Source organism: Apodemus sylvaticus, chromosome 9, assembly GCF_947179515.1.
Source record: "Apodemus sylvaticus chromosome 9, mApoSyl1.1, whole genome shotgun sequence".
NCBI lineage: Eukaryota > Metazoa > Chordata > Mammalia > Rodentia > Muridae > Apodemus > Apodemus sylvaticus.
The window spans coordinates 66,831,287-66,903,375 of NC_067480.1; the positions used below are offsets into that span (position 1 = coordinate 66,831,287).

At 39.5% G+C, this 72,089-nt stretch overlaps 1 long non-coding RNA gene and 1 pseudogene across 1 annotated transcript; one reads left to right on the plus strand and one right to left on the minus strand.

The window, feature by feature from the left end:
• Nucleotides 1-26,504: 26,504 nt before the first annotated feature.
• On the minus strand, nt 26,505-37,815 carry LOC127691917 (aspartate aminotransferase, mitochondrial-like; annotated as a pseudogene).
• A 1,688-nt stretch (nt 37,816-39,503) lies between these two features.
• Nucleotides 39,504-42,665, plus strand: LOC127692789 (uncharacterized). The gene is made up of 3 exons (XR_007979523.1): nt 39,504-39,680; nt 39,771-39,848; nt 42,005-42,665. It is a non-coding gene; the product is annotated as an uncharacterized LOC127692789 (long non-coding RNA).
• The last annotated feature ends 29,424 nt before the right edge of the window (nt 42,666-72,089 follow it).

A 72,089-nucleotide genomic window follows, 5' to 3' on the forward strand; every position in this document is an offset into this window, starting at 1 on the left:
GACCTGGAAAGTTCACAGAGAGCGGATGCCAACTGTTAGGCTTGGCTACAATCTTGCACAGGCCCCTCCCAGAGATCAAGCTAGGGTTAGATATCTTCTCAGAGTGTTTGCAGCCATAATTGAAGGTCTGTGACCTTGTGCGATGAGTAGAACCATCTGAGCAGGAAAAGCTCCTGGTACTTGATGCAGGCACTTCGACAAATGCCAGACACACAGGAGGTGCGGAGCAGGGGGTCACCAGGCCTCTCACAGCAGTCACCCTTATCTTTGCAGGCTACTGCACTGGGCAGGATGAGGAGCAACCGGAGGGGAATGTTTACTACTTGCAGGTTTAGAATTATGTCAAGGGTGGAATTCTAGGAGAGGAAAGAGAGAAACTCAAAATGTCAGTGGGCCAGTATTAGAAGTTGAAAAATAGTCTTTTATTTTATTTGTAATTATGTTTTTAAGAGAATTCCTCACTGGGTCCCTACTTGAAAACACATTCGTTGCAGTTTGTTTGTTTGTTTGTTTGTTTTTTTGGTTTTTTGTTTGTTTTTCTTATGTTCTTTTTCATTCTCTGCAGGCCCTTTAAACACCTTCTTCCAACAGACTCCTTAGGTTGTATATTAAACTCAGTGATGACACCTTCATTTTCCCTTTCCCTTTTTATAAATTTTCATTACTTGCATAAAACAATGGGATTTGTTGTGACATTTTCTGGCATATGTATATTTGGGTCCTACCCACCACTCCATCTCTTCTGTCCATCACCCACCCCCACCCCCACCCCCACCCCCACCCCCGCCGCCTCGACTCCTTCCCCTTCTGGCTTGGACTATTTCACTTAACTTTCAAAGAAATATTCCAGCCTCCACCTGTCCCTGCCTCTCCAACCCCACTCACCAGTAAAAACCTAACAAGCTTGGTAGTCAACATCCTTTGCCCTTTGTGAAGTAAAAAATCCCTTTCTCATATACTATAAGGAAAAAAGAATACACAAAGAGTTCTGAAGGGACCCACACCCAAGGCCTGTGGGTAGGGAATTAGGCATGCTCAGGGTTCAGGATCTCAGGCAAGGGAGTACGTGATCCCCTTGCCATGTGATGTGGGCCTGAGCTGACCGGACCTGAAACCCTAAAATAATGACAATTAATCTGAAAACACACAAAAAATGTAAGCCAACCCACCAGACAAACAAAATGTGTGTGCTGTCTTTTTTCTAAGAGAGAGGGAGGGAAGGAGGGAGGATGAGAGAGAGAGAGAGAGAGAGAGAGAGAGAGAGAATTAGCATTTTCTACTGAGGTGGGTTATGAATAAGTGGATGGTATTTTCATAAAGCTAGTGATTGTGCAACAAAATTTACACAAAAATTACAAAATCTGGAGAACCAGGGAAAACTTGGCAAACAAGTTTGTGATGAAAATTTCAAACTAGAAAGCACTTATTATCCACCATATCAGTGTTAAGGATGTTGGCGTCTCATTTCTTTATTTCATGCTCTGTCTGTACTGTTGGGTTAAACAGTGGTGTTTGGAAACAACTTTTAAAGTTTTCCTGAATTGTCATGATAAAACATCTCTTGGACAAAAAGAAAACCATGCAGGGGTTGACTGAACATGCTCACTTCCCAACCTATTCTGAGTTCTTGGGAGTAATCACGGTAAACATTTTGTTTATTCTTATAATTTTTTTGATGACCTGAAAGAGATACTTTTGTGTGGTATAACCATAGTTTGTTTGCCAAGGTTTATCTCTCTACTGATCAATCTGTGGATATATACAAAGTTCGAAGAAAGACAAAAGGTCAAGTTCACCTTGACTTTTGGTATATTTATCAAGCATTTTAAAGATCTGCTACATGACTAAGTAGGTATACAAATACATTTTCTAATGTATTTTATCATGATTAAGAAATGAATTTAGGGGACTGTAGAGGTGACTCAGCAGTTAGGAATACTTGCTGTTCTTGCAGAGGGCTCTGGTTCACTTCCCAGCGGTCACATACAGGACACAGATCCACCTCAGTCTTCAGACCTCTGGGAGCACATGCACACATGTGAAGAACACACTGACACATGAGTAAAAATACATAAAAAATTTACAAGTAAATACATTTTGTCAAAGTAGATAATACCAAAAACTAAAATGCCCAAAGAAAGTAAAACAAAGAAAAAACTCTGAGTTTTACCTTTTTCCATAAATTATTCTTACTTCAAATACTGAGGAACTGCAACTAAGCATTAGAGCTTCATCCAGGGTGCCTTCTGTCTTCCCTTTGATCCACCCTTCAGAATAATCCTTGCTATCAGAATATTTCTCTTGTGCAAGATGGTAGCTTTAGAATAGAGTAGAAATGCTTGAGTCTTGTGACAGCTCGCACATATTTTACCTGACCAGTATGAACTGTTCATCTTCCCCATACTTTAAAAAGTATAAATATTTCTTTGTACGTAGACTTGCTCACATTTTCCAGATCTACAAGGGAACATGTATTTTTTTAAGGAGTAGACAAATGGGATACCAAAGCACAGGTGAATTCTTTTATCCCTAGCCTTGTGCAGTTGGGGTAGATTTTCTTTTTTCTTTTTTCCTTTTTTTTTTTAATGCTAGCCTTATCTTAGCAGCAGCGTATAAGCAATTGAGGACATAAAATTAAATAAGAAAGAATGGGTGCATTCTGTGTTTAGTCTGGTGTCTGAGACTCTCAGATTATAGTGGTATGACTTTGACCCAGTATAGATTCTAGAATATCAGAGTAGTGTTGCTAAACATGGGGATGCTCTAAGGGTGCCCTAATGTTCCTTAAGGAAATCAAACCAAAGGAAAAAATATGCTCATAACACAGTGAAATGATTTGGTTAAAAGTAAGGATAAGATATTTCTTAAGGACTCCCATAATAATTGTTGTACCTAGGTCACTTTGTAATGGCTGAAACTTTTTTTTTAATTTTCTATATTCTTTGTTTACATTCCAAATGCATACCCCTTTCCCGGTTCCCCCCTCCCCATAAGTCCCTTAAGCCCTCTTCCCTCTGCCTATTCCCCAATCAACCCCCTCCCATTTCTCTGTCCTGGTAATCCCCTACAATGCTGGATAAAGTCTTTCCAGGACCGGGGCCCTCTCCTTTCTTCTTCTTGGGAATCATTTGATATGTTAATTGTGTCTTGAGTATTCAGAGCTTCTGGACTAATTAATATCCACTTATCAGTGACTGCATTCCATGTGTATTCTTTTGTGATTGGGTTACCTCACTTAGGATGATATTTTCCAGTTCCAACCATTTGCCTAAAAATTTCATGAATTAATTACTTTTAATTGCTGAGTAGTATTCCATTGTGTAAATATATTTTCTGTATTCATTCCTTCATTGAGGGACATCTGGGTTCTTTCCAGCTTCAGGCTATTATAAATAAGACTGCTATGAACATAATGGAGCATGTGTCCTTATTGCATGCCGGAGAATCTTCTGGGTATATGCCCAGGAGTAGTATAACAGGGTTCTTCGGAAGTGTCATGTCTAGTTTTCTGAGGAAGCACCAGACTGATTTCCAAAGTGGTTGTACCAGCTTGCAGTCCCACCAGCAATGGAGGAGTGTTGCTCTTCCTCCACATCCTCGCCAGCACCTGTTTTCTCCTGAGTTTTTGATCTTACCCATTCTGACTGGTGTGAGGTGAAATCTCAGGGTTATTTTGAAAGATCTGTGTGACAAGACTTCAGGTCTCTGAAGAAGGAAATTAAAGAAGACCTTAGAAAATGGAAAAATCTTCCATGCTCGTGGATTGGCAGGATTAATATAATAAAAATGGCCATCTTGCCAAAAGCAATCTACAGATTCAATGTAATCCCCATCAAAATCCCAACTCAGTTCTTTATAGAGTTAGAAAGACCAATTATCAAATTCATCTGGAATAACAAAAAACCCAGGATAGCTAAAACTATTCTCAACAATAAAAGAACTTCTGGGGGAATCAATTTCCCAGACCTCAAGCAGTACTATACAGCAATAGTGTTAAAAACTGCATGGTATTGGTACAGTGACAGGCAGGTAGATCAATGGAATAGAATTGAAGACACAGAAATGAACCCACACACCTAGGGCCACTTAATCTTTGACAAAGGAGCTAAAAACATCCAGTGGAAAAAAAGATAGCCTTTTCAACAAATGGTGCTGGTTTAACTGGAGGTTAGCATGCAGAAGAATGCGAATTGATCCATTCTTATCTCCTTGTGCTAAGCTCAACTCCAAATAGATCAAGGACCTCCACATAAAACCAGACACACTGAAACTAATAGAAAAGAAACTGGGGAAGACCCTTGAGGACATGGACACAGGGGAAAAGTTCCTGAACAGAACATCAATAGCTTATGCTCTAAGATCAAGAATTGACAAATGGGACCTCATGAAATTACAAAGTTTCTGTAAGGCAAAGGACGCTGTCAAAAGGACAAAACAGCAACCAACAAATTGGGAAAAGATCTTCACTAACCTTACATCCAATAGAGGGCTAATATCCAATATATACCAAAAAACTCAAAAAGGTAGACGCCAGAGAGCCAAAAACCCTATTAAAAAATGGGGTACAGAGCTAAACAAAGAATTTTCACTTGAAGAATTTCAAATGGCTGAGAAGCACCTTAAGAAATGTTCAACATTCTTAGTCATCAGGGAAATGCAAATCAAAACAACCCTGGGGTAGGTTTTCTTTTCTTTTTTTCTTTTTTTTTTTAATTTTTTTTATTCGATATAATTTATTTACATTTCAAATGATTTCCCCTTTTCTAGCCCCCCCACTCCCCGAAAGTCCCGTAAGCCCCCTTCTCTTCCCCTGTCCTCCCACCCACCCCTTCCCACTTCCCCGTTCTGGTTTTGCTGAATACTGTTTCACTGAGTCTTTCCAGAACCAGGGGCCACTCCTCCTTTCTTCTTGTACCTCATTTGATGTGTGGATTATGTTTTGGGTATTCCAGTTTTCTAGGTTAATATCCACTTATTAGTGAGTGCATACCATGATTCACCTTTTGAGTCTGGGTTACCTCACTGAGTATGATATTCTCTAGCTCCATCCATTTGCCTAAGAATTTCATGAATTCGTTGTTTCTAATGGCTGAATAGTACTCCATTGTGTAGATATACCACATTTTTTGCATCCACTCTTCTGTTGAGGGATACCTGGGTTCTTTCCAACATCTGGCAATTATAAATAGGGCTGCTATGAACATAGTAGAACATGTATCCTTATTACATGGTGGGGAGTCTTCTGGGTATATGCCCAGGAGTGGTATAGCAGGATCTTCTGGAAGTGAGGTGCCCAGTTTTCGGAGGAACCGCCAGACTGATTTCCAGAGTGGCTGTACCAATTTGCAACCCCACCAGCAGTGGAGGAGTGTTCCTCTTTCTCCACACCCTCTCCAACACCTGCTGTCTCCTGAATTTTTAATCTTAGCCATTCTGACTGGTGTAAGATGAAATCTTAGGGTTGTTTTGATTTGCATTTCCCTAATGACTAATGAAGTTGAGCATTTTTTAAGATGCTTCTCCGCCATCCGATGTTCTTCAGGTGAGAATTCTTTGTTTAACTCTGTACCCCATTTTTTAATAGGGTTGTTTGGTTTTCTGGAGTCTAACTTCTTGAGTTCTTTATATATATTGGATATTAGCCCTCTATCTGATGTAGGATTGGTGAAGATCTTTTCCCAATTTGTTGGTTGCCGATTTGTCCTCTTGATGGTGTCCTTTGCCTTACAGAAACTTTGTAATTTTATGAGGTCCCATTTGTCAATTCTTGCTCTTAGAGCATACGCTATTGGTGTTCTGTTCAGAAACTTTCTACCTGTACCGATGTCCTCAAGGGTCTTCCCCAGTTTCTTTTCTATTAGCTTCAGAGTGTCTGGCTTTATGTGGAGGTCCTTGATCCATTTGGATTTGAGCTTAGTACAAGGAGACAAGGATGGATCAATTCGCATTCTTCTGCATGCTGACCTCCAGTTGAACCAGCACCATTTGTTGAAAAGGCTATCTTTTTTCCATTGGATGCATTCAGCCTCTTTGTCGAGGATCAAGTGGCCATAGGTGTGTGGGTTCATTTCTGGATCTTCAATCCTATTCCATTGATCCTCCTGTCTGTCACTGTCTGGGGTAGGTTTTCTATTTGAACATTTTCCTTATTGAATTTTACTAGAAGAAAAGGGCACTATCAGCTGGGCGTGGTGGCGCACGCCAGTAATCCCAGCACTTGGGAGGCAGAGGCAGGCGGATTTCTGAGTTTGAGGCCAGTCTGGTCTACAGAGTGAGTTCCAGGACAGCCAGGACCACACAGAGAAACCCTGTCACAAAAACCAAAACCAAAACCAAAAAGGATAAAAAGTGCACTATCAAGTCCTTAAAATAACCATATTCAAATTATCTTAGGTGGTTGCTATTCTTACAGCATGTATACATGAAATTTTGTAGGAGTAATTTTCAAAGCCCTATAATAAATAAGGTATGTTGCACGTTAGGTCAAACTTCCAGATTTTTCATATTATATTCTAGAAAGAAAATTTTGCCATGATAGATTTAATATTTTATTTAGCATTATATTTATCAACTGGATGCAAATTTTCTCACTTAATTCTAAGGCATTTAGGTAAAAGGTATTTGGGATAGCAGAGCAGAAAGAAATAATATTGCATCATCTGTTATTTATTTGTATCTTATTCATTTAATTTCCACCATAACTCATTGAAAAATATATCCTCCCTATTACCCAGACGAGAAAGACTGACCTGTAGAATAAATATTGCATGAGTACATAGGTGGCAAAATGCAGAACAGGCTCTCAAACCATGTATGTCTACTTTCCTCTCTACCACTCAAAGCCCCATGAGAGCTTCCCTAGTGGGAAATGTTCTTGAGGGACTTACTTATATCAACTGTTCCTTATACTCAAAATGGGCAGAATTCTGTCAACTAGCTGAATGTGAGTGTTTCTAACTGGGTTTCCAGGGGACTAGTTTTTCCTTTATCTCTGGCTGTCTCGCCTGTTAACAGTGTCAGGATTTGTGCTTGTGCAGTACTCCAAGTGTGTTGAGGCTCTCCTGTCATCTGTGTGAGTGGCAGGGATAGCTGTGTGCAAATTTAAGTCTTGTCATTTGCTAGCTCTGTGTTCTTGAGCTTCAACTTCTGTTTTCCATTTGTACAACAGGATGCTGACATCTGTTTCAGAGGGCATCAGCACTTTTAGTCTGCTAGCTTCTTCTTTAAATGTTCCTTAAATTCTTAAGGCAGAATTAAGGGTATTTTTTATCCCAATACAGATCTATTGTTCTTTGCTTTGTTCTCATATAGTGTTCCATATTTGAAAACAGATAAAGGAATATTGGTTTACACACCTAGCACAGGCATAGGCCATACTTTCTGGAGTAGGTTGGATTACAGTTCATTGTGGATGGAAGGCAGAAGTGTTGTATTATCTGAACCAGCTGACCCTATACCCCCAGGCAGAGCTTGTGTGCAATATCATTGGCAAGATGATATTTTCAAATAGATAATTAAAGAAAGGAAGACTTGATCTTGGGTGTCCTCACATGTTAGTGAGGCTGTGGTCTTGGAAGTTCTTAAGAGAGTTCACACTATAGTGAGTCTGAGATCTTCTAGAGAAAGCCTGAAGAATTCACATTCCAGTGAGGCTGAGGCCCCCTAGAGAAGGACCTGTTTTGAGAGTTGGGATGAACTTCTAATTACTTTTATGCCGAAAAATTGATTCTTTGCCATGAATGGCTCACTTACCCACAATCCCCTCTCTCAAGGCATGTCAGTTAAGAAAAGACAACTTTCTCAACAGCAAAAGGAATTTACAGGAGCTGCTTGAATTAATCCACCTTATAGTCTTCTCATAAATATGAGCAGATAATCAAAGATGATCAGAAATCTGGGAAATGGAAGGTACCAGATAGCAGCAGTAGATGCTTAAAGAAAGCAACAGACCAAAGAAGACAGATAACTCATGAAAAAAATACATTTTCTTTTACTTTTTTAAAAAAAGGTATAGTTACTGTATTCAGAGATCAAAGAAGAAATGTTATTTATAATTTAAGTAAAGGCCTTTATACAAAAAGACCCAGAATTTTAATATGATGAATATATTGAAGAGTTCATAAAATGAAAATAGCATGCATAGTAAATAGTATAAATACAGACAAATTAAATCATTGTATAAGTTGATAAAACCTAAGAGCTGTGGACGAAGGATGCAGTAGGGTTCTTCCCGCTTTCTGTGAGACAGTCTTGCTACATATCTCAGACTGGGATAGCTCTCACTACATGGTCCAGGCTATCCTCCTTTTGACAAGCCCCTGCCTTTGTGCTCAGACTGCTAGCATCACAGGTATGCACTATCATGTATGATTCTTACATTCTGAATTTATTGAGAGAAAACTGAGATACTGTATGAACTTTTAAAACAATAAAGAACATTTAGGTTCATTATTTAAAAGTATGAGAGGTAATAAACTACAAACAGATAATGAGAAAACCTGCGGTAAGAGGTAGGAAAGGCCCAGAGATGAGGTACTTATCTGGGGTAGTGAGCCATTGAGAGAAGTTTGCCTTAGGTGTCTACATGAAGCAGAAGTAGAGATAATATTAGCAGTATTGAAAAGGAGATGTAATTAGTTATGACCTTAGCAGATCCTGGCATTTTTTGTTCCATATATATATATATATATATATATATATATATATATATATATATATTTACATATATATGTACACACACACACACACACACAAGCCCATTCTTAAATACAATCCGGGGCTTAATGACTAAGACAACTTACATTGTCTGTTTAGAACCATTCTGTTTTTGGAATACCTAGTCAGGCTTCTTCAAAGGCTATTATGGTGACGTGTTAAATATATGCTAATGATGAGTTTTGCTTCCTTTTGTGAAAGTGGAAATTGTATTTGCTCAGTCCCATCCTCACTGGGGATCTGGTGACATTTGATAGCTGCTGGGAGAGGGAGAGTCCTTTTTAAATCATGATTCCCTAGTAGATCGAGAGTAGTGTGCAACACAAATTGGACTTGATGGGTTTAATAAAAAGGGAGAAGAAGAAAGTAAAATTGGATGGTTAGGGAGGTGAGTTGGCATGTATCTATGAGGAGTTAGGGGAGGGGAGATGAATATGATCAAAATACACTGAAATTCCCAAAGAATTAATTAAAATATCATTTTTAAAAGAAGTAAATTATCGCACATATTTGCTTAAAGAGGACAGAAAACGTTTATGATCATAGAATTAGATGCAAGTTATTTGAAACGTAATATAATTAGGTCTTAATTTGTAGCAAACTAAGGGATACTCTTTCACCATGTGCAGATGCTGACTATGATTTGTATCTAGTGCTTATTTTTTTACTCTTCCCAGTTACAATCATTTTGTATGTTTTCTCCTTTCCCTAGTCGTATCTTATCTACATTCTACAATACTTTACATCTATCAGAACTTTTGAACTTTTGATTTTTTAACAAATAAATGTTTATTTAAAATCAAGTACACTTAAAATGGTTTTATAATTTCAAAATTAGAAAGTAGGTAAATCATTTTATGTAGTATGCTCAGTTCAGAATGATGAGCTATGATCAGTAACACACTGGAGAAATTTTAAGCTTAATTTTGGAGAAATTAGTAAATAAATAATCAGATGTAAACTGACTTATCATGTTGACACTAGCAGGATGGAACTCACAGCTTTCACACGGTGATCCAAGACTGATGCTTCCCTTGGCTGGAGGAGCATGTGGAAAGAACACCCTCCAAACACTGGAGACAAACAAATCAAAGATGAGGCAACTCCTGGAAGACCTCCTACTGGAAACAATACTCAATTGCTGTCAGACACTGGCTGCTTTAAGAAAAGAAGAGGAGAAGCAAGGAGGGGAGAGGAGGAAAGGAAAGGGGTGGGGAGGGGAAAGGAGGGGAGAGGAGGGGGAAAGAGGAGAAGAGAGAAGAAGATAAGAGAGAGGAGGGAAAGGGAGGGGTGGGAGGGGAGAGGAGGAGAAGAGAGGATAGGAGAGAGGAGGGAAAGGGGGAGAGAAAGGGAGGGCTGGGGAGGGGAGGGGAGGAGAGGATTCTTCTTTGATATTATACTATCCTCTCAATTTTTTCAAAGTAGTAATAGAATTAAAAATAGCATCAGTACTACAAAACTAGTCTACCTCCAAGGGTTTAAGAGTATTCTTTTTTTTTTTTTTGGAACCTGATATCTATTGCTCTTTTTATGTATTTTATATTTCTTGTTAATACCTAATAGTTACTAATTAGAGACCATTTCGACTCACAACTCATATATGTAACTATAGTTCAAAAACATTGACCCCAGAAGACAATCTGTGCTCTGGCAAAAAGGCAAACATCACATGGTGAAGTTAATGGACTGATAAGGGAGGGGATCTTATGAAACACATTGTTTTCAACACAGAAATACAGAGTTCACTGGAAAATCTGAAGCTGAGATAAGGCATACCTAAGGCAGAGCCCTTCTAACATGAGCACACTTCAGACCTTCCTCATCACTAGCAGTCGATAGCTACTAGTGGGCAAGTTATGCTTATTTCTGGTTTGCATTTGTAGAAAAGGAGAGTTCTAGAAGGTAGATATGCTCCCAATTTTAAAAACAAAACATAACAGGCATTGTCAATATCAGATTCACACATTGGTTTACTGAGACCCTGCACCTTGCTTAAAGATGGACTTGTGAAAAGCCATGACTGCCCACTTACCCACGAAGAAAACCCACATGCATTTATGTGTGTGTTATTTGGGGTGTTTGGGGAATGATCTCCACAAAGAAGCTGTTGGAAGTGTTCCTAGTTATTTTGAAATTCTGGAGAGCCAAGTGTCTCTCCCGAGAAACTGTGCCATGTGGTTTCTGTGTCTTTTCTTTTTAAAAATTAGAGAGCTTTTTATTTTTAAAGAATTTAGTATCGTTATTTTTCATTTTGTTTTGCTTGCACCAAATCTAAGGCCTCACGCATGTGAGCACTCAGCTACAGCCTAAAGTCCTCTTTATCTTAATCAACATTGGATTTTATTTTATTTTTTGAATATCATCTTCATTTACATTGACAATGGTAAAACCTTTCCCGATATACCCCCCTGCCCAAAGACCCCCACCCCCTGCCTCCACATATATGCCCCTCCACCTGACCCACTCCCACCTCCTCCCTCCTCGGTTTCACTTGGTTGGGGCCTCTATTGAGCCTTTACCTGATCAAGGACCACTCTTCCCAATGATGCCCAACAAGGCATTCCTCTGCCACATTTTTGGCTGGAACCATGTGTACCCCTTGTTCACTCCCAGTTCAGTCACTGGGAGTCTTGGGGTGTCTGGGTGGCCGAAATCATTGTTCTTCCCATGAGGCTGTAAACCCCTTCAGCTCCTTCGGACCACCCTTCAGCTCCTCCATTGGGGACCCCATGCCCAGTCCAATAGTTGGTTGCTAGCATCTGCCTCTGTATTTGTAAGGCTCTGGAAGGGCCCCTCTGGAGACAACCATGGCATGCTCCTTTTAGTATACACTTCTTGTATACCAGCTATACCACTCCTGGGCATATACCCAGAAGATGCTCCTACATATAATAAGGACACATGCTCCACTATGTTCATAGCTGCTTTATTTATAATAGCCATAAGCTAGAAAGAACCCAGATGCCCTTCAACAGTGGAATGGATACAGAAACTGTGGTATATTTACACAATGGAGTACTATTCAGCTATTAAGAACAATGAATTCATGAAATTCTTAGGCAAATGGATGGGACTAGAAAGTGTCATTCTGAGCGAGATAACCCAGTCACAAAAGAACGCACATGGTATGCACTCACTGATGAGTGGATGTTAGCCCAAAAGCTCAAAATAAACAAGTTACAATTCACCCAGCACAGGAAGCTCAAAAAAGAAGGAGGCCTTAAGTGAGGGTGCTTTGATTCCTCTGAGAAAGGGAACAAAATACTCACAGGAGCAACAAGGGAGACAATATGTGGAGCAGAGACTGAAGTAAAGGCCACCCAGAGACTGCCCTACCTAGGGATTCATTCTATAAACAGTCACCAAACCCTGACACTACTATGGAGGACAAGAAGTGTATACCAAAAGGAGCATGCCATGGTTGTCTCTGGAAGGGCCCTACCAGAGCCTTACAGACACTGGATTTTATTAATTGGTTGGTTCTCTGTGTCTCTGTGTCTCTGTGTCTCTGTGTCTCTCTGTGTCTCTCTCTCTGTCTCTGTCTCTGTCTCTGTCTCTCTCTCTCAGAAATAATGCTGCATAGCCCTGACGGGACTGGAACTTTCAATGTTAAACAAGCTGGCCTGGAACTCTGAGAGATCTGCCTGCCTCTCTCTCCTGAGAAGTGAGATTAAAGGCAAGCTCCAGCACACCCAGCTGTTTTTCTCATTTTTATGAAATATTCATACATGTTTTCCCATGGGCTTGCTTATCATCTGGTTGATTTAAAGATCTCCACATGCCAGGGTGTGCTAACATCTGCCGGCTATAGGCACTATGGCTGCGTTCTATAAGACATCTAAACTTTGATTTGCTATGTGGAGCTATCTTTTAAAGGCCCAGAAGTTTGGTGGGTATGGTGAGAGAGAGTGTCAGGTGAGAACCAGAATATATTGTAATATGTAGGAAATTGTCAAAGAATAAAAAAAAAGAATCTAAAGTCTATATTTTCCCCTGATGCTCTGTAGTTTTATTTATGCTATTTAAACTATCTAGAATTAAGCTATGCCATATAAAATGAAGCCTGGTTTCAGTGAGTTGTCTGTTTGAATTCTTGGTGGCTTAATATACTATAGGAATACTCAAAAGACAAGATCCTAGATTCAAACTTCCTGGTCCAAATTCTGACTCTGATGCCTACTAACTGGGCAAACCTGATTTCCCATAGACAAAGTGAGCATTCTAGAAACGATTTCCTGGAGGGGTTGTTCAGGACTTACATGCTAACATATATGAAGGGCTTAAACTAACACACAGCATGCAATGAGAGTTTGCTGAAGTCACTAATTGAATATGCATCTCACATAAGAAATGGCTTCTTGACTTTAATCTCTTGTGCTTAGTAGGATCTAAAAGTTTAATGTTGAGGAAAAATTCTAGCTTCATGACATGTGCAGACAACTTGTTTTTATTTTTCAGGGTATTTCTTAGTCTTCTAAATGTGTGTGTGTGTGTGTGTGTGTGTGTGTGTGTTTCTTTCATTAGCTATTTTGTAAATGGATAGGAAGCTCATTAATAATATTTGGCTGGCCTAACAGAGTAGTTCTGTGGTGGGATGAGATGTCCTCCAGAGGTCTAGGGCGTTTGAATCCTCAGTTGAAGGCTGTTTGGGGAGGATTAAGAGATGTGGCCTTCCTATGGAGGTATGCCAGTGTGGGTGGGTGGACTTTGATGTTTCAAAAGATTCCTTGCCATTCTGAATTCTCAAGATCTGCCTCCTGCTTGTGGGTCATGATATAGGTCAGCTCCACCTAAGATACCTGCTTCCATGCACCCTAACGCTCTGGAAAGCCCAACTAAACTTCTGTTAGAAATTGCCTTGGTCATGGTACCTTGTCAAAGCAATAGAAAGTAACTAATCCAAGATCTTATCAGAAAAAAAATGACTTTTTCATGAATTTTAATGTTCTTTCCATCAAGTACAACAAAACACTATTTTTTAATTTATTCAACCTTCTTTTATTTAACAGAAGTTTAGACTTGTATCACTTAGAAAATTTCAAGTGCATGATAGTTCAGTGATTTAAAGTATATTCGTGCTGTCATTGCCAGCCATTTTCCAAAGCGCTCTCGCCTTTTCAGAATGTTACTCGTCTGTATCTATTAAATACTAACAGCTCAATTTCCCAACACCTAGATCGTGGTGATGATCATTGTAATTCTGTCTCAATGAGTTTGGTATTATTGGTACTTGAAGGAGTGGAGCTATACAGTGTTTGACTATTTGATAACTTGGTTCTTTACCTAGCACATCTTCCCAGGCCCATCGATGTTTTAGCATCTGTCAGAATGTTCCTTCCTTTTAAGACTGGATAATACCACTCTGGTATTCATACCCTGTTTTGTAATCAAGTCCTTAATCAATGAACACTTGTGTTACTTCCACCTGCTATAAATGTGGGTGTAAGGTTAAGTAGGAGCTGCGGCTCAGTGTGCTCCAGTATATACCCAGGAGTGGGAATGCCAAGTCCAGGAACTGTCCCCTGTTGAGTTTCTACTAACTACGTTGTTTTACAGTTCTCAGAGTAGTGCAAACAGGTTCCAACTTTTACACATCTTGCCAATATTTCTTGCCTTCTGTTGCTTGTTTTTTTTTTTTAAAAGACATTATTGTTATGTGTATCGATGAGAAGAGGAAATGTCATGTATGAGTCTGAAGACAACTTTTTGGCATGCATTCTTTCTTTTACCTTCTACAGGTGTCAGGAATTGATTTCAAGCCATCGGGCTTGTTCAGCAAATGGCTTGCCTCCACTGCAGAGCCATCTTATAGCTTCCCACTTTCTGTCTTTTGAAAATGGTTACCCCAGTGAGTGTGAAAAGAATACCACCAACTAGTCTAGATTAAATCTTAAGGAAAAAGCAGAAAAGTATCAAAGGAGAAAACCAGTTTAGCAGTATCTTTTTAGCTTCTAGGAGTCATAGTAATGGTCGGAGCACTGACCTTTAGAAATAATGCTTTCCCATCAATTCACATGAAATATAAAGAGTGGACAGAAACTCTGCGGCTTTCTCACAAAGTAGAGTGGGGCAGGCAGCCAATGTACAAAATATTCGTGCAGCTGCTGCCTAAACGAGTCCAGAGAAACTTCTGGAGGCTGTTCATTACATGCATATTTAGTTTGCTATGAACCTACTGACTTACGAAAAACCTGAAGTCTAATGCGCTTGCAGTTTTTAGAAGTAGAATACAGACAGACATGTGTTTGTGGGCATTCTGAACTAATCTAGACCTCAGCAAGTTTGTGGAATAATTCCAGTTTTCTTCATTTGCCATTTGATCTTATGTCCAACCCAGCCCACTTGAACTTCAGGATTGTGGTCTGGAGTTTCATTTCCTGCCCAGATGCTCGCACTCTTGTTCCAACTACCACTAAACTGAACCATTGCCTTCAGTGCCAAGCCATGAGAGGCTGGCTTTAGTTTGTACTTGCCAGTCATAAAAATGAACATCAATGCACTCCCCCTGACCACAGAAATACACTTCTCAGCACTTTCTACCCAGAGTTCTTCTTTGTATCTTAAATCATGAAAGTGAGACTTCATCACTGTTTATGACTACTTTTTATGACCACTTCTTACCCAACCAGCAGTATGAAGCAGTATTCAATCCTTTCCCAATCCTGCTAAAACATTATACATATTGGGTATAAGGAATCATTCTGTTTTCAGATCAAAATAGCCAATTTAGCTTTTGAAAAAAGTTAATTAGCCTACTATTCAAAAAGACAGCACAGGAGACTTTAAATCATAAGAATCTTAAGAAGAATCACAAGAATAACAACTTGGTAGGTTAATTTGATGAGGCATGGTATGATGGGTCACACCTATAATCCCAGTAATCAAGGGGGTAGAGGCAGGTGGAGCTCTGTGAGTTTCAGGATAGCCAGGGCTACATAGTAAGACTTTGTTTTAAAAACAAAACAAAATAAGCAACATACGAAAACACCCATTAATTTATTATATACAAAGAGAAAAATGCTCTGAAGTTAGATTGTACTCACTGTTATAGCTCATGGTGAATATGTTAAAGCCATTATATGTTAAATGGGTGAAGTCTATATATAGCATGTGTATTATATCTCAATAAAGATGGTTTGAAGTCATAAATACTTTAGTGCAACAAATAGACATGCATAGTTGTAATGAGTTAGTCAGCTGAATTCAGTGTAGTAGTCTGAGTGGTGACTTTGGAGTGTGGAGTCTTAGTGGACTTATTTGATTGTCACAGAAATCTTCTTAAGAAGGAAACACTGCTGTCAGTATCTTTCATCAGATGCTTACATAATAGGGATGGGTTTGGAGTCTGAGCCTAGGTATTGCTCATATAGTAGGGATGGGGTTTGAGTCTGAGCCCAGGTATTTCTCACTTAGTTGGGATGGAATTGGTGTGTGAGCCTAGGTACTACTTAGCAGGAATGGCGTTGGTCTGTGAACCTAGGTACTACTGCTCACTTAGTAGAGATGGAGTTGATGTGTGAGCCTAGATACTGCTTACATAGTAGGGATGGTTTAGGTACTGCTTACTTAGTAGGGATGTAGTTGGTTCTTGAGTCTAGGTATCTGGCACCAGTGCCCTGCTTCTGAACCACAGGGCAAATCTGAGCATCCAGAACTAGCTTGACAGATACTTACTAAAAACAGCCATTACCCTGAGCGTGTATCATGTCACAGACAGACACAGGTTCTTTTATTGGGCTTTGAATTATTCAGTTGGATCCACAAATCAGTTGGATCCAGAAAATGCTACCTAAGTATAATAGACCTTCTCTGAAAAGAACACCTGATAATGCAGTTTGAATATATTGTAAGCTATACAGAGCAGGGTGGGTAAGATACCTCATCAGGTAAAGACATTTAATTCTCAAGCCCAAAGACCTACATTTAGTCCCTAGAACCACATGGTAGAAGAAAGGACCTAGTTTTGAAAATTATGCTCTGACCCTCTCATATGTACCATGGCAAAAAATATGCCTTCACACACAAAGTAAACAATTGTACATTGTAAAAATAAAGCATCCAGAGCTAAAGCAGATACTCTGTAACTGTCAGTGTCCAGTAATTGTGTAGTCTTTGAAATTGCAACAACATAATTATTGACTATATCCACCCGTGGGAGGGAAATGGAAGGTACTATGTTTCAGGAGAACACAGCCTCCCATTGTTCTATATTGAGCTCAGCTCACCATTTAGGGAGATAGGAAGCAAAGTATGCTTCTGGCAGGAAATATTGTTCTAAACAGCAATAGAACCAACTACATAGGCAAATTTTATCTGTGAGAACATGTTTGAGATTAAGATTTGGGATAGTTTCTTTCCTTTCTCTTTTACAGAGCCCAAAGGTACGTGGAGTTTCTGTCCCTCACCTTCAAGTTCACACCCATAGGGTATGCCTCTAAGAGATATTTGATGTTTCAAAGATAAAATTATACAATGGAGTGGTCAGTGTAAACTTAAAGATATAGGAATTTAAGAAGAACAAATCATTTTAGCTCTCTGCTTATTTTAGCTGAGTGGTTTATAGCACACTTTTTTGGTATGTCGAGTTGAATTTCCAATATCTTTTGAGTTTGGATTAGTAGTTATTGTTTAGATCTCAGACAATAGAGCATTGTAAGGATGCCTAAAGGTGAGAACAATAGAAACCTAATGTTCTAGACACGTCCAGCCCCGTAGAGAAGACAAGCATGCCAATAACTCCAAAGCCAGTTTTACCAGGAAAGGCAGTCGGACAGCCATTTCCTGAACATGCACTGTGAGCATTGACCTCCTAGGGCTTCAATTAAATAGAAGAAAAGAGGAACAATAAAATACTAGTTACAGGTACTGTTGGCTTTTCAGAAAATGACTTTATGGAAAGTGTACTTGATTAAATAAGTCTTAAAGAATGGACAACGTGTGAGAACTTCTTTCTGTCAAACACCTTAGGAGAAAGAGGGAAACCAGTAAAGAAAAAGATCCTACAGCATTTGGCAAGAAGGCCAGGTATATGGTAGAGTAGTAAACAGGGCAACCTATTATATTCTGGTTTTCTGGTAGATTTATTCAATGGACCAAATTCCAAATCTATTGAATTACAACCCACCAATTCATATGTTGAGGTGAGTTCTAACCCCATTTATATATGACCAAATTTAGAACTGGTGTTGTTGCAGATGTCTGCAGTTAATATGAGGTGATCCTGAACCATAATGAGCTTCTAATGCTAGTAATAGAAGTAAGGAGAGAGTCCTGATCCTGGAAAGGCTTGATCTAGCATTGGAGGGGAGTATAAGGACAGAGAAAAAGGAGGTGATGGGAGAATGAGTGGAGAGAAGAAGGTTTATGGGACCTATGGGGAGGGGGGGGGGACTGGGAAAGGGGAAATCATTTGGAATGTAAACAAAGAATATAGAAAATAAAAATATATAATTAAAAAACTGAAAAAATAAATAAAGCAACTGCAAAATAGTTACAGAACAATGTGTGTATCATACTACTTGCAAAAAACTATTTTGAAATATTTATTTTATGCCATTTACATGATTCTGGAGATCTAAATTAAGACAATCTTGTGGAGGGGTAAGGCAGGAAAGCAGGAACAAAAGGGGTGGTTTCTAAGCTGGATGCTGATGAAGACATTCTATTATCCTATCATCCTAATGTCATATGCTTAAACTTTTACATTAAACTTTTGACCACTAAAAAAAAAAAAATCAGACAGTTTGACAAAGAGATAGAAGGCTGATAAATGAAGATGAAGGCAGAGAAGGGGATGATGCAGCCCATGCCAAAGAATACTCCAGGCCACCAGCAAAGCTTGAGCATCTAAAAGAAAGTCTTGAGGTGTGTTTGCTTATGTGCTGATGCATCAATCAGTCTTGGGCTTCTACCCACCAGAACCGAGAGACAATACATTTCTGTTCTGAAAGGTAACACAGACTGTGTGCACAGCAATGTTTGGGAACAGCAGGTTGCTTGTGCCAGTCCCAGGTAGTGCACATAAAAATCTTCAATCCACAGTAAGGACAGAGTGGCTTAGCTTGTGCTTTGGATGAATGTATCCACACAAGCTGTTTAAAACTGTCTCATGGTTCAAATCCACTTCATTTCTCAAAGAAAATAGCTCTTTGGGTAGAGTACACTTTGCGATACCATATGGGGAATAAATCTTTGCCACCATACTGGACAGTTTACTCTTCTCAGTAAATCTAATAATTATTTCTATTTGCAATGATCACCCATTCATGCAATGGAACCATCAAGAGGTTTTATAAAAATAAAGCTAGGCAGAGTTGCCTGTTACTATGGAAAGACTGGAAATAGGTGAGAAAATGATTATAATTTGTGGAAATATGGTCATTTGATACCAATATTGATCTAAAGGAAAACCGGCCACTATATTATGCAGTGTTTTTTTTTTTTTTTTTTGCATAACTGTTGCCATTTGAAGCTCAGCATTGGTGGTTTTTGTTTGGCAAGTCATCTTTCTATCCAGTGCAAACTTAATGGCTGAGTGTGGGCAGCATCCCTGGCAGAAGACCTTTCTTTTGGGTACCTCCTAAGTACATTCAGTCTTGTGCATGTGCAACACTCTTAACATTCTCTAGATTTAAAATATAACTTTATAAAACATAATAATAGATTTACTATTGGCCAAGTATTATACAAATCAAACCTAGTCTATTCTGAAGCTAAAACAAAACCCAGGACTTCCATCTACATAGTCATAGTCTCATGTATATACATATCTAGACTATAAATAGCTCATAAATAATGCTGATAAATCAAGTTGTCTGAACCCAAAAGCACAGGGTACCACACTGGTGCTGGTTACCCATGGTTACACTTGCCTATCCCATACATTCAGCCCAACTTCATATTCAATGCTTTTTAGTAGTATTGATAAATACGGCTTTCAAGTTCAAAGGGCAATCTCTTCATGCAGTTGTTGAAGTAAATCAGAAGAATGGTATGACTGATGGTGCTGAGAGCACTGAGTAAAGCTGAGCCAGCGTAAGCCATCAGTCTCATTGATAGGAACCCATGCCCAGCTCCAAGCCTTCAGTATTTGAGGTCATAGGGAAGAGGCAATATCAGGGAGCCTAGACTTGGTGCTTTGAAAAATGGAAGCTGCCGAAAAGTTAGCTTCTGACATTGAAAGTGGGCCATCAATTAGTGCCTTAGATTGATTCTTACACTCTAGCATTCTTAGTTGTCCAGGGTGGAGGCCTTGTGAACTTCCTCCTCTCCAGGTTAGTGTGTCTGTTTGTGTTGTCCCTGTTCAGATCATGTTTAGACAGCCATGTTGTTGAGGCTTCATGGGCTGAGCTGACATTTCTAGTCGATACAGTCTCATACCAGACTTCCTGTTTCTCTGGCTGTTACATTCTTTCGGCCCCTCCTTCTACAATGTTGCTTGAGTCCTAGGTGGTCAGCCCTGCAAACATACGTATACATGTAACATACAGTCTAAGCATATTGTATTTATGTATCTAAAAATGTGTGTGTGTGTGTGTGTGTGTGTGTGTGTATGTGTGTGTGTGTTGGAGGGTTTTCTCTGAGGTTGCAGTCCACCATGTCCAGATAGGTCTGAGCTCAGTGCAAAATGGAGGAGGATTCCCTTCCCCCTATCTGCTTGACTTTATTTGGAAGATGTCCCTGAACACAGATGCCTAGCTTATCTTAAGTGTGACCTTTGGCACAGTTCTACAAACAAAAATGTGCTTACCCCTACTGCCTACATGATAATTAGATGTTGTATTACCACCAGGATGATAGGACTGTGTTGCCTAATATAAATGAATCATATTGTGAATACTTCTCAGGCAATTCCCTAGCACCTGCCCTCTTCCCATATGTTCCCTTCAATCCTTGAATAAAGTTGAGCTGCCACTCTGAAGTTGATCCTGGAAGTCTGTCATCTGTTGGGAGCCAGAGAGCTTGGCTCAACGTCCCCAGCTGAGCTGTTTGCACAGGTTTCTTGAGAGCAAAACATCCCGTGGCTTAGCTTGATTCCTGCCTTCCTGCCTGGTGTGGTACGGACTTCCCAGGTGCCTGACCTATGACTATAATTGTTTTCTCCTGTTCCTTCCCTGGCCTCTAGTATATGTATTGCTGGTCTCTCAGTAAGGTTAGAAGAAGAAGAAGAAAAGAGGAGGGGGCATTCTCCTTGAAGAATGACCTGTGTCTGTGTGTTTTTAATCCCCCTGGGAATAAACTGCTTGAAGAAGATCTTCCTGCATTGCGTCATTCCTTGCTGGCGAGGGTGATCACGACAGTCATCCATCCCACTGTAGTCCTGGGCCATCTGAGCCCTGTTCTTCAACTCTGATTCCTGGCCCTCATGAGCTGTTGGCCAATGACTCCTGAGGAAAGTGGACCCCCTCCCCCCACACACACACATACACACACACACACACACACAACAAAATTTAAGAAAAAAAAAGAAGCAATGGATCTGTAAGAGATCAAGATGGGAGTACACAGTATAGTTTTGGCAGAGGTCAGGAGATGGGGAAATGATGAATTTATAATCCCAAAAATGTTATTTTTAAAAAGAGAGTGAACCATCACAGACTGAATTCTCAAATATCTCTCTCTCTCTCTCTCTCTCTCTCTCTCTCTCTCTCTCTCTCTCTCTCTCTCTCTCTCTCTGAGACATAGTCTCTCTACAAGTCCTTGCTGCCCTGGAATTTGTCATGGGTTTGGTCTAATGTTGTTTGTATTATGTTAATCTGGGTCTCTAAAAGTGTATGAGAATCCATATGTAATCATGGAAGACATTGAGGGAGCCCTGCCCCCAGTTGGTTTTGATTGGTAAGTAAAGTTACTGGCTAATGGCTGGGCAGGGATACAGAGGCAGGACTTCTAGGATTCCCAGGCAAAGGACCAAGGAAGGAGGGAAGGAGAGACCCTCCATGCAGAGACAAGGAAAAGAGAGACACCGTGCCTAAGAGGTGTGGAGCAGAAAGCATAGCTGCCCCGTAGGAGCTGGAGGATCTTGCCCCAAGAAGGTCTTCGACTGGGTCTAGGGCAACAAAGATGGAATATAGATTTTAGTAAAAGTAATAATTCAGGAATACTGGAGATGGGTGGGTTAGCCTCATGGAGGTTAAGAAGTGGCCCAGCCATTAATCTGTTTAAGACATATAAAAATATAAAGGCTGTGTATATGTGTCTTTCATTGGAGAACTCAAAACATTGGATTGGGTATTGAAGAGCACCACTGTTGCCACTGGGATCAGTTGAGTAGCTTAATTGGATATTAGTACAGAATTTGCTAAATAGACCAGACTGGCCTTGAATTTGCAGATATCTGATCTGCCTACCTTTGCTGGGATTAAAAGCATGTACCATCATATTTATCCTTGAATTCTTAGTTTTCTTAAAGCAGACAGAAATTTCTTTTAACATTTTGATATTGGAAGTCATGAGCTGCGGTAATTGGTCTTCTGACAATAGCTTAGACAATGCAAATGGAAGGTCTTAAAGTCTAGATGGCAACAGTTTGTGATGGATTTCAACTGTGTTGCAATCAAAGTGTTGACAGGGCTGCACTTATTTCAGAAACTCTAGAAGAAACTCCTCATTCCTCAACTTTCTCAAAGCTGCCTCAATTTTTTGGCTTGTGGTTTCTATCTCCACCTTTAAAGTGGGCAGCATGGTGTTTTCAGATCTGTCTGCCTCTCCACTTCTTTGATCACATCTTCATTTCTGACTTTCCCACCTCCTTTCCATTGTAAGACTCTTGATTATACTGTACCCACCACCAAGAACAGTCTGGGAGCTCCTCTCAATGAAGATGGTGACTGTGTATTCTGGTGGATGCCTGCCTGCAGTTTGAAATGGCTACATGCCAGAGCTCAGAAGATTAGAAGGATTAACACTTTGGTACAAAGTCAATAAAGGTGTAGAGAACAAAGCCTCATCCTGAAAGTACCAGAGGTAATGGGTCACAGAGCAGAGAGACCAGACTCTTTGGGTAGAGATGCAGAGAAATGTTTGAAATCAGGTAGGGATGACTGTTGGGACAGCTGTTCATTAGCCAGTTTGTTCACATTTGCCTTTGGCTAAGTTTGAAGCTTTATACAGTGTCTGCTCAGGTGGAGCTCACATGAACTCACTGAATGATGATTTTGTGCAAAGTACTTTGCATATGGTAAGTCACTTGTTCTGCTCAATAACCTCATGCAATTGTCATTAATCTTCATGTTGGTCAGAGGAGGGAACTGAACGCAAGGCTTCCTAAATGCAGCCTGGTGTTAAGCAGAAAGCCAAATTTCAACCTACATGCTTCTGACTTCAAACATATGTCTTTTTCCTTATGCCCTAGTTTGCCCAATGCATGCTTTCTTAGAGAAAGACTTCAGATCAGTACCTCCTCACCTGACGTTTCCTACTGCTATTTAATGTGGGGTTAAATTGCTGAACTTTCATACTTCTCTAATCTAAGACATTAGCTAGTTTCACAAGAATGTCAGTATCAAATTCATGATAAAAATGCATGCTTATTCATTTTTCAATATGAAATGAAAAAATGTTTAATTTTTTATTAATTTCATTTAGAATTAATAATATTATTTCTATTGTACTCTGCTAAAATTAATTAAATATTATGCTTCACTTAAATTATTCCTTGAAATTTATCCCTAAGCAATACTTTGGTCCATCTGTTTACCACTTTTATGTACATGTATTTACTTGTGTTCTATTATCTTATAGAATTAGATGACAGACTTCCCTTGCCCAATATATAGCAATAGGAAAATACACTAGTCTTGTACCAAGACTTTGGAAAAACAAAAATGACCTAGTTTTGACTTTGAGACCAGTATCTTACAAGTAAGAAGGTGTGGTTAATCTTGGTTGTTGATTGGTTCTTACAAGTAAGAAGGTGTGGTTAATCATGTTGAAACATAACTTGATCTGGTATCAAAGTAAAGACAAACTGATGAGACATCTTTGAGGGATTTTCTTTTAATATATAGTTTATATTTATATATTTTCATATATTTTACTAATAATTTTTTCATGTGATATATTCTGATCATGTTTTTTGCATCTTCAATTTCTTCTAGGTCCTCCACCACCTCCTTACACACCCAACTTCTTGTTCTGTCTTTCCTTCCTCTCTTTAAAAAACAAAACAGGGAAATAACAATAGAACAAACAAAACAGAATAAAAATTAAAAAGAAAAAGACATAACACAAGAAACACACACAGAAAGCCAAAAACCCTACTAAACCACTAAATAAAACTATAATATATAAAAGACCAGTAAGACAAAAAATATGCCTAAACAAAGCAATATGACAATAAAAAATCTACAAAATTACCATTGAGCTCATTTTGTGTTGGCCATCTACTGCTGGGTACAAGGTCTGGTCTGCCTTTAAGTATGGCTTATATACCCAGTGAGACTCTGTTGGAGAACACTTTTCCTTTGCAAGTGGTTTTCAACTGCAGATAGCTTCTTGGTTAGCGATGAGAGTTCATGTCCATTTTTTCCCTCTCAGCACTGGAACCACAACTGGCTCAAACTTGCAAGGCCTGGTTCATGGTGACACAGTCTCTGTGACTTCACATGTGAAGGACACTGTTTCCTTGGTGTCATCCATCCCCTCTGGCTCTTATGTTTTTCCTACCTCCTCTTCCACATAGCCCTGAGGGGAAAAATGTGATGGACATCCTCTTCAGGACTGGGTGTTCCAAAGTCTCTCACTCTCCGCACATTGTCTGGCTATAGGTATTTGTAGTTTTCATCCCCTGCAGGAGAAAGTATCTTATGGTGGCCAAGTGACACACTGATTTATGAGTATAGTATAATGTCCTTAGAAGTTGTCTTATTGTTATATTCCTTTTAGAAGAACAGCAGTTTTTTTATTTTCCCGTAAGTCCATGGCCTATACATTTTCAGATTCTTGGCTACTCAAATGGGGTCAGATATGGATTCCAATCATGGAGTGGACCTTAAACCCAATCAAAGAGTAGTTAGTTACTCCCATGATGTGTGTGTATTTTGCACCATATATTTTGCATGCAGGTCATTGTTGTGGGTCATAGGGTTTGTAGCTGAATTGATAGCTACCTTTTTATCTTGTAGTGTACAGAATAGTTTCCAGAAGTATGAATACTATTCAGTAGGAGTGAAGTCTCTAGGTAGACACCAGCTCAACTTCTATGTGTTCAATGTGATATGTAATATCTACAGTAGTGCTTTATTATTGGTTTGTGGAGAAGTACCGATAACCTGGGCAATCACCTGAGATGTTTGTGGGATTTCCATGGGCCCCCTTTGGCCAATTACTCAGTTAGATGTAACCTAATCCTAACACTGGAGGTTCTTGATTGCAAAAGATGTCTCATTGGGGCATTGTCTCCCCCATTATTTGGAGACCCTGTTTAAATTTCTTCATGTATGTATATATTTTAAAAGTTTATAGAGTAGTCATTTTTATATGACCCCTATATGGCTCTTAGTGTGAGATACCTCCCTCCATCTTCTTTCTCTTACCCTCCTTTCCCTTCTGCCTTCCCCTTTAGTCCTTCCACTCCAGCTTCTGCCATCTCTGCAAGCTTATATTTGCTCCAGTTTCCCTTGCTTTGACATTCTCCCCTGCCTTCAAGTCCCTTGCACTGTAACTAACCTTTGTGTTTATACAGATTATTGACTCTTATACAATTATTGACTCAGAAAAGCTAACATCCACATATAAGAGAAAACACAATATTTGTCTTTTGGTGTCTGGGGTTACCTCACTCAGGATAATTTTTTCCAGCCTCATCCATTTACCTGCAAATTTCATCAGTTTTTGTGGCTGTTTTTTAAAGACTTTTATTATGCACACTGTCTATCTTGGTGGATCCTATATTGTTCTTAATATTTTGTCTCATTAGACATTATTTTGTCACAGAAGAGACAAGGAAGGAAAGAGTAAAAGGAAAGGAAATAACAACAAAAGTGTAAAAAAATTAACATAATTGCTTGATTCTAAGACTATTACATTGTAATTATATACTTCTGTTTTAAAAGTTAACTACAAAATTTCAGGATAGTTAAGATAGGACTTAGCAAGAATTCATGCAGAACTTTGTCCATGTCCTTTTCTTCAGGGCTTCCTTGGCTTTTTTTTCTTCCTTCCTTCCTTCTTTCCTTCCTTCCTTCCTTCCTTCCTTCCTTCCTTCCTTCCTTCCTTCCTTCCTTCCTTCCTTCCTTCCTTCCTTCCTTCCTTCCTTCCTTCCTTCCTTTCTTTTTGACAAGACACTACATCTTTTACTGTCCTTGTTGAAGAGGCCACAGATCTGTTAGTTTTGGTAAAGCACAATTTCTGTAATGTGGCCTGCTGACAGCTACCCCACACCAGAAAGACAAATGTGAGGACAGCTGTTAATGACAGAACTAGGTTTTTTTCTCTCACAGCCTCAAAAATGAGAGGCTCTAACCGGGTCCACAGCGGAGGCTCTGATCCCGTCTGATGCTTCCGGTAAAGTTCCTGATTTATGCCACTGCCATGGCTGACAAGTTTTTCTGATGCATGGTGTGATTTTCTTGCATGTGTGAGCTTTCAGAAAAGCTGGATACAAAAGGATGAGGTAGAGTTTGATTTAGAGCCAATGAAGTTCCAGATACCGTAAGTCGTGAAAGCCTCTGCTCTACCTCTTTTCCGAGGAACAGGTTCAATCGCCCAGCATTATGTACTGGTTAAAAACACGATCTATCACCACCCACACTCCCTCACCCTGCATGCGACTCTCACAAGGGCAAAGGCTACTTGGTGACCTGGTGAATGGCATGGGCAAGGTAGCCAGTATTACTAGAGGTGAGCCCTGCCACTGAGATTTTGGCCATCCTTTGTAATGTAGATCGAGAACTCCTTGGTCAGCAGCTCCACCTGCTCGGGCTTTAGGCTGATGAAACAACATTTAAACCTGGCCGCGAAGCACTGCCAGTTGTGGGAAGGCCCCTCTTTCTTCAGACCAACTGGGTCCTCATGCTGATGGTGCAGTCTGCCATGTCTTTCACCTCTTGCAGCCACTGCTTTCCTAAGTCTGGAGAAGTCGAAATGGCTGCCGTGATCTGGGCCCCACTGAGAGTTGGGTTGGAATATAAATGAAGGATCAGTATCCTCCATCCTTTTGGCTTCTTCGGTGTCTTTGCCCGGTGGTCAGTGAAGGCTCCCACATGCTGACCACACAGGCCCAGGTTCTTGGCATACGACTGGCAGAGGCTCAGTGATGCTGTCTCGATGAAGTGCCTCACAGCCTTATTACCATCACTGCGGGGAACGCCTTGGTAGGTGATATCAAATAATGCAAAGAGATTCTTTTGTCACCCCCCCCCACCCCAATGCTATTTCCTTTCATCAGGTCCACACCTGTGGGGTTGTGAGAGCGGGCTTTCAGGAGGAGGACACTCTGCTTTGGAATTTGTGATATGTCTTCTATGGCTCCCGAGAAATCAAATCAAGCCTTGGGGTAATAGTATTGACAACCCTGCCTGCATCTCTGAAGATGGGCATGTGATCTTCCCAGGATGGTTTGGGCAGAAAGATATCTTGGCTGAACTTAAAAAATATCTTTGCAGAAAACTGGCTTCAACCCTGAAGGCTCCAGTCCTGGAAATGGTCTGCACAGTGAGAAACCTGCCACTTTCCAACAGTTTGTTGTTCTCACCCAGGGCCAGTTCTGCAGAAGCGTTACAAAAACCAGCCAGTCTCACAATGGGCAAGTATTCTTTGTCCAAAATTTTTTTTTTGCATCAATCTGGGCAGACACTGGGGAACACGTAAGGCTTCGCTAACACCCAGGATAGGATTTTGGGCCCCATTTCTACATGGTCCCACCCCATGTAGAAGCTGGCTCTGGCAGAGGCTGCGGCGGTAAGGCCTGCTTGAAAGGCAGTAGCCACCCCGGAGAAGATGAGGCCGGAATGCAGGACGGCCACGGAGTGTGGAAAGACAGCAGAGGATGGAGGCAGAGGCAAGAGCAGACTCTCTTGGCTTCTTTACACTCACCCTTGAACAGTTTTCCAGCTCAGACATCAATTCAGAGCTTCATTTCTGTGTATTTAAAATATCAACTCATCATCTCAGTTGTCTCAAAGCTTCCTCTCAGATTTAGCAAGCTCAGGGTTAACTGTGTCATCATCCTTCCAACTTGTTTCTCTTCCAGCATTCTTCAGTCAGAGACTGTTTCTGCCATCTATCATGTGAGTGAACTTAGGAGTCGTTGTTGAAACTTTCTTTTTGCCTGTCTCCCATCTTTTCCAATTCTCTTGACATCACTTTAACTTTTAGAATTTCAGAATCTGTTATGCTTTCATCCTCATCACTATTGTCTTAGCTTGTAGAACTATTATTTCTTACTTACAGTGCTGATGAGGTAAGAAATACTGAGCTGCTTCCAGTATTTTTACCCTGGCCCTCTCTGACTCTCTTAATATTCTAGCTGAAGTACTTTAAAACACAAATTTCATTGGATGCTACACACGAACACCTCCAACATTGCTTCATTCCTCTTGCATGGGTAACAATGCTGTGTCTTGGCACCTCCTTCTAGTCTTGTTCTTAGGAGTCTGTCCTTCTCTTTATACAGGCCAACCCATTTGCTTTTCTTTGATTGCTCCCATTTTCTACTGAATGGAAGAACTGGGTCATTAGCCAAAAGGGTCAAGTATGGAGTAGGGCAAAGATATTGGGAAAAGTTCAAGAGAAGAAGTAAAGAAAAGCAAATGGGATGACTCCTGGGTAGAATATAATAAATAGTAAGATCTGATGAAATGGGATTCAAAGCTGAGAGAGGATAAATGGAGATATAGAGGAAGACAAAGGTGGAGTGTGGTGAGTAGAGATCAGAAACAAGAAAGAAAACAATGTAGATGAACAGATAGGGCACGTTTTTGCACTATAACCAGGGAGGTATACTAGACCATTTGTGGAGATTGGAGGGAAATGGAATAGTACTGCCATGAAAAAGGTAGCTTTTTCATGGATTTCAAAGACAAAAAGATTGTTCATATAAGTTTGAAGGTATTATTAGTCTTAATGATGGGCTAAGCACTTACAAGAAGATGGCCAGAGGGTGGGGGAGTTGGAAGTTGGAAGCAAGCTCAAGTCAGAGGTTCATAGAGATGAAGAATTATTCTTGCTATCTTTTCAGTAAGGCCAAGCCTTTTTAAAAATAATATATTTTATTTATTTACATTCCAAATGTTGGCCCTTCTTGGCCTCCCCTCTCAGAGTTCTTCACTCCACCCTCCCTCCCCATTGCCTCTGAGAGGGTGCTCACCCACCCCCTCACCCACCTACCTACCCCCTCACCCACCTACCCACCCCCTTACCCACCTACCCACCCCCCTCACCCACCACCAGCATTCCCCTCCATGGGACATCAAGTCTCTACAGAGTTAGGTGCATCCTTTCCCACTGAGGCCAAACAAGGCAGTCCTCTGCTATTTATGTGCCAGAGGCCACAGACAAGCCCGTGTGGGCTCTTTGCTGGGTGACTGTTGCAATTCCTATGGGGTTGCCATCCCCTTTGGCTTCTTCAGTCCTTCCCTTAACTCTTCCATAGGGGACTCCAAGCTCAGTCCAAGACATGGCTGTAATGTAATGTGGATAGATGTATCTGCATCTATCTCAGTCTGCTGCTGATAGAGCCTCTCAGAGAACAGCCATGTTCCTGTCTGCAAGCACAACATAGCATCAATATAATAGTGTCAGGGTTGGTGCCTGCACATGGGATGGATCTCAACTTGGGCCAGTCACTGGATGGCCTTTCCATCAGTCTCTGCTCCATTGTTGACCCTGCATTTTCTTTAGACAAGAACAATTCTGGGTCAAAATTTTTGAAGATGCATGGGTGGCCCCGTCTCTCCACTGAGGGCCCTGTCTATCTACTGGAGGTGTAATGCTGACTGATATAGATAGTGGGAGAGAACCAGAGTTTTTTAGTAGAGATTTTCTTCTACCAGTGGAGGGACAGAAGATGAAGAAGGTAGACTTACATCTGAGTATGGTGGATCTGGGGCTAGCTCCTCACTCCTGTGTAGAGTGATCACTTCACAGGTAAGATCATATACTCAATATATGTCTCCACACTGTTACCAAACTTGGGGATTACAGACTGTACCACAGGCTAGATTTGGCTACTAATAATCTTCAATAAAAGGGACGAGTTAGTAATGCACATCTTTAAAGAAATTATTTAAAGTGGCCACAGAGGGAAGAGAGACAAAGAAATCTAGTCATTCCCCAATGTCCATCTTTGACTTTGGGAAGTCCTAAAGTGAAATTAAACTTTAATAGAGGGCCAAGGATATGTTTACCTCAGCAGTCCCAGCCAAGGCTTGGCTTACCCACCACTGGCCCATCATTGTTTAGACTTTAGTCTAATCTTGTATGATGTTTTGACAAGTTGATAAAACTTTTCAAAATCTCTTTCTAGAGATAAGACCCCCTCTGCATGGTACCTTTTTATTCTCTCAGCATGAGATTCCTGGAGAATTTCAACCTTCTTTGGGGGTCCATTGTTTTAATAATCTGAGAAGTTGAAAGATACAAGAGTCTTTTTGGGTTCAGAATACCCAAGATACAATCCATAGACCATATGAAGCTCAAGAAGAAGGAAGACCAAATGTAGATGCTTCAGTGCTTCTTAAAGGGGGAACAAAATATTCACAGGAGGAAATATGGAGACAAAGTGTGTAGCAGAGACTGAAGGAAAGGCCATCCAGAGACTGCCCCACCTGGGGATCCATCCCATATACAGTCGGACAGACGCTATTGAGGGTGCAGGAAAGTGCTTGCTGTCACCTGAGAGGCTCTGCCAGAGCCTGACAAATACAGAGGTGGATGCTCACAGCCAACCATTGGACTGAGCACAGGGCCCCTGATGGGGGAGTTGGAAAAGAGACTGAAGAAGCTGAGGGGGTTTCCCCATGGGGGGGGGTGTGGAGCAACAGTGTCAACTGGCCAGACCCCCGGAGCTTCTGGGGACTGGACCATCAACCAAAGAGTATACATGGAGGGACCCATGGCACTGGCTGCATATGTTGCAGAGGATGGCCTTGTTAGACATCAGTGGGAGGAGCGGCCTTTGGGCCTGAGGAGATCAATGCACCAGTGTAGGGGAATGCCAGGGAGGGAAGGCAGGAGTGGGTGGGTTGGTGGGGGAGCACCCTCATAGAGGCAGGATGAGGGGTGATGGGATAGGGGGTTTCTGAAGGGGAGACCTGGAAAGGGGATAACATTTGAAATGTAAATAAAGTATACAGGGCAGTGGTGGTGCATGCATTTAATCCCAGCACTTGGGAGGCAGAGTTCAAGACCAGCCTGGACTACAGAGTGTGTTCCAGGACAGCCAGGGCTACACAGAGAAACTCTGTTTTGAAAAACCAAACGAAATTATCCAATAAAAGGGAAAAAAGGAAAAAAAAAAGAGTCTTTTTGGAATATCTCCTTTATTGATAGGCTGGTCATTAACCATATAAGGTCAGTGTGACTTATTGTTGCTTATGTTGCATCTCCTGGACTTTAGACAATGTCTGGCACATAAAATGATCCCAGTGAATAAGTTGGCTGAACAAAAAGGAAAGAATAAAGGCCTTTAGTTGGTAGCCAGGACCTGACTGACAGGCAGCACTGTGATATGGCTGCTATATAAAAGGAGAGAGTGACGAGGTAGAAAGAACCAAACTTCCACTAACTTCTTTCTGGTAACCACACTCATGTGTTGGGTCACATTTTTTTTTTTTTTTTTTTTTGGTATAGAATAGAGTTTATTCAGAATAGGGGATGGGAGTTAGTGGAGAGAGAGAGAGAGAGAGAGAGAGAGAGAGAGAGAGAGAGAGAGAGAGAGAGAGAGAAAATAGAGAGAGTGGAGGCCGGCCATGACCGCGTGGAGAGGGGAAGAGCCCCAGGGGCAGAGAGGTGAGAGAGTATGGGAGAGCGGAGAGCAAAGAGCGGGTCACATTTTTTTTAAACCACAGAGATAACAATTTATCTCAGGTTCCCTCAAGTTCTGAAAGATTTAATTAAGGCATTGGCAGAGACAAGTCCTAGAAACTCAAGAATCACGCTGAGTGAAGCTTCATGGGTGACCGGGAGACACATCGGAGGATGAATGATGTTGCTTCTTCAGGGTCAGCGCAGCCAGTGTTAACAGTGACTCAGCTGTTTCCAGTCCCTGCCTGTTCAGCTCCCCCCTGGCTTGCTTAGTTACACTTTTGAGCTAGTCTTCCTCCTTAGTCCTCCTCGTCTTTCCCATGATGTCTATCTCTACTCGTGACTTTGAAAAGATGCTTCTCTATAGTTTTCTGCCCTTCCAGATTGTTTTTCTTCTGCTCTGTTAGAGGCAGTCACGCTACTTAATTTAGTAAACAGCTAGCTATCTTCCCCTTTTCTAAGAGCCCCCATCACCCTAAGAGGAAGCAGGCAGACACAAAGTGCCATCCTCTCTCCTGGCCTTCTGAAACCCCAGGGCAATCTCCATTTTTTTCTTTTACATTTTTATTTTCTTTGAGACAACATCTCACTATGTGCCTTGGCAGGCCAAAAGTTCACTTTGTAAATCACAAATGTGATTCATGAGTTCACTGAATGTGAACTCATTAGAGATCTGCTTGCACCCACCCCCTGAGTGCTGGGATTAAAAGTCTGCACTACCACTCAGCTCAATCTTTTTCCTTATTTCTGGTGAAACTAGATTCTTCTCTCATACATTTTGACCATGTTAACCCCTCCCTCCACTCCTCTCAGCTACCCCCACCACCACCACGCGTGTGCTGCACACACCTCTCCTCTTACTGCATTTACTACCCCTCCACTTCCCATTAGAAAAGAGGCCTCCAAGAGAAAACAAAAAAGAGAGCAAAGCAAAATATAACAAGGCAAAAGCCTTCACAATGAAGCTGGCCAAGGCAACCCAACAGAAGGAAAAGATCCCAAGAGCACTCAAAAGAGTCACAGACGTGCCTGCTTCTACAGTTAAGATGCCCACAAAAACACTAACAGCCACAACAAATACACAGAGGACTTGGTACAAACCGGTGCTGGCACCATGCCACGTCAGTCTCTGGGCCCATGTGAGCTCTGCTTAGTTGATCCAGTGGGCCTATGTTCCCCTAGAGTCCTTAACTCCTGCAATCTGTCTCCACCTTTCAGTGAGATTCTGGGTTCCAGGGGAAGAGTCCTGATAGACACCTCCAATTTAAACTTTCTGCATAAGGTCTGGCTGTGCGTGTTTATGTTCACCCCCACCTGCTGCTGAAGGAAGCCTTTCTGATGGCAACTAGATAAGGAACCGATTTACAGAATAGGAAAATATTATTAGGAATCATTTTATTGATTTTTTTTTCTTCAGAGACTTGAAGTTCTTGTCACATGAATTTTCATTGTCTTGGTTGGAGTTAGTCCAAGATATTTTATGTTATTTGATGCTGTTACGAAAGGTGTTGTTTCCCTGATTTCTTTCTCAGTCTGTTTGACCTTTGTATATATGAGGTCTACTAATTTTTTTTTTAATTAATCTTGTATCCAGGCACTGTGCTGAATGTGTTTGCCAGTTGTAGGATTCCCCTGGTAGAATTTTGGGGGTGACTTTTATATACACCACCATATCATCTGTGAAAAATGATACTTTGACTTCTTGATTTCCAATTTGTATCCATTTGAGGTCCTTCAGTTGCTTTAAGTGCTCCAGCTAAAACTTCAAGTACTATGAATAGGTATGGAGAACGCAGCAACCTTGTCTTGTTCCTGATTTAGTAGAATTGCTTTGAGTTTCTCTCTCTCTCCATATATATATTCTCTCTCTCTCTCTCTCTCTCTCTCTCTCTCTCTCTCTCTCTCTCTCTCTCCACACACACACACACACACACACACACACACATATGGAATTTTCCAATTCCAACCATTTGTCTAAGAATTTCATGAATTCATTGTTTTTAATTCATATGTGTGTGTGTGTGTGTGTGTGTGTGTGTAGTCTACATTCATGTTTACATGCCAAATGATTTCTCCTTTCCTGGTTCCCCCCTCCTCATAAGTCCCATAAGCCATCTTCCCTCCACCCATTCCCCATCAAATCCCTCCCACTTCTCTGTCCTGGTAATCTTCTACAATGCTGCATCAAGCCTTTCCAGGACCAGGGCCCTCTCCTTCCTTCTTCTTGGGAATCATTTCATATGTTAATTGTGTCTTGGTATTCAGAACTTCTGGGCTAATATCCACTTCTCAGTGATTGCATTCCATGTGTGTTCTTTTGTGATTGGGTTACCTCACTTAAGATGATATTTTCCAATTCCAACCATTTGTCTAAGAATTTCATGAATTCATTGTTTTTAATTCATTGTTTTTAATTCCATTGGGTAAATATACCACATTTTCTGTATCCATTCCTCCATTGAGGGACATCTGGGTTCTTTCCAGCTTCTGGCTATTATAAATAAGGCTGCTATGAACATAGTGGAGCATGTGTCTTTATTGCATGCTGGGGAATCCTCTGGGTATATGCCCAGGAGTGGTATAATAGGGTCCTCCTGAAGTGTCATGCCCAGAGACTGATTTCCAGAGTGGTTGTACCAGCTTGCAATCCCAGCAGCAGTGAAGGAGTGTTCCTCTTCCTTCACATCCTCACCAACACCTGCTGTTTCCTGAGTTTTTAATCTTAGCCATTCTGACTGGTATGAGGTGAAATCTCAGGGTTGTTTTGATTTGCATTTCCCTAATGACTAATGATGTTGAACATTTCTTAAGGTGCTTCTCATCCATTTGAAATTCTTCAGGTGAAAATTCTTTGTTTAGCTCTGTACCCCATTTTTAATAGGGTTATTTGGCTCCCTGGAGTCTACCTTCTTGAGTTCTTTGTATATATTGGATATTAGCCATCTGTCGGATGTAAGGTTGGTGAAGATCTCTGTTTATGTTGATGTTGGTTATCAGCTTACTGTAAATTGCCTTTAAAGTATTTCCCTTAATCACTCCAGGACATCTATCATGAAGAGGTGCTGGCTTTCCTGTCTGAAATTAATGAGATAATCATGTCATTTTTTTTTCATTTAGTTGTTTATAAGGTGGACTACATTTTTTTGATTGTTGTATATTGAACCATCCCTGTATCTCTGGTATGTATGAAGTCTATTTGATCATGCTAGATGATCATTTTGATATGTTCTTGGATTCAGTTTGAAGTATTTTGAGTATTTTTGTATGTATGCTCATAAGGGAAATTGGTCTGTAATTTTCTCTTTCTTTCTTTCTTTCTTTCTTTCTTTCTTTCTTTCTTTCTTTGTTCTTTTCTTTTCTTTTCTTTTTTCTTTTCTTTTTTTTGGGCTTTATGTGGTTCAGGAATTAGGGTAACTGTGACCTTATAAAATTAATTTAGCAATGTTGACCCCAATTTTAGGGGTATTGGGGTTAATTCTTCTTTGAAAGTGTGCTAAAAATCTTGTCATGAGATTTGTTTTTGCTTTTGTTTGTTTTGGTGCAAAAACTTTTAATGACTGCTTCTATTTCCTTATGGGTTATAGGACTATTTAATTGTTTATCTTATCTTGATTTAACCTTGTTAAGTGTCACCTATGGAGAAATGTTCCTCCTTGGTGGAGTGCAGGTTTTTAAAGCATGTCTTTATGATTCTCTGTGTTTCCTGTTTCTGTTGTTATGCCCTCCTTTTTGTTTCTAACTTTGTTAATTTGAATATTCTCTCAGTATTTTAGATAGCTTGGATAAAAATTTGTCTTGTTGATTTTTTTTCAAAAACCAACTTTTTCATTGATTGGGGGGGGTTGAGTTTGGGGTAACAAAGAGCTGGATATATACTTTTTAAGTCACTAAAGTGCCATCTTGGTTTCCTAAGTATATCTGACTTTTAGAGGGAGAAAAATGTATACAAAACTTTCTTACTCATTTTTGGTTGCCTTATTAGCATGTGGATATGTGTTGGTTTTGATATTATTTCTCAAGATACATCTAAATATTTATTGGATAACACTAATGTAGTGGCCTATTGGAAATTCATATTTATCTTCCCCCTTATATTCCTCTATATTTCTACTGCAGGTGATTTTGACACCAATTAACCAGAGAATAAAAGCCTAAATTTGTCTGTAGCTTTTCCCACTCTTCCATGGCTGCACTCCATACACTTAGTGGATTGTCTCATCTCAAATATTTCCTAAGAGTGCCTTCACTTGCCCACTTCCATAGTTATTCTTCTAATTCCGGATCCTGTCATCACCATTAGAGAACAAATGGTTGGGGTGCCTACTTATATCAAAGTGGACATGGCTGTTAGATTCTTCCATCTTCCCTCAGTCCCCAACTCTTACAAGGTATGGCTGGCATACCTAACCCAATACACTAAACTTCTCTAGCCCATCTGGGCTGCCCTTTCCCCAGATGCCCTTCCGTATATTTTCCAGCCATTTTGGTTATCTGGCCCTTCCATCTGTGTTTTACCCTCCTAGCTAGATCTGGTTTCTTGCCCACAGCCCCATTGTGACATGGCTCAAATTCATGTCTGCTCTGGACTCTCCCTTTTATTTACAATAAACCTTCTCCACCATACCTAGGATAAGTCGTGTCCTTCCTTTTTTATTTCATTTTTAAATTCATCACCCACCTGAATCAATAAAATGACCTTGCTGGAAATTCTGCTTCTATTCTTTACCTCTACAATCTTCACACTACAGGGAAATTAAAAGTAGTAATTCAAAAGTATTCACTTCATAGAGTTATATCTTTCAAATGATCTATTTACTGTTAAGGATAAAGCTAAATCCTCTTCTTGTGAAATCTAAAAACTCTATAATTTAGTCTCTGATCCCTGATCACACTTCATTTAATGCCATTTCAGTCCATAACTAACAACTTACAACAACTGAATTTGCCTCATGACTTCATTCACGAGCATTTTTTCAATCAGCTTCAAGGAAGATGGCAGACAATCAATCCCACTATCACCATTTTATTGCACTAGTCTCAAGGCTGTAAAATGACTGCCCTTCTGCTTCCTTAAGTGGCTGAGAACCTCCACAGGGTAGGTCTCTGCTTTACTCCCTCAGTGTCCCATGTGCCTAACAGAGCGCCTCACCCAAAAACAGGGTTCAGCAGTGGGGAAGTGAATGAAATTTAGCTCTATTTCCTAATTCCTTCTTTCTGAATATCTTTTCTATTAAGTTTTCTTTATTTTTTTGTATATGGATGTTTTGCATGCATGCATGTTTGTATACAACTCGTGTTCTTGTTACCTAAGAAGACCCAAAGAAGGCATTGGACCCCCTGGAACTAGAGTTTCAGTTGTATACTCCATGAGAGCATTAACAGTTGAACCTGGGTCCTCTGGAAGAGCAGCCTACGCTCTTAAGCACTGATTCCATCTCTCCAGCCCCTGGTTTTTCTTTTTCTTTCTTTCTTCTTCCACTTTTTAAAATAAGTTTTTCTTAATAGAAAAAGGAAGATGGAGAGATATTCATTTTAATTTTCACATCTCCTGTGAGGGTTTGGAAAATGGTAGAATATGAAAGTAAAGAGATGTAATTTGTAGTGTGACTTTGGTAAGTGTGAATTTGAGTTTCAGAGATTCAAGATTTAAAGGATGTGAAGGGATTCCTCTGGCTTTATCTTGGCCTTGTTAGTTCATCAAGAATTAAACCTATTACCAAATGCCTAGGACAGTAGAGTAGGTAGCATCAGTGAACGAAGTTCAGAATTCTAAAGTACACCCTAGCTGCAGTTGGTTCCCCAGAGAATGGGGGTGTCCTGGGTCATATGAGGATTATGCAACTAGCCCATGGCTACCTCAAGCAATTTTATGCTTTCTTCCCTAAACGCTGTACAGTTAAAGGAAAGTCGTTAATCTTTCTGCCTTGGTTTTCACAGTAAAACAAGGTCAAAGAGTTTTCAGGCGACAGCCGTTAATAATTATAGAAAAAGCATTGTAAAATGCCCAAGTCAGAACATTCCTTCGTGTCTAAATGATAATTTATTAGTTGACAGGTTCTTTCCACATTTCATTTGGTTGTAATTGTTTTGCCTTTGTTTGCATTTATTTCTCTGGTAGGCACCACACCTGTCCATTCTTCGATCACATGTTCCTTTCTTGTTAGCTAAAGACTCCACCAAGTCCAGTTCAGACTGATCTTTGGTCTCTCAGCTATAAACTAGCTTTACATCAACTTGTCGCACTTAGCATATCAATTGAGAATCTAGAGAATAGTCTAGAGAGCGTCTAGAGAAGAGCCTAGAATCTAGAGAATATAAATCTAGAGAATAGTCCATAAAAGTCTGTTGTCCACTCCAGATTCACTTGGATATTTTGAGGAAAAAATTATCTGGGTACGTGTCAGTGAATATACTCAGTTAATCTCTGTGGAGGCTTGCTCTGTTTTATTGTTAAAATGATAAAAAAAAAATGTTTAGGGACCTCTGTGTATTGAGGGTTATGATAAGCACACATATATAGTCATATATATTAACTGATTTGAGCTTCATTAGAATTAAAAAATACATTATCTTCAGGTTTACAGACACAAATGATGCTTGATACAAATGATTCCTTTCACAATGAAGTCAGTGGCAGGACAGGGGTGTGATGGTGCCAGAGCTCCTGTCAACTGCGAACTCCCTGCAGTCTTTAGCTCTTAGTGAGCAGCAGGAGGAGGGAAGAGGAGTGTGGAGGAGTGACTGCCAACCCCACCCCACCCCCTCATTCCTCTTTTAACTTTCAATATTTTTAGTTTTGGCACACTACCTGCAAATGGCATTTATACGGTCATTCTGATATTGAACAATGCCTTCGTTTTTCCCTTTTTGTAAACTGATTCAGCTTTTTTGTTAACTCCTGAAGGAAAGGAGAATTCAGCAGTGCTGCAGGACCAGATGGCAAGGGTTAACTTTACTCAGGATTTCCCTGATTATTGCACAAGGCAGCACTCCCTTGACACTAATCACTTTTTATTTTCTCTTTCTTCCATGCGTATGCGTGTTTTGTCTGCATGTTTGTCTGTGTACTACATCTGTGCGTGGTGCTCTAAGAGATTAGAAGAGGATGCTGGGTATCCTAGGACTGAGGTTACAGACTGTTGTGAGCTGCCATGTGGGTCCTTGGAATTGAACCCAGGTCCTTTGGAAAATTAGTTAATGCTCCTGGGTCCTGAGCCATCTCTCCTGCCCCAAGGAACTTGATTCCTTTATGTTATTACACTGGGTGTGATTGCCTAAGGCTGCTTCTTCACCTGATAATATATCCCAAGTTTAATAGATCTGACTTTCTCTCTCTCTCTCTCTCTCTCTCTCTCTCTCTCTCTCTCTCTCTCTCTCTCTCTCTCTCTCTCTCTCATTTTTGAGACAGAGTTTCTCTATGTAGCTCTGGCTGTCCTAGCTTAATATGTAGACCAGACTGGCCTTGAACTCACAGGTATCTTCCTGTCTCCTGAACGCTGGTATTAATGACTTGCTGGACCTTGCCTAGCCTAGGACTAGTTTTAATCCTGGAACTATATAGGCACTTATTTGAGTATGGGTGTGCTGGGCTCTTCTGGGAGCCTTGAAGGTGTTGGCTGTGGCAGCTGCTCTGTCGTGGGTGGATTGCCCAGCTTCTGCTGTGTCTCGTGGTCTTGGGGCCTTTTCAGTCCATCTGTGCTTTGCTCAGATGCCCCTGCTAACCATAAATTCATTCCTATTGTGATGACCTAAGACTAATTAATCCTTGTGATGAATCAGAAAGTGTTATTGGTTTGGTTATTGTCCACAGTCTCCATGTCTTGGCTGTCTCCTCCTACAGACCTTTGTTCTCTCTTCTAATATGGTAAGGAATCTAGCCTGTTTTTTAATAAGGGCAATTGTTTTCTTATACCATAGGCAATGTAGGCTTGGAAAATTCAGCTAAAGAATGGAGTAGAAGAGAGTCGATGTTGGTACTGGACTGACTACATTCCACACAGGTCATTATTTAGTTCACTACCATTGAACTTTCTTTGTTAGATAATCGTAAGCATGACTTTGCATTAATACCTCTTATCATTGTGACTCAGCATTTTTCTTAGAGTCTGCATGCCACAATATTGAAAGTAAGAAGCCAAACTGATAATAATGGCTAGAAGAAAATCAAGGTATGTAAATTTAATTTAAAAGTGTCTATCAGAATTCACAGGCATTGATTATTATGTATATAGTAATTTTTAATCTTCAGCACAATAATAATAAGATTAATACTGGGGAGATAGTAATGACATGTCAAAAAACCCCTAGGTTTCTGAATTTGCTCAAAATATTGTTATTCTAGTAATTAAATATCTTTCACATAGAAAATCAGAATTTTATTACTGAATAAGAAGAAATATGTAACTTTAGCTTTAGTGTTAATATTTTTTAGATTAATAACAGTGGGAAGAATTTGACTTTCTAAGAGTCAAAACATTATGGATTTTTGTAGTTGAGCAAAATATGCAATATTAAGCTATTTCAATTCCTAGACTAAAATATAAGGCAAAGTCTGAACCCTAAGTATCTTCTTTCTTGGCCGGCTCTGTGTCTCTGCTCAGTCACAATGCTAATCTTGCCCAATGACGCTGCCCATCCCCTTTGTTAAATTATTAGCTTAATAGATTTAAACTGCTAGAAGATTTTTGCTTTCATTTTTCCTTAGAGGAAATATATTTGGGCCATAGTATTATAGAATATTTTAAGTATTTCCCCAGAATTACCATTTAGAATTAATTAAAAAAAGCAATGATAATCAAAAATATTCAAGGACTGAGAAAACCTACTTAATCATATTTGCTAGATAAACATCTAAGAATGCTAACTCTTTAAGCCTCAACTTGCATTATTAAAATCTTTATATAATACAGTTTACTCCTTCCCTTTGTTGAGTGGACCATAAGATACATCCACACAGGTCACAGAGTCCACACTGGACTCTGAAATCAGTCAGGTACTTCCCACCCAGGGCCTGTGGCCTAGCCTTCTACCACCTGGTGCGGCCTGAGCTAGAATTCCAGGGACACCGGACCACACTGAGGAAGGAAAAGCTGATGCTGCTCTTTTTCTATTTATGTCCCTTGCAGTCTGTTTGGACAATTCAGCTGCTTGGGAAAGCAGTGGCCATCCTTGTGGTTGGCTCAGGCTCAGTTGCCACAAATCTCGTCCTTCACTCTGGGGCATGTGTGCTGGAGCAACTCCAGATAAAAGACACATGCAGTATTTGCTTTGCCTCCTCACTTAGTTAAAGACATGGGTATTTATAAGGGAGAAGCTACTAAACAGGACCATCAAAGCTGAAAGTGCTGAGTGTGCTTGAAGTCAGCCAGAGAGGGTCTGGGGAGGAGGGGCGAGGGAAGGAGAGGGAGGAAGAAGACAGGAGAGGGAGGAGTCGAGGAGGAAGAAGACTGAAATAACAGGGGTAAATGTGGAGGAGGCAAGGGAGGGAACCAGGGTTCATTCGCCCAGGAAAAGTTAACATTCCAACACAGAGGTTCTTCAACTTCTCGAGGTTGAGGAAAGGAGAACGTGGGTAAGCAAAAGGCATGGGTGCAATAGTATTGTCACCCCAAAGTTTGATGAGCTGATCATTTTCCATATATTACAGTGTGTGCCATAAATTTGTATAATTATTATCAAGCTTAATTTTGCTGTTAATTTTCTTTTTAATATTTTTTTTGAATTTTTTTCTTACAATGTATTCTGATCACAGTTTCCCCTTCCTCAACTCCTCCCAGTTCCTCCCCACTTCCCCCACCCACCTCCATGCACACTGTCTCTGATTCTTTCAAAAACAAATTAAAAGAAAAAGAAAGCAAAGAAATCATGCAAGAAACACATACACGCATAATCAAAACCCATTAAAAACACAAAACAGAAAACCGTTAAATAGAAGCAAAAGATAAATAGGAAAATTTAAAAAATCCCAAACAAAGCAATGAGACAAAAGAGAAAAAGTCTACAAAAAGACCATTTTGTGTTGTGGTCATCTACTGCTGGACACAGGACACGTACTGTTCCTTGAATGTGGTTTGTGTACCCAGTGAGACCTCATTGGAGAACACTAGTATTTTCTTTGTAAGTGGATATCAGTTAGAGATATTTTCTTAACTAGGGATGGAAGCTCATGCCCCTTCCACTCTCAGCACTGGGACCCCCCTGTATGGCACAAGCCTGTGTGTGAGGCCACAGGGTGTGTGTGCTCATCGGTCTGTGAGTCCTGATGTATCTGAAAGATGCTAATTAAATACATTTAAAAAAGCATTGCCTTGTCTCTCTCTCCCAGAAACTGCATTTTCTCTGAGGAGGCCACCATCAGAGTTAAAAGGCTGTGGAGTGAAAGAAGGACATCGTGACTTAAAAGGGCAACCTAGGAGTGGGCCTAGCTACAAAAGTACAGAATTACCAATGCATTACATATACAAAATTAAATATTTAGAATACAAAATAAATATTGCCATAATTTCTTTTTGCTATTTGATAAAAACATATGGAATCTGTTAATGGGGCCCCTGTTAAGGTTTTGGAAAGAATCTTTTCGAGAAAAGAAGTTAAAGTCAAAAGCCTTATTAGCCTTATGATAAATCTGCCTGCAGTCCAACTGATATAAACTGCACTAGAACAAAGGTCTCATTCACCACTTTCTCATTTCAGAGAGCTTCTCATGGAAGCATTGGTGATCAGCCTTCACAGTGCTGGCCCTAAATGTTCGGAATGTTCTCAGAACACCACTGTGCTTTTAAAATACAGCTTGAGTAGTAACATAGATATAAAAATGCTTTACATGGTTGTAAAGTTCTTCATATTACAATATGAATATAAAAAATTTATTTTATCTCAATTACTATTCAAAGTTATCTAAACCTTCAGTGAACCCATTTTACCTTCTATATAGCTCTTTAGAGTTTTGTTTTATTAATACTATGATACATTACCTTTTATTTTTCTTTGAACAACTTTATTAGTACTTCATCTTTCATATTTGAAACAAAATGATTATAATCAACAATTTAATGTGATCGAGTTATAGCTAATCTTATATGGAAAATTAAATCATTTTACAGATCATTTTAATGTGTATTTGTGTGTTTTAATTTCTTTGTTATACACGTCTTTCATTTGGTTATATGATGGCAATCGTAACCATTCTTTCAGCCTGATATCTCTTCAATTTTTTTAATAGTACAGAGAATTTTGATTAGGATAACTCAGGATTCAGAAGAAAGTTGTAATAGCTGACAAGGGCATGCAGGATGTAAAGGATGCAGAACTGTAACACTGGAAGTCGGGGACTCATAAAGCACAGGCAACTTGACCTGAGAGCAGTTTAATCGAACTATGAAGTGTTGATGCTAAGCATGACACTTCAGCGACCAGTTATGAGAATCCTTCAACAAAGAGATCAATTTATAGACAGGAAGTGACAGGGACATGGGGCTACCATGTGACAAGAATAAAGACAAGGGATGAGAGCATTAGTAGTTGACAAGATTAGACAATTATGGTCCTAGGCTAATAAAATAAAATAAAAAATAAAAAAGCAGGAAGTTGGCACTGGGTCTAATGGGGGCAGGACTGAACCTTGTAATAAGGTCTAAAGATTTGTCATTTGATAAGTGCCCAGTGTGGGCTGTGGGAATCAGATGATAAACCAGAAAGAACTACTAGGAAGATAGACTCAGAGGAGTGGGTCTCAGCTCCGACTCTTCACCATAATTACCTGGAGAGTGTTAACACTCTCCCGAAAGCCTGGGTCTCCCAGGGCAACTAAACCCAGATCTATTGGTGGGCTGATGCACAAATGGATTTGAAAATTTACCAGGTGATTCTTGTAGGCCCACAAACTTGAGAACTGTGGGTTAGAACAGTTGGCATCTAAAGAAGCTACTGTAGTCTTATAATAGGGCAGCATCCTTCTCTCATTCATTCTTTATTCATAAACCAGAACATTTGAGGAAAAGATGACGGTGAAAGCAGTTTTGAAAATTCCCTCTGTGTTTCTAATGTGAAACATTTTAGCAGCTGCTGGAGTAGGGAATTATTTTCTGTCACCTACTTCGCCTCATTGGGGAAGTCTATGCAATGTTTTAAATGTATTAAAGTCATGTTTCATGTCAGAAAGTAAACAGACCAGCCAAATTAGGATGACAGGATCATGAAAACTGGGAGGAGACCTTAGGGAAGCCACCCTGGCCTTTGATTACATGTGGAAATGGCTAAGAAAGTCCTCCTGCTCTGATGATAGGTTGCTAGCTACAGTGATGTTTCCTGGTCTCTCCTTTGCCAGTGGCTATAGTAAATATGCTGACAGAGGTTAAAAGCAACTTATAGCCTAGGCTGGCCTCGAATTCGTGATCCTCCTGCCTCTGCCTCCTTCAGCAAATGCTACTGGCGTGCGCCTGCTCAACATCATTAGTCATTAGGGAAAAGCAAATCAAAACAACCCTGAGATTTCACCTCACACCAATCAGAATGGCTAAGATTAAAAACTCAGGAGACAGCAGGTGTTGGCGAGGATGTGGAGAAAGAGGAACACTTCTCCACTGCTGGTGGGGTTGCAAATTGGTACAACCACTCTGGAAATCACTTTGGCGGTTCCACAGAAAGCTGGGCACATATCCTGCTATACCACTCCTGGGCATATACCCAGAGAATTCCCCAGCATGTAATAAGGATACGTGCTCCACTATGTTCACAGCAGCCCTATTTATAATAGCCAGAAGCTGGAAAGAACCTAGGTATCCCTCAACAGAAGAGTGGATGCAAAAAATGTGGTATATCTACACAATGGAGTACTATTCAGCTATTAGAAACAATGAATTCATGAAATTCTTAGGCAAATGGATGGAGCTAGAGAATATCATACTAAGTGAGGTAACCCAGACTCAAAAGATGAATCATGGTATGCACTCACTGATAAGTGGATATTAATCTAGAAAACTGGAATACCCAAAACATAATCCACACATCAAATGAGGTACAAGGAGAATGGAGGAGTGGCCCCTGGTTCTGGAAAGACTCAGTGTAGCAGTATAGGGCAAAACCAGAACAAAAAAGTGGGAAGGGGTGGGTGGGAGAACAGGGGGAGGGAAGAGGGCTTATGGGACTTTCGGGGAGTGGGAAGCCAGAAAAGGGGAAATCATTTGAAATGTAAATAAAAGATATATCGAATTTTTTTTTTTTTTAAAAAAAAGCAACTTATAGGAGAGAATGTAAGCAGTGGGACCATAGGCCTGCGAATCAGAAAAGTCCCAGATGGATGAGTTGTTCCCAGTCACTCTGTTCTATTGGTTAATAACAGAGCCCTCTGACAAATCATTTTGCTTTTTCCCCCTAATTTACTATGTTGGCTCCTAAATTAAAACTCTTATTACTAGAAAATGGAAACACTGGAAGGGATATAACCTAATTTACAAAGTCCTCTGAGCATGTGGACAAGACCGGTGTGATGCTGTCACAGAACTGTAACACTGGAAGTCAGGGACTCATAAAGCATAGGCAAGTCGGCCTGAGAACAATTTAATTGAACTATGAAATGTTGACACTAAGCATATGGCACTTCAGCGAGCAGTTACGAGAATCCTTCAACCGTAGAGGCAGCTGTTGGCTAAGAACGGCTTGTTTCAGAGGGTTAGAACAGTGGAAGTCTCTAGGTTTGGAGTAGCATATGGGCTTCTTAAGGTCATAAACTGAACTCTAGAAGGGAATTTTGCAATCTCTACTTGTTCCTCTGCCATATGACTGCCATGTGTTTTCATATTCCCTGAGTTAGTTTGCTACCTGAACTAACTCAGTATAGAGGAATTCAAAACAAAAGCAATTCTCTTTTGTTGGATAAAATTAACAGCACATGATAAGTTCTGGTTCTTGCTCACACTTCCTTGTGTTTTCCTGTGCTTTCATTTCAGGATGTAGAAGAAAAAGAAAAGCACTGGTCACAGAGTGCCCCTGCTCTGATGGTAGGTTGCTAGCTCCAGTGTTGTTTCCTGGTTCCTCCTTTGCCGGTGGCTACAGTGATGATGGAGGCTAAAAGCAACTTACAGGAGAGAATGTAAGCAGACAAGGCCATAGGCCTGGGGATCAGAAGAGTCTCCATGGACTGAAATGAGTGCCCAGATCCTTAGCATCTGTACTTCAGTGGGAAAACACAGAAGCCCACACAGTTGGACAAGGTATTTAAGTCCAAAAGAGAAAGACACCTTCCTTACCGCTCTTAAAGGGGCCATTACTGGACCTATTTCTATATCTAGGGTCAATAGAAAATTCAGAAGCATCTGAGTATCTACAAGTCCCTAGAAACTGTTTTTAAGACTTCTGTGCTCTGTCTGTTTTTCCTAGAGAAAGGCAATCCATCATTTTTATTCTCTGGAGACAGGCAATCCATCAGTTTTATTAAGTACTCGGAGTGAGAAGAACTGCATAATATTTAAAATCTATAGCTAAGGAGATAAAGCGGTAACCAGGGTTAGTTTTAATCTCAATGTGAAGAAGTCTTTCCTCACATTTAAAGCTGTCCAAAGATGGAATGAACTACCATGCGAGGTTTCAAACTTCCAGGCCATTTGGACAGAATATCACACAAGGAACTTAAACAGCATATGGGTGGCTAAAATACTTTTAAGTTTCATATATACATATGTGTATATATGAAGAAAATATATGAATATAGTCAGTGTAATTGCTGGTGAGGTTAGGAACCCTGAACTCAAAAGCCATGTCAATGATGACAAACAAGGATGATGGCTAGACCTTCTCTGGATAGCTCTTGTTTACAGAGTAAACAACCTAGAAGAGTACTTTCTGTATATCATGTGGTATTTAATAGTACTAAACTATAAACATGGGGCAAGTTGGTGAAGAACTATAGGTGGGAATATAGTGGATAACATTACAGTCTTAATTGTAATGGACTTAGACTGAATTGGTTTTTGTTGGTGGAACACATTTGTGATCCCAGCACTACAAGGCTGTTTGAGACCAGTTTGGGCTACACATAGAGGCCTTGTCTAAACAAAAGAAGCTGAAAAAAAAAGTAAGTACTAGGGCAATGGAATCTCACTCTAGTTTCTTTATTCACTAGTCATGTGTGACCTTGAAGCTGTGGCTGTTGTTTCACATTCAGAAAATGCCAATGCTAATGGTACCTACAGTCAAATGAACATAAGAAATCAAAAATAACTAAAACCAGCCACTTTAATTCTAAGTGGATCCCTGTGAGTTTAGGGCTCGTCTGATCATTTTCCCATTTCCCATTTCACACATATAAAGTAGTCGATGTACACTGAACAAAGATAATGGCTAATTTAGAATTGTCCTTAACATATAAGTTCAAAAGTGTCCTGAAGGGTCTTCCTTAAGAAAAGGAGGTCTTTGGTCAGGTAAAGGCTCAACAGAGGCCCGAACAAAGGGAAACTGAGGGGAGGGGGGAAGGAGGGAGTGTGTTGGGTGGAGAGACATATAGTGGAGGCAGGAGGAAGGAGGAACGGGAGGGGTTGGAGGTCTTAGGGGAGGGGGGATATAAGGAAAGGTTTTACCATTGGCAATGTAAATGAAGACGATATTCAATAAAAAAATAAATTAAAAAAATTTAAAAAAGGACTTCCACAGCAATTGTATAAATGTAGGCTTTTAGCAGCACACTCGTTCTTAGGTCGGGAACAATTGTTTAGTGTTGGGCTGGAAGTCCTTAGTGTAGTCTGTTTTGTCATCCAGTTTTGGCAGAGTTGCACCCATGCCTTGAGTCTGTGATGTCTCCACCTCATGATTCTAATTCCGAGTGTTTGAGAGATAGTTTAGATATCACTAGGTAGTGGTGTAAACAGAACATATTGATACTTCAGAAATTTCCTGTATTTCTTTCCATGGAAAAATGTATTATAATCTTCTCTCTACTAACTAGTTTGGAGGTTAAAAAAAAAAGGGGGGGGGTATTATTTTTTTTTCCCTCACAGACTGCATCTCCCTGAAATCAAACTCTCCCTTCCTGGCCTTATAGAGATCTCTTTTGAGTCTGTAGATTTCAAAATGGTCCTGATTTGTTCCTTGGTTACAGCGGGGATTCCCCAGCCAGAGAAGGGGATTGTACAGGTAGCAGTTGGAGAGAGCACCTGCTCCTGGATGACTCTCCAGGCTGGAATGTTTTTGAACAGAGACTTCTTTTCTGATTGGCTAGGGAAGTCTGCTACTCTTTGTAGTCTATTTAAAGCTTTCTTATTATCTTAAAATGCAAAACACACACACACACATTTCATGTTTAAGAATGCATAAGCCCTTAATTAATAACTTGTATAACCTCATGAAAAGTAATAGGTTCCTGTCTTTAAATTTAGCTTTACATCCTAATTAGCAGCATGTGCAAATACATCAATAAAGCTGGCTGGTCTGGACTGCAGTATTTTTAAAGTCAATCATAATTGGCTGAACCAGTGTATATATTTGCATAATAAGTCATCCTCTTTACAACATGTTAATAGCATACCCCAACATTTGAGGCTTAAAAGAACTGCTTTCAAGCTCCTTGAAGTACTTTGTAAACAACTTCTGATGTGCTAAGTATAAGTGACTCTTACCTCTTCATTACTTCTCTTCCTGAGATATCACAGACTCAAATAGACTCCAGGTTCCCCTCTAGGTTCTTGGCCTTATTTGGGAAGAAAGTTTTTACCAGGCATCTTCTGGCCATGTTCCTGGCTTTAATTCTTGTTTTCCTCACCTGACACATTCTGCTTGCAGTTTTGTTATTCATGCGCAGTATTTAAGAGCCAGTCCAGGCTGGTTTGGAGACTGTAGATTCCCCTAAGGGACCTTAACTGCTGTGAAGTTTGGGACCTCTGCCTTCTTTTCGTTATGTTGGGTTAAAAGTAAGATAATTCTGAATCATATGACCTCTCTTCACATTTCTAGAAACATCCCCAGAATATTCCACTCAATCACTGTAGCCTAAAGTTCTGTGTATCCCTCACACAGAGGTCACAACCTCGAAGCCCTTCTTCCTGTTCAGGGCCATGCATACTGCCTCTCTGTTTCCTCTGATGCATAGAACTTGCCTCTCAGAAATGTTCTTATTGTAAAATATTGTTGTTTAAACATTTCCTTCTCCCAAACTTAAATAATAATATAGAGGCTGTTTCTCATGCTGTGTTCAAAAAACAGAACAGTGGTTTTAGTGATACTTTAAGTACCAGTTTATTTTTCATTATGGATGCACTTTGATTTTAACAATAAATCCAGTCTTCTTTAGTACAATTATAAAGTTTGGAAAGATAAGTCACCCCCCACCCCTTTTGCACTCAGAAAGTCCAGCTCTGTTGACCCTCTGATGAGCCTCCAGTTGCTCTCCAGAAATGAGTTGTCCTGGAATGACATGTGGGTGAAAGATCAAGTCATGGCAACAAACTACAGGAAGCAGCAATGTCTTTATAAGCACATTCAGATCCCGAAACTGTGACTTGTCACAGCTTGGTGTGGGGGGGGGGGGACACCCAGGAGTGTGCTGGGGGTGTGTGTGCTTTTGCTGAGCCTCCAGAAGACTTAAGACAGACCCTGTCCTCGGTGAAGAGATCTAAACAGAAAGGGAGAGGTTTTCCACATAAAGGCAGAGAGCCTGGAGCTGTGTCTTCGATACGGTGTAGTACGGATGACTTGATAGCCTGACTGTGGAGCTGTGTCTTTGATACAGTGTAGTGTGGGTTACTTGACAGCCTGACTGAGGAAAGAATAAGCATCAGGCCATCCTAAAAAAGGCACAGAATTAGTGAAGACTTCAGAAACTGTGAACTTAGAGTGTTTTTATTTCTTTTTCCTTAGGCAAGTCACTCTGAAATACACAGTAGGTAAAGTTAAGGTCATTTGCCTTACAGTAAGACACATTGATATTAGTAGATAACAAATATGAATAATGTTTAAAATACAAAGACCTGGGAATAACTTAAGCGTCTGTCTAGCAGGAGATTAGTTAAAACAGTAAATTGTAAGATTTGTTCGTAACTGCACTTTATGCTTTTTATTTTTCTTGCCAGATGCTTTGAAACAGATGCTTCTGGGCTGGAGGATTCTCTTAGCTTTTGAGGTTGGAATGTGCTGAGCTGGACCCCTCCTTCCAGCATGGCTATTTTGTGCTGGAATGTAAGCATTGGCAGTGGCCATACTGTTCAGGGAGTCGCTTTCAAGAGAACATGTTTAGTAGCTTCTGACCTTCATTCTCGGTGCCCCTGTTCCTCGCTGCCTTACTCACCCTTACTTAGGGAGGCAGACTCTGCCGACGTGCCTGTCTTTCCCTGGGCGCACTTTTCTTGGCCTATGCTGTTTGTTTGGCTATTGGCCTTCTTCCAGCTTGTCAGACATGTTTTAGGGTGGTGTGGGGACAGCTGAGTGTGGGAACCACAGGCATGTGAGGGCCGTGTCCTCACTCCTCACTAGAGAGCAGGATTCATGCACAAAAGCCACACTGAATTAGCAACATCTGCAGTCTTTACCAGCTTTCTTACCCAAGGCCTAAAAGAGATTCCTGCACCACAGACCACCAGGCAACATCCCACAGAGGGTCCTGGGTCCTGATGTTGCCTAAAACTTTTTTTTTAATCTCTGTTGCGTGGCAAAAGTTTTCATAATGTTTGAAAATTATTCCTGTATAGAAGTTTGCTGAGTTGTATAGTCTTTGGATCTAGTAAATTTTGGTGTGTGTGTGTGTGTGTGTGTGTGTGTGTGTGTTCTCTTTCTTTATTTGTTACTTAAAAAAATAAGTTTAAAAAAGGAAAATTGTTTCTTTTGAAACATGCTCTACGATCAGAAACAAAAGAAAGCATTCTAGGTTGACACTAGGGAAACAGCTGTGTAGCACCACACCTGGCTCTGTGAGTTTGATTTTAAGAGCCACAGTGAGCATGGCTACTGACCTTGAGTTTTATCTAGAACATTGAGGAATTATGATAGTTCTTATTTTCCATGTAAGTACTTAGCAGTTTCTGACCTGTTGTTACTTTGTCATAATTTTCTTTCTTTTTCTTTAGTGGGATGGTTTCCAATATTTCATCCCACTCACCTCTTTGTTCTAAGTATGCAATGTTCGTTACCTCTTAAGTCTCAGATAAAATAAAGTCCTTTTATTTTATTTTATTTTATTTTACTTTATTTGCTTACAGCATTCTCTCTACTTCCTGCCACCCCATTGGCTTTTTCTGAGAAAGCCTTTCTTCCCCCGCAAACATTTGTTCAGTGACTTGTCTTTTATTCTGTATCTTGTCTCCTTCCTCTCAAAAAAAAAACAAAAAAAAAACCTATCAAAAAAAAAACAAAAAACAAACAAACAAACAAAAAAAAACATTAAAAAAAAAGAATTAAAGAATTGGTTCCTGTGTTCCTGTACAGAGAGCCTGGCAGCATACACCTGTGGCAAGAAGACTGAGTCTTTATGGCCAGCGTGAGGTTATATAACAAGACCCTGTCATAAACAAACAGTAACAGCAATAAAAGAACTGATTCTGCCTTCACTTGAGATAGCTCTCTTTTCTTCAGTAGCAACATTCATTGTGTTCACGTTTGTTCTTTTAACTTCCTAATCATTTTTGCAATTTTACTACATATCCATTTCTCTTAGAAAATGCCCTCATTGGGGCTGGAGAGATGATGGCTCAAGGTTAAGAGCCCTGGTTGCTCTTCCAGAGTTGCTGAGTTCAATTTCTAGCACCCACATGGTGGCTCACAACCACCTATAATGAGATCTGGTGCCCTCTTCTGGTGAGCAGGCATATATGCGTGTAGAATTCTGTATACTAAATACATAAATCTTAACAAGGAAATAAAGAAATAAAGAAAACGCCCTCCTGAGGGGATGAGAATGTAACTCAGATGGTAGCACGATTGCCCAATGTTCCACATCCCTGAGATCCTATTTTCAACAAAGCCAAACAAGGCAAAGACATTATTTAAGAAGACAACATTATTACTGGGGTTACTGGAGTTCTAGTAATTTTGCAATGGTAGGTCTGGGATCTGTTCTCTGCTCTTTTCTCTTGACCTTTCTATAAAGCCACCACTGTCTTCTATAGAGCCACCACTGTCTTCTATAGAGCCACCACTGTCTTCTATAGAGCCATCACTGTCTTCTATAGAGCCATCACTGTCTTCTATAGAGCCACCACTGTCTTCTATAGAGCCACCACTGTCTTCTATAGAGTCACCACTGTCTTCTATAGAGGCACCACTGTCTTCTATAGAGCCATCACTGTCTTTTTGCTGTTGTTGCTTTTCTTTTTCATTTTTGGTTTCCTTCATGGGAATCTTTGCCACGATTCTCAGATTACCATTTTTATTGTTCTTTTGCACTTCCTCTCACTCGTTCTCCTCATCCTGGATTTACTTGGTATCCTGTGTTCTCATTCAGTGTGCCCCCTTGAGTTCACTACTTTTTGTGACTTAGTGTGGTCAGCAATTACCAATGTGCCATCACCTACCAAAACCACACCTCATTAGTAATAATGAGTCCATTTATTTAACACTAACAGGAGCTCTGGGTTCTATATGACAAGCACAAGTACTCGTCTCCTAAACTTAGGTTGTCCTGCTGACACTCTGGTGTCATCATGGAAGTAACCTAAACATTATTTATTTAATATTAACTCATTTTACAAAATAGAACTTTTGCCTCGTACACTGTGCCAGGAGCTTGTCTTAAAAGGCTTAAAACAGAGCTTAAAAAAAAAATCAGATAATCCCCATAGCAAATATGTGCAGCTGGGATCATTTAGGATATTTTATGCCTGGGGCTAATTCTGCAAACTGCTCCCACCTCTCAGGACCGCTAAGGAAGTACCTGTTATGGGTCTGTAGCCCCAGGCAATCAGAGACTCAACTAAACCATCTACTGTGTTTCTTTTCCTCCTTCTCGATATTAACTTTCTAAATCTTATATTCGTGGATTAAGTATTGGTGCTTCATCACATATCTCCTCTGCCTACCCCCAGTTCACTGTGCTGGCATTTAAAGTAATCAAGTTCCAGAATCCTGGAATTAATCTGAGATTTGAGCTCTATGTCATCGCAGGACAATCTTTGAAACATTGAAGATGTTGGATAAAAGTATTATATTTTCTTAAGCAATTTCCTGTATTAGTAAAAATATTAAAATTTAGGGAAAAGTATGTGACGGGACCAGAGAGATGTCATGGCAAGTAACTACACATGTTCCTGCATAGGACCCAGGCACCGACATGGCCTGTGACAGCACCAGGCATGCACGTGGGGTCACAGTCATACATGTAGGCAAAAAATCCATACACACAAAATAAAAATTAAAAATTAAAGTATTTAAGAAGTTATCTAGGTTCTGTTATTGAAAAAATAATGTTTCCTTATTAAAAATTTCAAGTGTAAAACATATCTACAAAATTTGATTGACTAAATTTATTTATTAGAAGTTAAGATATTTGTAAAAACAAAATCAGTGGCGTATTTCTTAATAGTTTTTTAACCTTCTGTAGGAGACGGGAGTCTAAGAGAGACTAATTGGTGCTTTTCGGTACTTGTTCCCATGAACCAACATCCTTTTGTGGAGGAAGAGTCGATGCTTCCTTCCTGTCCTGCAAAACTGATTACAGCGAGTGTTTCTATTTTCACTAGATATATAAACACATTTCAGCTGGGGGAAAATGCAATCATAGCATGGCTCAGCGAAAACGGGAAGGACTTTTTTCAGAAAAGAACAACCCATGCCTCACAGTATCATCCTTTCTTGCAAATATTTAAAGTTACCTTGAGAGGGAAAACCAGATTGGTTGTGAAAATCCTCTTAGTTTCAGGGTTGCAGGAAGAATTGTAAGGACAGTGCCAGACTCAGAAGACATTCCCTGGGAATGACCTAAATAACTAGGAAGACACTGTCTTAGTGCCAAATGTGAGGGGTCTGTGTTGTGGACTGTAACCTTCCAGAAAGCCACACTCTGTTTCACGAAGATTAGACAGTAGAATGCCTCTTCAGGAGTCTCTCAGTGGAAGCCCTCAGGCCAAGTTCTGAATAAGGCAATATGCTTGCTGTGGGATCTTGTTAGAAGAGAGTAATAATTTACCTTATGACCAGGGACTGACCTCATTTTGCTTCTCACTGTGGGAATGAGCAAAGCCCTGCTGGAAGATGGATGGAAACCCAGTCATGCCACGAGAGAGCACAAGGATGCTCAGAGGGAGGGGTGTGGATATACAGAGTACGCATCCAGTCTACGTGTGAGCAGGGTGCTTTACTGAAGAGATTTATTAGAGGAGTATGGTTTGATTAGCCATCCATTTAACAAATCTGCACTGACTATGTGCTATGTTGACACATCTTCAGACCTCATCTGTGAGGTCTGTAGTCCAGAAGAGAGGATGGTCAAAGAAGGAGAAATAACCAAGAGCACGTTTTGGAAATGTGAGGCAGACGTTTTTTCAAGTTGTTTTTAGGTCATATTGCCCTGTGGCTTGTGGAGAGTACATACACACAGATGGATCACACTGGGTAAAAGGAAGTGTTTAAAGATAGTGAAGACCCAACGAAGAGTAAGAGCGATGTTGGTCAGGCAAAAGCTAAAGGAACATGATAGCCTAGACAATCATCTGAGGAGCAGAGTTAACATGGCTGCGGCTGCACTAAGGACTGAGACAGAAGAGCGAGATGGAGAAGGGCCTGAAGTTAGGTCAGGTGATGTCCCACAATCCCCCGTCAATGTGACTTTAGGGTATTTCGGGAACTAGAAGGGGCTTTTATGGGGGAACTATCTAAACAAAATTGTTTTTTAATTAATGAATATATTTTCACTACCACAAATTTTGTTAATACTGAAATGAAAGCTATGTATATCCAGGAATCCTTTCTTTTATAGGGGCCAAAACCTAACTATTTGGAGGCTCTATAACAGAGATTTTTATGTTTTAAGTCTATGGCTTGGTAATTCAAATTCAGATCCAAGTAATCCATTTATTTTAAATTGAAAGAAAAATATAAAAGATTTTCAGTGTGAAATGAAATATTCCATAATTTTAGTTTTTTAGTAAATGAAGCTAGTAACTCATTATGTAACCCTTCCACTAATGTGTGGCTCATTATTTCTTTTAAAAGAGTAAAAATATTTAAAGTGGTCATATACAAATGTGTTTATCATTTAATTATTGTATTTAAAATTATGTTAAATAGAACAAAACTTGGATAAAAATGTCTTCCTCTGACACAAATTATAAATGTGTAGAATGGTTGGGAAGGATAGTTATATCAGACTGAAGGCACTAATCAACAAAGCTTACATCCTAATTAAGGCAAAAAATAAACCATGTCGGAATATGTCTTTCTCATAAATGAATCTAAGGAATTCTACTTTCATATCTAAAGAAATCTTTTGTGTGGAAGCAGTGCCTTTAGCGCAAGCATTTCTAGAATTTATGATTGATCTTGCTTGCCTCAGTCTCCAGAATATTGATATTACAGGCATGTGTCACCACAGCTAAAATGACATTCATTTTCCCATATTCACTGAGATGAAAAGAGATTTCACACAACAATCATTATATAAGACATTGAATGAGTTAGGTGTGGTGGTGCACATCTTTAATCCCCACACTGGAAGCCAGAGGCAGCAGGATCTCTGAATTTAAGATCAGTCTGGTCTACAAAGCAAGTTCCAGGACAGCCAGGGCTACACAGAGAAAACTTCTCTCAAAAACAAAACAAAACAAAACAAAACAAAATGTTCAGTGATATGGTAGACAACACTTTATTCACTGTTTGAGAAAATGAAGCAGTGTCACATGCTGTTTCTAATTAAAACCCTTTCTAATATAGAAAAATATTATCAAACTGGTAAAAGTGTGCCTATTTAAGAGTAGGTTAATAAATGAATTTGTAAACAATGTAACCTTGCTGCTTAGAGAACTGTTGAGAAGCTGGAGAAATGAGTATCCCTCTTGAGTCAAAAACTTTATATAAGTTTGAATAACACATTCAGTTTCTGAACTCCCAGGATAATCAGAAGATTCACAGTAGTTCCTCACTTGTTTGTCATTTCTGTAGAAAGCAAATTCCGAGTTCTGTTGGGCTTGTTAAAGAGTCCTTTGCAAACTCCTGTCCAGATGGAAATCCTGACTTGCATGTTGGGTTGCCAAAATAGTCATGCTTGGAAAAACTTAATGATTATGGTTTTTATATAGTAAATTGGCTACAGTCTTATTATTTGAAAAGAATAGATTCATTGACTATCTGGATAAAAGTTGCTTAAACTCATTTTCCCATAGAATGTGTAGGGATAGCCTGTTGACATAACTGTGTTAACCTATGAACAACAAAATACTTATTTTTCAATGACCATCCTTATCTTTATTTTGCTTAGGATAATACCAAATCAAAAAGTGGCAAATATTGTGGTTATAAAATTTGCTTTGTTGTTATTTTTTATATTTTGTTTGAAATAGCTATAGATTCTCGTGTTTAGGATACAATATGAGTGGTATTACTTACTACAAATTAAATTTGTTCCTTGACAGTTTCATACAAGTATACAGTGCATTCTGATTGCTTTCATGCTCTAGGTCTCTTCTGTCCTGCCCCAGGCCTCCATGTGTTCAACTTATGCAAAGTTCCCAGTTTCCCTTATTGATAGAATCTTACAGAACTGTAATATATCATCGCATTGACTTTAACAGAGTCTCCTGGCTTTATCTAGACATTTCTAGTTTATCTAGACATTAACTAGTGCTAATTACTAGTTTAATTAGCACTGTTTCTTCTTTATATCCGATTTAAGATTCAAATGCTAAGAAACTCTTCTGCCACTGAGCCTTGGTCTTTCTTTAGAAAAGGAGACATTGCTTTATATGGCTATTGATGTAAATCTTTTGATATATATATATGTGTGTGTGTGTGTGTGTGTGTGTGTAGGAAGAGGATATTGAAAAATCATATAAAATATTCTTTGGAAGTGTAGGCAGTTTTGCAGTCACCACTGATTTTACAGCTCAGCATGAATTTTAAAAATAATTCTACCCTTCCTCTGGCTAAGGGAACAACTCTCTCATCCTACTGCAGTTCATCAGAAGACATTAACAGCAACAATAACAACAACAAACCCAATATGGTACCTTAAGTACAATACATTCATATAGATAATCTACCTCCAGAAAAGTTAAGATGCAAAGGAGAATGATGTAGGGTAGAGGAAGCATTGTAGATAAATTGGCTGGCCAATTATTTTCTATTTTGTGTTAATTGTATCATGGGGTGGGGGTGGGACATCAAAGAGATTTCTATTTACCAAACATCAAGGAACTTCTGGCCTGATAGCATAAGAACTGCCTGCCAGATGTCTGATGATAGTGGGCAGCCAAGCAGGTCTTTACAAATTTATCTTTTGGTGAGCAGGATAGCATGTACTTGTAGATCTAGCTGCTCAGAAGGCTAAGGCCAGAAGAGCACCGGAGCTCAGGCTCAGTCTGGACAGAAATAGTGAGGCTTTGCCTGAAGTTTTTACCTTTCCTTTTTTTTCAACTTCAGATATTTAGATTCTTTCTTAAGTGTAATGAAGGAAGAATCAAACAAGAACCTATATTTTGTGATGATTTTTAAAAACACTATACTAAGATATCCACACTATGTGATGTGATTTTCTGTATTTGTCTTGAAAATAAAACATATGCAAAATGTAAAACCAACTTATCAGTTACTAAATAGCATCTGCAGGTTTTATATTTATAAGCGAACAAAAAAGCCTATTCTATCAAATTTTATGAATTTGGTTTGACTGAAGAATTGCTGCTGTTTTTTGCCCTAACAGTAATGGAGTGTGTTGCTTAATCCTAACCAGCCAATCTTAGGACTCCTTGTGATAATGAGAACCCAGTAAAGCCCGAGCGGCACTTGTGCATGTATACATGACATGCCAAGTGAGCATGACAGTTTAAATGCTTTGACATGATGGTAATAAAAACTTTCCAGTTTCATAGTGGGATAGAATATTGTATTACTAAAGAAACGAAAAGTTAGTTGGGGCATGGCTCAGTGGTAGACTTGCAGAACAAGGCCCTAGGCTGCACCCTAGTGCTATAAAACAAAATGATAAGTTAATAGTTTAAAAAAGGAAGTTTTTTTGTAAGAAAATATTAGTGATAATTTTATTTCACAGTGATTCTTAAAAAATTATTTATCTGTTTTCTGTAAGTTCCTTTTGAGACACCAACCACCTCTTGCCTAAAAATCTTTGTAGCTTAGAGTCATTTATTAGAAGAAATTGTTGCCTTTGATAAGACTCCCAAAACGAATTCCACTATTTGCATGCAAGAAACAATATGAGAATTTACACCAGGAGAAGTCATTTTTTAAAAAGTCACTTATATAGCCTGTTGTATATGTACATATCAAAAGGTCAAAATATCAAGTTAAATCTTTTTGAATTATTGCTGAATTATTAAAATGTCAAACTAGTTCAAACAAAGGTATTTTTTTTAACAGTTTCCCCTTTTTTTTTTTTTTTTTTTTACAATTTCCCCTTAATTGAAAAGTGGTCAAGCATTAGGCAAATGTCTTTTTATTGTTGCTGTTTGGTTGGTTTAGCTTTTTAAAGACTGGATCTTATCGCTAAGCCCAGGCTGGTACCAAACTCATGGTCCTCCCTGCAGGCCATTTTCAGTACTGGTATTACAGGTACGAGCCACACACTCAGCTGGACAATTATTATGAACTGAGTCTAATATAGTTGAATAAAATTTCCTTTAGTTCTATAATTGATACTGCTTCATACTCTAGGTGACTTTTGGTTTTCTACAAACACTCTTGTTACCAAGAGTGAAATTACATGCCTTCATTGGAAACCTTCATTTCCGGGGCTTTCAGGAGTCATGTGAACCTTTACATTGGAATACTGGCCAAGAAGAGTAAAATCGATTGCATTTGGTGACAATCTGAGGACAGGACGTACCTGGCAGAAACATACATAGGAGAGTGTAGCAAAACGCAAATGCATCCCTTTATTTCACAGCACCCTGTGGGATCTAATCTTGGGCATTTTAACTCCCACAAGAATAACAATGAAGGGAAAAAAATCTACCTTAACAGATCTTAGCCTATGCTTTCCATCTTTTAGGTTTTTCTAGCAAGTGGATCAAGTTTGGTACTCTTACAAATGTGCGTTTGACAACACTGCTTCCCTCTCTGTAGGGTCCTGTATCTCCTGGGACAATTTCCCTGTTAAGTGACTACAGTTTATGGTAGACTAAGGTATTCACATCGCAGGGATTGTGGATATTCTGCCAGGACAGTGATCCAAAAGACCTGTTGGCATCCTTTAAATGCCAGAGGCCCTGCCTGCCAGACTGGGCAACTTTCATGCATCAGAACAAGTTACATTTAAAAGCCAGTAAGCCAGCCTCAGGAAACGCCTGTTACTTATTCCACAACCCAACCCGAGTTCCCATCCTTTTCCATACTCCACCCTCGTGGAAAAGCGCCTCTAAAGATGAGAACACTGGCATCTGTATTTAAGGTCTCTGTATAACAAGGCATCTTTTGTTCACAGAAACATTCCTACTAATTAGTAGACAAGTAATACACTGAAGAAAAATCTAAATCTGATAATGAACCATTGTCCCTAAAATAAACACTGCTCATCGTCCTTACAGATAGAAAAAAAAGCACGTGGTTCAGTGGTCAGATGGTGAAATCTGTTTTCCATATATGGTAGTGCATCTTCACGTGTGTAAAAGGCACATGTGTTTGCTCTGTTGCTGGCTGACTCCCTGAGCACTGGGACAGACAGCGGCAGGAGCGAGGAAGGGAAGCAACACCAGGAGTCCTTAGTCTTGTCCCGGTTTGTTGTTTTGTGGGGTGATGGCAATTGGTGAAATGGCCGGTTTTATGCCTAAGGCTTTGGGAAAATCTCATGTGCTCATTTCCAGGTAAACTAGACCCATCCACAATTAACTAGGCTGAATGGACAAATCATGTCACTAAGAGCACCACATGACCTTCACCATCCCCTTCATTCTAGCTCTCTCTTCCTCTCCCTCCACCTCCCCTATCTCTCATCTCATCACATCCCATCATATCCCGTTTATCATCTTTGTTTTTGTAATGCGTATACACATTTGTATGTGAATATGCAGGTGAAGTTCTCTGTGTGTGCATGCAGAGGTCAAAGGTAAGTGCCAGATGCCTTTTTAATCATTCTTTTACTTAGTTTTTTGAGACTCAAAATTTGAAACTGGAACTTGCCTATTTCGTGAACCTGCCTAGACTGGATGGCTAGGGATCATCCTGTATCAGTCTCCCATCTGTGAGATTACAGCAACTAATGTTACTGACTCTTTACATAGAAACTAGGGAGCAAATGTAGATTCTCTTTACTCACCGAGTCCTCTCCTCAGCCTTTCTTTTGTTTCTTGAAAAACTATATAAGTTCTGTGAGAATTTTGCAATGTGTAAGGATCACATTCACTCTCTCTCCCTCAGTTATTCCAGCTCTCTTAGAGAAAACTGACCTTCCCTCTCCCAGTAGGTAACAATGGCCAATAGTCCTTTGGCCAGGGCTGCAGCTTTTCAACCAAGCCTCCTATCCATGCCTAAAGTTGGTTCTCTGTACCTTGGTAGTTATGGGTGTCTGTGTTGGTTACCATATGTACTGCAAATAGAAGCTTCTTTGATGAGAACTGAGAAATTCATTAATCTATGGTATAATGATAAGTCATCAGGATTGGTCTAACACTATGTCCATATAACAGAATAATAGTAATAGATTCTCTCCTAGAGTCTACAATGTTTCAAGCCCTAGGGTTTTAGCCCAATAATGATATCAGAAGGTATAGGTTTCACTTTGTGGAGTGGGCCTTAAATCCAATCAGAAAGTAGTTGGTTATTCCCGTGACCTTTATGCTACTATTGCAGCAGTGGGCATCAGGCCAGTCATTATTCTACCTCAAGGAATTCACAGTGGGTGAACTGTGCCTCCTGTTGTGTGCATAGCACCTTCTAACACCATGAAAGCCAATAGGGATGAAGCTCCCAGGTCAGTATCAGCTTGATTTCATCATGTCCTATGATTCAGATGTGTGGTGTTTTCAGCAAAAGAGAAAATTAAATTCTAGAGGGTAGCCAAGATTACTGACAATATTCTGTGATGTAAGGGGTCTTTGAAAGCTGAATGTCCAACAATTTCAAAAGAAATAACCTATTCTTGGCACTGTTGTTGCTACTGTTGTTGTTAGTCTCTAGTATCTACTAGATGTTTCGTCTCATTATATGACAATTCCATTTTGACTCATTTTATATATGTGTATAGACATATTTTAGGAAGCTTCTATACTATAGGTTCTCTTGATACCTATTTGTTATTCATTTTTCTCACATGGAAGGCCATTGGTGAAGGTGCAACCTCAGTTGCAATTGATGGCCCAGGACTGAAGGGTTCATGTTAGGAGTTGAGGCTTGGCACCATAAAGAGAGCCTATGAGAGGCTATTGGTGAATCCTAGAACAGCAGAAGTCAGCTGTGTTTTAGAGATGCCAGTGCCATGAGATGACCACCAAGAACAGCAGCAGCAGTGGAGTACAGGCAGCTGGAGTCTAGAAGACAAGCTGTGTGCTACAAAGGGCAGAGCTGGAGAAGTGACCCAAGCCCTGGGAGGAGCCCAGAAGATCGTGAGTTGGATCCCAGACATTGAACCATTGGAGTTTGAGTTTTGCTTTTGGTTGTGACTGTGCCCTGATATGTTTCCCTCTTGAAGGAAGAAAGTGTTTTAGTGGAGCCCACAGTTAAGAGACTTTGAATTTTTAAAAGACTTTGAATTTTAAAGATATTGGACATTTTAAAGTGATTGAACTTTTGATATGTAAAGACTGTGGGACTTTTAAAGTAATTTAGATCTTGGGGATGAATAAGAAAGTAAGGGTTGAGGCTTAATAGTGATTTATTGGTATGTCAAATTGACAAGGGGTCAATTGTACTGGTTGGTTTTGTGTGTCAACTTGACACAGGCTGGAGTTATCACAGAGAAAGGAGTTTCAGTTGGGGAAGTGCCTCCATGAGATCCAACTGTGAGGCATTTTCTCAATTAGTGATCAAGGGGGAGGGCCCCTTGTGGGTGGTATCATCCCTGGGCTGGTATTTTTGGGTTCTATAAGAGAGCAGGCTGAGCAAGCCAGGGGAAGCAAGTCAGTAATGAACATCTCTCCATGGCCTCTGCATCAGCTCCTGCTTCCTAACCTGCTTGAGTTCCAGTCCTGACTTCCTTTTGTGATGAACAGCAATGCAGAAGTGTAAGCTGAATAAACCCTTTCCTCCCCAACTTGCTTCTTGGTCATGATGTTTGTGCAGGAATAGAAACTCTGACCAAGACACCTTCCTATTTCATAACTTCCTCTCAGCCCTTTATACCATGTCTTTCAGTTTCTAACTGAACTGTTCTGGCCTGGCCTCATAGAAATTTTGACAATATGTTCTAATCTCTGGATCCTTCATATTCTCTGACTCATTCTGTCTCCACCTGTGTCTAACTTGTTCTCTTTGTAACCTGTCTCTGTAAAACTGTCCTAATAAAACTGCCATACATGTAATACTCACCACCCATAGCACTATCCTTTTCTTCTCTCTCCCTGCTCATAATTAGCCTCTCTTCCCAGAGGTCTGTGTGGTCCAGCTAGAATGACACACCTTTAACCCCTTTGACTGGAATACAGACATGCCCTTAGTGTACACCTTTAATCCAAACAATGAAGGTAAAATTAATTGTAGAAGGAAGCAGCCATGTTTGAAAGTAACACCTAATTGAGGGGCAGACAAAGTGATGAATCAAAGGAAGATTTGACAGAATGAGCCAGAGATAGGACATGCCCAACTCTATCCCCAGGCCTCTGCATATAAGCTTCTACCTTCTGTATAATCTAATCTTCTAAAATCTTGGAGCTTCCTTCCTTGAAGGCTTCAACTTCCAGCTTTTCCCTGCTAACCCGAGCCTAGTGTTGGGATTCAGGAATCACTACAAAAACCATACAAACACCAATTTCTGTTAAACAAACATAGTTTGTTGAACACAGAACACCCCAAAACTGAAATTCAGGATCATTAAAAAAAAAAAGGACTCAGGTGCCTAATTGTGGTACCAGTCTGTTCTGAAGGCAGGCATTTCATATGAGATACCAGGTTCAAAAGTTTAAAAGTCAGGCAGGGAAGTGGTACAACATTTTTGGCTAACAGACAAAGTATTATCAGCTGACCTTTAAGCTGATTGGTTCTAGATGAAGTAAGAGGGGTGGTGGACAGGCAGGGAGTGTACAGGGAATTTTAGTGCATTGAGATATCAGAGCATAAGCAATTCAACCATCACCTTTTGGCTTATTAGTAGCATTCTTCAGTGTCAGTTATAGGTAATTACTTCTGTAAAGTGGAATCTGAGAACCTGAACTTGATTTCACCTTATGAGCAAAATGAAGACCGAATACAAAATGGCTACAGTTGTGTTAAAAAACAAACAAGCACAAACAAAAAACAAAACAAAAAATGGGATTCAACACCTAGAATGTTTCAGCTTCTGAGACTTATTGCTGAATAAACTCACTCTTTTTAGCTCTTTCTAAACTCTGACTAGCTGATGCAACTCAGCTGCTCTGGCTCAAATTCCTTTCCAAAATGACTGATTCAGATTGGCTTTTTTTGGCTTCTGACTGAATTTTGCTCTTTAATTTAGCCTCTTTTTCCTGTCTGTTCTTGTGAGAGTTGGGCATAGCATATCCTATTGCTGACTGATTCTTTCCAATTTTGCTCTGACTCATCACTTTGCCCCTCAACTTATCTTTATTGTTTGGGATAAACGTGTGTACTAAGGGTGTGCCCATCTTTCATCCAGATGGATTAAATGTGTATAATTTCAACTGGATCATGCAGACATAGAAGGATATGATTTCTTGCCCAAGAAGCCATATTGCTGGATTAAAATTCCTCTACGACAAAGAACTGATTCTTTGAGAAAATCAACACGACAAACTCTTATCCAAACTAACTAAAAGGAGAGAATATCCAAATTTAAAAAAATCAGAAATGTAAATGGGGACATAACAACAGACATAGAGGAAATCCAAAGAATCATTGTCATACTTCAAAACCCTGCACTCCACTGAATTGGAAAATCTAAAAGAAATGGACAAAATTCTTAATAGATACCACTTACCAAAGTTAAATAAAGATCAAATAAACTATTTAAATAGACCTGTAACCCCTAAGGAAGTAGAAGCAGTCATTAGAATCTCTCAACCAGAAAAAGCCCACAGCTAGATGGTTTTATTCTACCAGACTTTCTACCAGACTTTCAGAGAAGAGCTATTACCAATATGCCTCAAATTATTCTGTAAAATAGAAACAGAAAGAACCTTGCCAAATTCATTTATGAGGCCATAGTCACCCTGATATGCCATCCACACAGAGTCAACAAAGAAAGAGAATTATAGATTAGTTTTCCTCATGAACATATATGCAAAATTTCTCAATAAAATACTTAAAGTTGAATCTAAGAACACATCCAAAAGTTCATTTGTCACGACAAAATAAGCTTCATCCCAGAGATGCAGAGATGGTTCAACATATGAAAATCTGTCAAAGTAATCCACCATATAAACAAACTGAAAGAAAAAATAAACATATGATCATCTCATTGGATGCTGAAAAAGCCTTTGACAAAATTCAACACTCCTTCATGATTAAAGTATTAGAAAGATCAAGGATACAAGGAACATACCCAAACATAATAAAGGCAATTTACAGCAAGCTGGTAGCCAACATCAAATTAAATGAAGAGAAGCTCAAAGCAGTTCCACTAAAATCAGGTTCAAGACAAGGTTGTCTCATCTTTCCATACCTATTCTATATAGTAGTTGAAGTTCTAGCTAGAACAATAAGAGAACTACAGGAGAAATGAAAGGAATACAAACTGGAAAGAAGAAAGTCAAAGTGTCACTTAGACTTCTATCAGAAAACAATTAGAACTGATACACACTGTCTGGTAACAAGATTAACTCCAAAATTCACCAGCTTTCTTATATACAAATGATAAATAGACTGAGGAAGAAATCAGAGAAAAAACACTCTTCCCAATAGCCACAAGTATCTTGGTGTAATTCTAACCAAGCAAGTGAAAAACCTGTATGAAAAGAACTTCAAGTCTTTTAAGAAAGACCTTAGACAAGCTATCAGAAGATGGGAGGATCCTCCATGCTCTTGGATGAATAATATATTAGTATATTGGTTAAAACCAATACTGTCTTATCTTTTATCCACTCATCCAATAGCCACTGCTTGTGTGTTTAATAGTCTAGTAACATTTTTACATTCAGTATCAACATTTTCATATCACAAGGTCTCTATCAAAACCTGTCTTGTGTCAGGGTCTGATACAGCTTTGTTCACTGCCTAGACTAATATTTGTAAAAGCAGTAGCAGCAGCAACAACAACAACAACTACAATAACAACAAGAAGTCAGTGACAGTTTCTCCAGAGCTTTGTATAATCTTTGTAAACAAGGTGGATTTTTCCCCCTGAGCTTGGAACTTTGTCCCAAGCTTGTAAAGCTGCTAAATAACATTGTTCTACAATAAAGTCTTTACTTGAATCTGTTCTTTTTTTTAAATATTTTTATTTTCTATATTCTTTGTTTACATTCCAAATGATTTCCCCTTTCCCAGGTCCCCCCTCCCCATATGTCCCATAAACCTTCTTCTCTCCATCCCTTCTCCAATCACCTCCCTCCTTTTTCTCTGTCCTTATATTCCCTTCCCATGCTAGATCAATCCTTTCCAGGATCAGGACCCTCTCCATACTTCTTCATAGGAGTCATTTGTTATGCAATTTGTGCCTTGGGTATTCAGAGCTTCTGGGCTAATTAATATCCACTTATCAGAGATTGCATTCCATGTGTATTCTTTTGTGATTGGGTTACCTCACTTAGGATGATATTTTCCAGATCAAACCATTTGCCTAAAATTTTTGTGAATTCATTGTTTCTAATTGCTGAGTAGTATTCCATTGTGTAAATATACCACATTTTCTGTATCCATTCCTCCTTTGAGGGGCATCTTGGTTCTTTTCAGCTTCTGGCTATAATAAATAAGGCTGCTATGAACATAATGGAGCATGTGTCTTTATTGCATGCCGGGGAATCCTTTGGGTATATGCCCAGGAGAGGTATAGCAGGGTCCTCTGGAAGTCTCATATCCAGTTTTCTGAGGAACCTCCAGATTGATTTCCACAGTGTCTGTACCGTCTTACAGCCCCGCCAGCAGTGGAGGAGTGTTCCTCTTTCTCCACATCCTTGCCAACACTGGCTGTTTCCTGAGTTTTTGACCTTAGCCATTCTGACTGGTGTAAGGTGAAATCTCAGGGTTGTTTTGATCTGCATTTCCCTAATGACTAATGATGTTGAGCACTTCTTAAGGTGCCTCTCGGCCATCCGAATTTCTTCAGGTGAAACTTCTTTGTTAAGATCTGTACCCCATTTTTTAATAGGGTTATTTGGTTCCCTGGGGTCTAACTTCTTGAGTTCTTTGTATATATTGGATATTAGCCCTCTATCAGATGTGGGGTTGGTGAATATCCTTTCCCAATTTGATGGTTGCTGTTTTGTCCTTTTAACATGTCCTTTGCCTTACAGAAACTTTGTATTTTTATGAGGTCACATTTGTAAATTCTTGATCTTAAAGCCTGAAAGCCCTGGAACAAAAAGAAGCTATTTCACCCAGGAGGAGTAGAAGGCAGGAAATCATCAAACTCAGGGCTGAAATCAATCAAGTAGAAACAAAGAGAACCATACAAAGAATCAACAAAACCTGAAGCTGGTTCTTTGAGAAAATCAACAAGATAGATAAACCTTTAGCCAGACTAACCAAAGGGCACAGAGACAGTATCCAGATTAACAAACTTAGAAATGAAAAGGGAGATATAACAACAGAAACTGAGGAAATTCAAAAAATCATTAGATCCTACTACAAAAGCCTATACTCAACACAACTGGAGAATCTGGAGGAAATGGACAGTTTCCTAGACAGATATCCGACACCAAAACTAAATCAGGATCAAATAGATCAACTAAACAGTCCCATAACACCCGAAGAAATAAAAAGAGTCATAGAAAGTCTCCCAACCAAAAAAAGCACAGGACCAGATGGCTTCAGTGCAGAGTTCTATCAGACCTTCCTAGAAGACCTAACACCAATACTCTTCAAACTATTCCACAAAATAGAAACAGAAGGAACTCTACACAATTCATTCTATGAAGCCACAATTACGCTGATACCAAAACCACACAAAGATCCAACAAAGAAAGAGAACTTCAGACCAATTTCTCTTATGAATATTGGTGCAAAAATACTTTATAAAATTCTTGCCAACCGAATCCAAGAACACATCAAAACAATCATCCACCTTGATCAAGTAGGCTTCATCCCAGGGATGCAGGGATGGTTCAATATAAGGAAATCCATCAATGCTATCCACTACATAAACAAACTCAAAGAAAAAAAACCATATGATCATCTCATTAGATGCAGAAAAAGCATTTGACAAAATCCAGCATCCTTTCATGCTAAAAGTCTTGGAAAGAACAGGAATTCAAGGCCCATACCTAATCATCGTTAAAGCAATATACATCAAATTAAGCAATATACATCGGTAGCCAACATCAAACTAAATGGAGAGAAACTTGAAGCAATCCCACTAAAATCAGGGACTAGACAAGGCTGTCCTCTCTCTCCATATCTTTTCAATATAGTACTTGAAGTTCTAGCTAGAGCAATTAGACAACATAAGGGGGTCAAGGGGATACATATTGGAAAGGAAGAAGTCAAATTATCACTATTTGCAGATGACATGATAGTCTACTTAAGTGACCCGAAAACCTCCACCAGAGAACTCCTACAGATGATAAACAACTTTAGCAAAGTGGCTGGTTATAAAATCAACTCAAGCAAATCAGTTGCATTCCTATACTCAAAGGATAAGCAGGCTGAGAAAGAAGTTAGGGAAACGACACCCTTCAAAATAGCCACAAACAATATAAAGTATCTTGGTGTGACTCTAACCAAACAAGTGAAAGACCTATATGACAAGAACTTCAGGTCTCTGAAAAAGGAAATCGAAGAAGACCTCAGAAAATGGAAAAATCTGCCATGCTCATGGATTGGCAGGATTAATATAGTTAAAATGGCCATCTTGCCAAAAACAATCTACAGATTCAATGCAATCCCCATCAAAATCCCAACTCAGTTCTTCACAGAGTTAGAAAAAGCAATTCTCAAATTCATCTGGAATAACAAGAAACCCAGGATAGCTATAACTATTCTCAACAACAAAAGAAATTCTGGGGGAATCAGTATCCCTGACTTCAAGCAATACTACAGAGCAATAGTGTTAAAAACTCCATGGTATTGGCACAGTGACAGACAAGTGGACCAATGGAATAGAATTGAAGATCCAGAAATGAATCCACACACCTATGGTCACTTGATCTTCGACAAAGGAGCCAAAAACATCCAGTGGAAAAAAAGATAGCCTTTTCAACAAATGGTGCTGGATCAATTGGAGGTCAGCATGCAGAAGAATGTGAATTGATCCATTCTTATCTCCATGTACTAAACTTCACTCCAAGTGGATCAAGGACCTCCATGTAAAACCAGACACACTGAAACTAATAGAAAAGAAACTAGGGAAGACCCTTGAGGACATGGGCACAGGGGAAAAGTTCCTGAACAGATCACCAATAGCTTATGCTTTAAGATCAAGAATCTGTTCTTATATATCTGTGTACCTCACTTTGATTAGCAACCATTCTTTTCCAAATTCATTCCCCTTGCTCTATTTCACTGTTCAGTATTCATGGATTCTTCCCTTTACCGTGTTAACCATTTCAGTTCCAGCCTCTAGTACAGCTACTATCAATCCATTCCAAGTCTTGTGTAATAATTTTATTCTAAGTAACCCAGATAGTTAGAATTTGTTTCACATAAGGCAAGTGTATCTCATAAGAAATCATGACCTCTGTAAAACGCAGTTCTATCATTTCTATAGGACACCTTTCTATCTTGTTATAACTTGTTCATACCACTAGTAGAGAAAGCTGATGGTGATCTAGCAACCCCAGGCTTCCCCTCCTCCCAAGATGGAAGCTTGATTGGTTTGAGATTCACCCTTTCTTTCAAAATTCCTTCTTGATGAAACAGGCTGTTTCATCAGATTGTCCTCCCCCTTTTCAGTTTTTCTCTGACCCAACGGCCCTCAAGTGCAGGGTTTTTTTTTTTTTTTTAAGCTTTATTTATTTATTATGTAAGTACACTGTAGCTGTTTTTAGACACACCAGAAAAGGGTACCTGATCTAATTATAGATGGTTGTGAGCCACCATGCCATTGCTGGGATTTGAACCCAGGACCTCCAGAAGAGCAGTCAGTGCTCTTAACAGCTGAGTCAACTCTCCAACTCTCATTCTAGCCCCACTTGCTCTGACCCAGCTTACTGTAGCTATCTTCAGACACTCCAGAAGAGGGTATTAGATCTCGTTATAAATGGTTGTGAGCCACCATGTGGTTGCTCAGATTTGAACTCAGGACTCTTAACTGCTGAGCCATCTCTCTAGCCCCTCAAGTGCAGTTTCTTTCCCTCTTTCCTACGCCCACTCTCTTGCTCAGTCACTGGGAATGAGCCTCTTTGTTCTCTTTTTCACTATTCCTTGACTTCCATGAGCTTCCATCTCCTGCATTCTCTCCAGTTGCACAACCAACTCGGCAACCCTTTCAGAAATGAGAGAGTAGAGTGACCCCTTTTATTTTCCCATTTCAGCCATTTTTTTGTTTCTCAGGCCTCTCCGTTTCCACCCAGTATTTTTCCCATTGCACATTCATTCTTCCAATATTCCTTGAAACAGAATCTAAGAAAACAAAACAAAACAAAACAGAAAATCCCCTCTCAGAGCAAAGAGGTATATCCCAGAAGTATCAGCTGCAATAAATTTTTTGCTGGCATCTTGAAAAAAACCTATTTATTACTTCTTTCCATGCTGTTTTCTCTATGGCATTTGAAACCATTTTTTTTTTTTTTTGCATTTTTACCCTTATTTTTCTGCCCCACATTTGAGAGCCACTTGTAGCTGGTCTTTGATGCTTTGTAGGTCCTTTTTCCCACCTTTTATTCTTCCAGTTTCACCCAGTGACACTACATAGCAAAGAAACAAGGATAGAGGGTGAAAGGGGATTAGAAAAATCCCCGAATCTAATGTTTTCCCTTTAGTTTCCTGTTTGTCTATGGCTACTAGCACACTGCAAGCAACATCCCCAAAGGACCAACCACCACCAACAACAAAACAACACCCCACCCCCGACTCACCTCTTGGGGTCCTAGCATTCATATACCCTCTGAAAAGTTTCCAGAATTCCAAATGTTACATAATCTCAGAAACTATTTGCAGCTGGCAAAAACATGCCTCTGCTAGAGCATGAGGAAAATCATAGTTAACTGTTGCAAAGCAGCCCCAAATCTTTATACCTGGAATAAATACATATATATATATTCTTATAATATTTATGTGTTTTGTAAAGAAATCAAAATCTCAGAGTTCTCCCTATAAAAATAGTGAATTGAATTTATAGATTTACATATGTTGAACCATCTCTACATCTCTGGGATGGAGTCTTCTTGATCGTGGTGGATTATCTCTTTGATGTGTACCTGGATTTCTTTGCTAGTATATTTTTGAGAATTTTTCATCTAGGTGGGTCAATAGTTCTCTTTGTATTTTAAGTCTTACGTGGCTTCATAAAATGAATTGGGAAATGTTCCTTTTGTTTCTATTTTGGAGAATAATTTGAGGAGTATTGGTATTAACTCCTCTTGGAAAGTCTGGTAGAATTCAGTGCTAAAACCATGCATCCCTGTGGATTGTTTTGTTGTTATTGTTTTTGCTGTTGTTGTTGTGAAATTTTAATGGCTACTTGGAATTTCACCAGAGGCTATAGATCTGTTTAAATTACTTATCCGATATTTATTTAATGTTGGTAAGTGAAATGTATGGAGAAAATTATTAATTTCTTTTAGAGTTTCCAATTAACTGTACTAAGGTTTTTAAAGTATGTCCTTACGATTTTTCTGGGTTTCCTCCATGTTGTTATGTTTCCCCTGTCCATTTCAAAACTTGTTAATTTGGATATTCTCTCTCTCTCTCTCTCTCTCTCTCTCTCTCTCTCTCTCTCTCTCTCTCTCTCTCTCTCTCTCTCCTAATTTGGATAACGTTTTGTCAGTCTTAATAATTTCCTCAAAGAACAAACTCTTTGTTTCATTGATTCTTTGTTTCTATCTTATTAATTTCAGCTCTGAGTTTGATTATTTCTTGCCTTCTAATTATTGTGGGTGTGATTTTTTTCTTTTTGTTCTGGAGCTTTCAGTTATGCTGTTACATTGTTAGTATTAGATCTCAATTTTTTTTTTGAATTTTTTTGAATAGCACTTATGCTATTGACTTGCCTCTTAGCACCACTTACATTGTATCTTATAAGTTTTGGTATGTTATATATTAATTTTTATTCTCTTCTAGGAAGTCATTAATTTCTTTCTTTTTGTTTTAAAGATTTATTTATTTATTATGTACAATGTTCTGTTTTGCATATATGCATTCATGCCAGAAAAGGGCACCAGATCCCATTATAGATGGCTGTGAACCACCATGTGGTTGCTGGAAATTGAATTCAGGATCTCTGCAGGAGAATTCAGTGCTCTCAACCTCTGAGCCATCTCTCCAACCCATTAACTTATTTCTTAACTTTTGTCTTGACTCATTTTTTTTTTAATTTAGTAGAGAGTTGTTTAGTTTCCATGAGTTTGTAAGCTTTCTGTTGCTTCTATTGTTGTTGAAGTCCAGATTCAATCCATGGTGGTCTGATAAGATGTAGGGAGTTATTTCAATTTTTGTTTATCTGTTGAGACTTGCTTTTGTGTCCATGTATGTAGTCAATTCTAGAAAAACTTGCATGAAATGCTGAGAAGGTATCTCATTTTTGTGTTTGAGTAAAATGTTATATAAACACCTCTTAAGTTCATTTGACTTATAACATATGTTAGCTCTAGATTTTTTTCTGTTTAATTTTTGTCTGGATAGTCTGTCTCTTGCCTAGAGTAAGATATTGAAATCTCCGACTATCAGTGTGAGAATCAATATGTGACTGAAGCTGTAGTAATGTTTCTGGGGTTTTTGTTGTTGTTGTTGTTGTTGTTTGTTTGTTTGGTTTTTTTGTTTTTGTTTTTTAATGAACTTGAGTGCCCTTGTGTTTGGTATATGTATGCTAAGAATTGCAAAGTTTTCTTGGTGGGTGTTTTTCTTTCATGAGTATGTACTGTCTTTCCTTA